This window comes from Poromitra crassiceps, assembly GCF_964638095.1.
Source record: "Poromitra crassiceps genome assembly, chromosome: 21".
Lineage (NCBI taxonomy): Eukaryota > Metazoa > Chordata > Actinopteri > Beryciformes > Melamphaidae > Poromitra > Poromitra crassiceps.
The window spans coordinates 21398926-21471014 of NC_139638.1; the positions used below are offsets into that span (position 1 = coordinate 21398926).

The window sequence follows — 72089 nt, forward strand, 5'->3', positions numbered from 1 at the left end:
ACAAAATCTCACAAGACAACCATGGATGTGAATAAACTGATATTAAACTGAGATCATTCTTCTTAGTCTTATTTAACATTATTTCTCAGTTAAAGTCAGTGTTGGGCAAGTTACTTTCAAAATGTAATATATTACACATTACTAGTCACTTTCATTTGAAAGTAATAAGTTACTTTACAATATTACTTTCTGTGTAGAGTAACTTGTTACTTATTACACTACTTTTGCCAAAACAGCAGCAGCAGAATGACATCGCCGCCCCGGAACCATCCCGAAAAATAATGTCAACTGCCTTGAAGTCAGTGTAAACAATCCAAAATTCTAAATGTTATTCCTTTCCTTTGTTGTCATATACAGTGGTTATTTGCATAAAAACACAGTTTGATCAAGAAGTGATCTTATCTTTTTTTAAATATCTGCTTTGATTTAATAAAATGTAACTCAATTTGTAACTTGAGTTACTTGACAAAGTAACTGGTATAAATCCTATAAGTAATAAGTGATATTACTGAGTTACTGCTAAAAGTAATATATTACATGTAATATGTTACTTTTGTAATGAGTTACCCCCAACACTGGTTAAAGTAGCCTACTATGTTTGTGGACTCCTAATTTACCACCTTGCCCCGGCAACCTGGAAATTCTACAACAGCACCTTGCCACTCAGTCACTTTGCATTCAAGCTCATTCCCTCTTTCACAGGTGATGTTTCTGTTCTTTCCGTTGATTTCTAGGATGAGTGTGTTATAAATTCAGATCATCATTCACCTGGAAAATCAGCCTTAATACTCTTGATTTAACCGTGAGGGAAACTCATCCTCTGCATTTGACCCACCCTCTGCAACCTTCCTAGAACTAGGAGCAGTGGGCAGCCGCAGTGCAGCGCCTGGGGGACCAACTCCAGTTCAATTGCCAGTGCCTTGCTCAGGGGCACTGACAGGAGTATTAACCCTAACATGGCCGTGCTTGCCTTAAAAGTGGCCATGAATGTGCAGCTCTGACAGAGGCAGCTGGACTTGATTCATCTAGTAGTATTAGCTAATAGCTAGCCAGCCTGTACAACACAATATTACATTTATGTATGATTACCATTCACATGTTTAAGCGGGGGCCCTGATCTGAGCAGCTGCTTATGGCCAGCCCTGCCAGCAAGTAAAAAGGCTGCAGGCATCTTAACTGCTTTCTCCCCCACACTCACACAGAAGGATCACTGACAACACACACTTTATCCTAATACTCTTTAATTACAAAACAATAAATAAAAAGTAATAGTAACAAGGTAAAACAAATCAAGAAAAATATACAAAATTAACAAGAGTAAAAAAAATATATATATATATATATCACTTGAAATCTGTGCTGTGTATCCACAGCCAAATTAGAAGTTGTGTTGAAGGCTTACAGCAGGCCATAAATGCAGCTTCAGAAGGAGCATCCAGCATTCCGCTATAAACACTTAACACTGTATCTGGTTGTTGTGCATACATGTATGTTACATCTCCAATGCTCTGTGATGTCCGTATCAAATAAATGTTATATATATATATACACACACACACACACACACACACACACACACACACACACACACACACACACACACACACACACACACACACACACACACACACACACACACATACACATATACAGAAAGAAATGTGATCTGAAACCAACTGATCTTTCTTTCTTTCTGTCAGTGTCAGACAATAACTTAATACCCCAAATAAAAGCTCCAGCCTAGTATGACATGTACCGGTATGTAAACAACAGCATTGGTTCACCCAATCAGTTTCCAAAGAGCACCGCTAGATGTCACTACAGTCATAAGTGACACCATTATGACATTTCGGTCCCCCAGCTACTGCAGTGCATGCAATGCTACATTATGAGAATCTGGTGGTGTTTGTGGAAAATAGTTTCATTTGACCTTTTTATGTATGGACATTTGAAGACCAGCCTATGTAGCCTATGCATAGACATCTAGGCTAATTATTATGTATTAATTATTTATTATGAATTATAGCCAACATAAAGAGGGCTATTATAGGGCCACCATAAGGTCAGTCGGAGTCTTCCTTTTAGGAGGAAGGGTTTCTCCACCAGCAGTCAACAGGCCGCCACCAGCGAGACCGCCAAGTGGCCGCTGAACAATCTGCAAGGCCAGATTAATGCTCCCAGGGGCCCCCCGAGACCCCCCCCCCCCCCCCCCCCCCCCGAACACTACACTTGGACACAAGAAGGGGGAGAACAAGACAAACAGCACTACATTTGGAAACAGATGATTTTTTATTTTTGACGATCCAAAAAATAACCCCACACACACACACACACACACACACACACACACACACACACACACACACACACACACACACACACACACAATTACACTTAAATTGGGGGGATGTGTCCTTTATCTCATCTTGTTAGATCTTTGCTTTCAAATGAGTCCCACAAATTGAATGGAATAACAACTGCCACAATTCGCCATCACTCCATCCGTGCCGCCCGGTACCCCATCTAGCCACATGGATTTATTACTCCAGTGCACCAACGTGAATACAGTCCATTTTTTGTTGTCCAAACACAGAAAAGACAGAGCACACGTACCAAACAAATGTCGCGCCACAGCGAAGCGGTCAAAAACCATTTGCCCTTCCGGGTCAAACACCTAGTGAGCCACAGTGAAGCCAGTACCTATATAGATCACCTGAGCCTAGGTAATATGGCACAGCGACACCCCAAGGACATATAAAACATTACACATGATAATCACAGGAAATAATAGCAGACCAAATTTGGCTCCTACAACTGTGATTTTATTTGATGGATCGTCAAAAATAAAAAATGCAAAAATGCAAAATCATCTGTTTCCAAATGTAGTGCTGTAGTATAACAAGCAGGAGGCCATTGATGTGTGAGGTGATTTTGTGTGTGTGTGTGTGTGTGTGTGTGTGTGTGTGTGTGTGTGTGTGTGTGTGTGTGTGCGTGCGCGTGCGTGCGTGCGTGCGTGCGTGTGTGTATGAGATATTAAAGTTTATTGAACCTTACTGGTCTCTCATAACTGAAATGTATGTTTAAAGTCCTTAAGTTGACTTGAAGCAATTATGTAATGTTCTTTTGAGTCACAGTCAGCTGATGTTTGACTCATTAAGGTGTTAGGTGTTCTCAGACAGTAGCTTGTCTGGAAAAGGTTGCGATATAGTTTCAAATCACTCGGACCTCATATCTCGTGGGCTGAGTTTCACCCATACAGGATGTGACAGTCAGCTGCTTCTGCTTCATGGAGCAGGCGGGGGGAGGGGGAGGGGGAGGTGGCGGGGGCGGGGGGTGCTATTGTTTCCCTTTGCTAATTCTCTTGAAAACCACAAGACTATGAGACAGCAAAAAACTCAGGCGCATAGCTACCATTGAGGACACCGAGGTCATGACCTCGGTATTTTCATTTTATTTTTATTTATTTTTAGTAGCCCCGGCCCCCAGATCTATTCATCTGTCATTGATGTTTTAAATCCCTCATAAATAACATGATATATGACAGTTGATCAGAAATGCAACAAGAGAGAGAGAGAGAGAGAGAGAGAGAGAGAGAGAGAGAGAGAGAGAGAGAGAGAGCGAGCGAGCTATTATTTTGTTTTGTTGATTTTGTAGTCAACTAACCATTCATTCTATGATTTTGCATGGACCTATGTTCGGACTCAGAGTAGCCTACAGACAGTTCAGTTCCCGACATTTTGAGTTGTGCAAGGACACTCAGGTTTAATACTGCCTTCATTTCACCACTGCTGTGAAATAAATATTTGATTTGATTTTGAAACAGTATGTCTTTAGTTTCTTGTGTTGTTATTTAGCTTTTCAGAGGCTATTGCATGGTTAAAAAGTGCAGAAATAGGCATGGCGGATATATCACCCCCCCCCACTTCTCTCCTCCCCCCCGCCACCCCCACTCCCCCCCTCCTCTCCTCCCCCCATCACCCCTCCTCCTCTCCGTCCCCCCACCACCCCTCCTCCTCTCCTCCCCCCCACCACCCCCACTGCCCTCCTCCCCCCGACGACCTCCCCGCCACAGTCCCGGTGCCCCCCGCACCGCCAGTCCCGGTGGCCCCCCTGGCTCCAGTCCCAGTGCCCCCTGCACTGCCAGTTACGGTGCCCCCCGCACCGCCAGTCCCAGTGCCCCCCGCACTGCCAGTCCCGGTGCCCCCCGCACCGCCAGTCCTGGTGCCCCCCGCACCGCCAGTCCCAGTGCCCCCCGCACCGCCAGTCCCGGTGCCCCCCGCACCACCAGTCCCGGTGCCCCCCGCGCTGCCAGTCCCGGTGCCCCCCGCACCGCCAGTCCTGTTGCCCCCCGCACTGCCAGTCCCGGTGCCCCCCGCACCGCCAGTCCTGGTGCCCCCCGCACCGCCAGTCCCGGTGCCCCCCGCACCGCCAGCCCTGGTGGCCCCCCTGGCACCAGTCCCGGTGCCCCCTGCACCGGTAGCCCCCCCGGCTCTAGCCCCAGTGCCCCCTAGACCTCCTGCTCGGGTGGCCCCCGCACCTCCATCTGCTCCCTTGGCACCCATCCCTCGGCGCCGACCTACCGTGGCACCATTCCACCAACAGCATCCAGGTCGGCCTCCGGAAGGGTGCTACCTGTGTCATCGTCATGCGGGCCATTGTCCAGGGTTGCTCCACCCTTCTGACCTGCCCCCTGGACGCCCTCCGGACCCGTGGTGCCCTTCAGCCATCCTGCCTGACCTGGAGCCTGTGACCCCAAAATTTGTGTGTTCACGGGGCGGCGGGACACCCCTCTCCCTTGGGTGGTGTATGGCGGCCCCTCCCTCCTAGCTGACCCTGGATTCTTCAGAACCCTGAGTTAAGTTTATTTATCAAATATGATACTATATTTGAGGGCTGTACAGAATCCCCCGACCAGCTCAGCCTCACCTAATCAGTCACACCTGGGGCCCTGATTGGGCCGCACCTGGGCTCAATAAAGGACGGCTGATTGGGTGAGGCTCAGTGTGCTCCAGACAGCAGTGGAGGAGGCTGTTTGTTCCTTCCCTTGGTGTTGCCATGCGCAGATGCATTATTGCCAGTAAGTTTGTTATAGTTAGTGTTATTCCTTTGTATATTGATTATTTGATTTATTATATTACTTGACAGTTGAATTGTTTGTCTTTTAGGTTAAATCATCTGTATCATCTGCATGTTACATCAATCTACACCTGTCTGATGGTTATCCACCCACCAAGGAATGTCTAAATAAAACCCTTGGCATATGTGTAACCGAGTTGAATCAGCACGGATTCCTCGTGAGTCCCGAGTGGTAGCGAGTGGATTGGTTAAACTCACTCCCCAGGTATAAAGGCATGTTAATCAGCTCCGCCAAGCGTTGCGGTTAACATGTCGGACTCCCAAGCCGAGGGTCGGCAGTTCGAATCCACCCCTGGGCAAGCCCTTAACATGGGTTGCTGCAAGTACCACCTACACAACACAACGCCGTTACATTGATGCTGTGACCCGGATGTCCAGTGGGTGTGGAGTGAGTTTAAAGGAGAATTTTTTTTTTTTTTAACCTGGACCCCTCTCCTCACATTAATTATGATCTGACGACTCACCCAGTGATCTCCGCAGCGTTTCTGGCCGTCCTAGCGTTGTTTTGAGATCAATAGCATCCAAGCCAGTCGTAAAATGGAGCTCCGAGGGGGCCAAGTGGCAGCCTGTCTTTCCTGCATCTAAATAGCCAGTTTTATTCCCGTTTTCGCCACATATCGTCATAATCTCATCCTGCAACAACCACCAGACTGATATTTCCCCCCGGGCTGTTTCCTGGAGTCTCCCAGGGATCAAATTACCTCATTCGTGATCTCGGTCACCAAGTCTCGTCAAGTCCCGCGATACTTTCCTGCCGCAGCCGGCAGTGCTCGAGTGAGACAATTGCTCAACTTCGCATCACTGATGATGACGTCAGTGAGTGATCACTCAGAGAAAAGTAGAGTCCGCCCATTGACTGATGATGTCATAGACACTGTGACATCCTCAGTGACATCATTACTGACCAAAATCATCACAAATCTCACAATGTGGGACCAAAATCGCAGACAAGGACAGACATCATTCTATTCCTTCTTGCGACGTGTGTGTGTGTGTGTGTTCCACCAGGAGGAAAGTGCAACCTCCCACTGTGTCACTCAAACCCCCCCCCCCCCCCCCACACACACACACACAGAAAGTATGTGGTAGCCTACATGTATTCCCAACACACAAGTCTCATAATGTGCTTATGAATAATAATCTGTGAGAGCTGCCACCTGAGGACGAGAGGAGCACAAGTCAAGATTGTTTATTTAACTCACAAGTAGGCCTAGGTAAACCCATCCCCCACGTGACCTGCTCTCAGAGCTGTTCCCAGTCACTAGCTAGTGACTGGGAACTGAGAGAGCAGGTCACGTGGGGGCTGGGTTTACCTAGGCTAGGCCTACAGTATGTCTCAGAGGACTTCACAATGTGTCTAGCTAGATCTAATAAAAGACACACTATATAAAAACACAAGGTAATACTGTATCATAAAAAGAATACAACGTAAAATAGATCAGATTTTATAGCAAGACAATCTAGCTCTTATATCCTAACAAAAATATAGTATCATATATGCTTATATTGCAGACGATCTAGCCATACTCTCTGTTAAAGTGACTGTCACTGGGGCCAGTAGGAAGCGAGGCATGGGGAACAACCATTTGGCACTACTGTGGTTAGCGAGTATTGAATCAACCTCAAACACTCATCTCGCTCTCCACCACCCCAGTTGTGGCACACCATGAAAGAGCTGTTCTTTCTCTCTCTGCCCACACATAGTCAACTCTTTTCTCTTGTCTTCTCTTGATGCAGCATGCTGTTGCAACATGGAAACATACGAGCTGGAAGCCCCCGGAAACTTCCTTTCCACCTGGTTACGGCACGGCCACACTTGCGGGTCGTTTGACACGTGCTGACGCTTGGCAGTATGGACGCTCGTCGCTTGGTGGGCGTGGAAACCCTGGAAGCAGCAGCTAGCTCCCAAGCGAGCTAGCTGCTAGATTTACTTTGCTCCTTTGAAAATTGGTGTTAGAGAGGAAGTGGAAGAGGACAGGAAGGGTAGGGTAGGACCTAGCACGGGGGACACCTCGGCATTCCGAAATGTCGGCACTCCGAAATACCGGCATTCCGACAAAATTGTCGGAATGGAGATCTGTCTCGCCATTGCGAAAGAACCCTAACCCTAACCCGGGGGACCGGCTGGAGCTAACCTCTCCCAGCCCCCACGTCTAAACCTAACCTCCCCCAGACCCTAACCCTAAACCTAACCTCTCCCACCCCCCACGCCTAAGCCTAACCTCCCCCCAGAACCTAACCCTAAACCTAACCTCTCCCACCCCTGTAAGCTAAATAACTCAATATACTATGTCGGAATGGCGGACCTAATATCTTTCGCAATGGCGAAACATTTTTTGGAGATAAAAGGGGCCGCCTCTCCGAAAGCATAGAAGTCAATGATCGGAATGCCGACACTTCGGAATGGCGAGATGACCCCCCTAGGACGAGCTCAATTGGCTAGCTTTGAACTTTGTCAAACTCCACCCCGCCCCCTCTGTCGCCCACTGTCGCTTCACAAGCCTGCTCCGCATCGTCTGGTATCCCAGCATGCTTTGCGAGGCGTCGAGCAGCATGTTCAATACAAAAGTTGAATGGGCAGCAGCGTCAGCACGCATCAAATGACGCGCAAGTGTGGCTGCACCGGTACGGCCACACTTGCGCCTCGCGAAGCATGCTTCACGCACTGCCGCACGCACTGCTAGACCACCATCTCCCCTCCCTCTGTGTAGGAGACAGTTTCAAACATGGACACTCTCTCTTCCAGACAAATTGTGGGACAGGGGGGACAGCCAACTCACAAATGTATAGCAGACACAGGCACAGTTTGCAGTGGCCATAAACCCATCAGCGTATAATGCCAAATGGTGTAAAATAATATTAATTAATTCATATAAAATAATATTCATGAATATGTGAATAACTCAATTTGAGCTCAAGTCCAAGTCAAGTCTCAAGTCTTTGGGCACAAGTCCAAGTCAAGTCTCAAGTCTCTTATGGATGAGCGTTCTATCATCTGCTGCATGCAAACTGGTCTGCTTAGAACACTGCATAGCTAAAACTAAGGAATTAAAAGCATGTACTAATTATCCTCACTCCTTTATCTATTATCATACAGCATCAGCATTGATTGGATGACATCAGTATAGATTTCCTTAATGTTAATTCACCCAAAAAAAAAAAAAAAAGAATAAGATTGTTCACAAGTCCCAAACTTCAAGTCCAAGTCAAGTCTCAAGTCTTTGAGGACGAGTCTCAAGTCTTTGAGGACAAGTCTCAAGTCTTTGAGGACAAGTCTCAAGTCTTGTCTCAAGTCACTGTGGGTGAGACTTAAGTGCGACTCAAGTCCAAGTCACCTCTGTGTCACCTCTGTGTCCCTATGTCACCCTCTGTGGACGTGACAGAAATGCTTCTGCTTTTATGGTGGAGGGGGGGGGGTGCTATTTTTTGCAGGCCTTGGGTAATTATCTTGAAAACCACAGGGAGACTCAGAGGGGGTGTTTGTGTGTGTGTGTGTGTGTGTGTGTGTGTGTGTGTGTGTGTGTGTGTGTGTGTGTGTGTGTGTGTGTGTGTGTGTGTGTGTAATGATCTGTCTGTCTGTCTGTCTGTCTGTTTGTCTGTCCGTCTGCGTATGCTTTTCCTCAAAAGTCACCACCGCCCACACACATAAACCACAAACGCCAAGTCAACTCGAACTAACATGGAAATTAAACCGAAACTTAATATTCAAAGAATATAAATACTAGTTACCCAACGTTCTCATGGTCATTCTGCATTGAGAGAGTGTGGAGGGCATTGTCTTTGGGCTCTTCTTTCTTCTGAACATTGCTGGTAAGCTCTTCACACATACTGTACATCGATTTCACATCTACTGATACATAATCAGATGCTATTCACATACACACACACACACACACACACACACACACACACACACACACACACACGATGTGACATGCATGGACTTCTTATGCTAAAATGTCAGAAATGATTTCCCCATTCAAACTGAATACATTTATACAAACGACAATTCTGGGCTAATAGATTGTATGTATTATAAAGTCAGAAAAGATTGTGTTTAATAGCTACACACCTTGTTTTATGGTGGTGATAGGTAAATATCACCATAGTAATGGGTGGACTCCTATGCTAAAATGTCAGAAATGATTTGCCCATTCAAACTGAATACATTTATACAAACTACAATTCTGGGCTAATAGATTATATGTATTATAAAGTCAGAAAAGATTGTGTTATAGCTACACACCTTGTTTTATGGTGGTGATAGGTAAATATCACCAGTATGGGTGGACTCTTATGCTAAAATGTCAAATGATTTCCCCATTCAACCTGAATACATTTATACAAACTACAATTCTGGGCTAATAGATTATATGTATTATAAAGTCAGAAAAGATTGTGTTTAATAGCTACACACCTTGTTTTATGGTGGTGATAGGTAAATATCACCAGTATGGGTGGACTCTTATGCTAAAATGTCAAATGATTTCCCCATTCAAACTGAATACATTTATACAAACTACAATTCTGGGCTAATAGATTATATGTATTATAAAGTCAGAAAAGATTGTGTTTAATAGCTACACACATTGTTTTATGGTGGTGATAGGTAAATATCACCAGTATGGGTGGACTCTTATGCTAAAATGTCAAATGATTTGCCCATTCAACCTGAATACATTTATACAAACTACAATTCTGGGCTAATAGATTGTATGTATTATAAAGTCAGAAATAATTTCGTTTAATGGCGACACACCTGATTTTAGAGTGGTGATGGTGAAATTCCATTATAACATGGATTGCTTTCTTGAGGGTTATGCTCACGGTTTGACTTGGTAGAATTACCGAGCAACAGCTAGAAAGGAGGTATTGTGCCTGGGCCAGAATCACTGATGCATGTGCGGAATGTTATAGGCCTACCATGTTGAGAAACCATGTATTTAAGTTAGAAACCTTGTTCAGTCCTGTCGTGGATAATTCTAATATGTCGAAATAATAGGACACCCTCTCAGTCGCTGTGAAGCTCCCACCATCAACCTTGCTTTTCCAATTCAAATTGTTATCTTATTAGAAATGCATATCCTGTTCCTCTCTTCATCTGTCCCCCCATGGCACACTTCCTCAGCTAGAGGTGAACTCAGCAAACCTCATTTCCTGTATTCACCAGCCTCTGTTATGACACTCGGCTTGTTTAACGATGTATGGTTATCAGGATGTATAATGTTTGAGTATGTATGTGTACGTACTGTATATATATTTGTGTCTAACTACATATGACGTGTGTGGATAAATGAATGATACGGTCCTCTTGTATAGGTCCTAAAACAAAACCCTCGTCAATTTTCCAACATTTCATTCAGCCTTCAGAACCCTCTGAATTCTGAAGCCATAATAATTCAAAAACATTTTGAAGTCAACTCAATTGAAGCCCAACACTCCTTCAGCATTATCAACAAGTAATGTCTTCGCTCTTTGTTGATCTCTGAAATTAATCACATAATGTACAAGATACAAGATACTTTATTAATGCCACACAACAATGTTGGTGGTAATTGTTAGGTACAGCATGGTAGCTCAGCTTCAGTGCAAGAAGTAGACAAACAGACACAACACCATGTAAACATTACAGCACGCACAGGGAAACATACAGCAGCAGAGAAAAGTAAAAGTCCAGATTGGGGGGGGGGGGGCTAGCAGGAAGATGGCTGAAATTAATCAAAATGCTCCCTCGCCCCCTTAATTGTGAATAGTGCAAAAATAGTCAATTCTACAATAGATCCATTACAAGTCAGAATCAACCCAATAATATGGTATGAAATTATGTGTTAATGTCCCTGAATGTCTCAGCCTTGCATTCATTACAACAGTGGTTCTCAACGTGGGGTCCGGGAACCACCAGTGGTCTTTGAGGGGGTTACAGGGGGTCCCCAGCAAATTCATGAATTATCAAACTTCATCATTGTTAAATGTACACCATCTAAGACAAGTATTGTGCATTAGTATAGCCAATTGTGAAACTTCAGTGATTGACACCAAGCAAAATGAAACATACAGATGGTCAATTTGGAAAAACACAGCTGTATTACACATCAAAATGTTCAGTTGACACTGTAATCAGAGGAAGGAAATAAAATGGCAAATCCATGAATTATCAAATTTCACCATCGTTTCATTTACAAGAACACTTCAGAGAATGTAAAGATTACTACAATATTTTGATCATATTTGCACTGTCATGTATCAACCTACGACACAGATAGCCATGTAATTCTGGACAAAATCATATCTAGCAATACAAATATTCACATTTGAATCAAATAAACAAAAACCATATAAACTGGGGGTCTGTGGGTTAGGGTTAGGGTTAGCCCTAACCTCAGTTGACTCTGTTGTATGAGGTAGCCTGTCTATCAACTTATCTGCGGACATTGTCTCAACAAAAACCATCTCGCACATGTTGCGATTGCGGGGGGAGTGAAACACCAGCTGGGGAAAATCATGGGCCAGCCTCCTCTTCAATGTATCCTGTCTGCAACATAAAAATATAGTGAAAGATGATCACAAGGGTATGAATCAATATATATATACTGTATATATTCACACTGAAAACCAATTTCTACATATATACAGGTTATAAAATATGATTGCTTAGAAAATCCATGACAGGTGACTTCTAAATGGGCTTGGTAGAGACCCACTTTAGGGTCTGAACTAACCCTGTGCAATTTCAAAGTAACTGGCCAAGCTGACCAATAGCAGAGTTGACGCCATATTGATACCAAAAGATTGAATTTGTAAAATCATCACCTTTGAAATATTTGGTTAACTTTATCTATTGTCTATTGTACCTATTGTATTGGGGGTTTATACTGTTCTATTCACAAAGTATAAAGTGCTCCTATATACAAAGTATAAAGTGCTCCTATATATACTTATATCTATATATAAAAGGGGCTGTCTGTTCTGTTTACATTTACTCCTTCTCCTTCCTAGCTGACCTTTTCGACCTTTTCTGACTGGACTTGTCTGCTGCTCATCCACTGGCTCACAGTCGCACTGCCCGGACATCGACACACCAGCCTCAGCTCAAAGCGAGACGTGAAAGAGATGGAGGCTCACGCCACAGTAGTCTTAGCTCTGCTTGTATACATCACTGCCTCAGCATCAGGTAAGTCTATTCATCTTCAACATTTTCAGCGTTAACTCTTGCATTGCACCGTAACACGGGCGTTACGTTTCTGATTTTTTGCTGTTCATCTGTCATTAACGTGATGAATTACGTGGTTAATTCTGAACAATGCTGTTCATGCTACATACCAAATTAATCGTCTGAATCTTGCGCATCGAACCCATGTCTTCCTTTTTCGGATCAGATCAACACAGCGGAAGTTATAGCCGTCTTTGTACAAAGACAAAGACAACATTTCAGATTATTTGGCTTTTTCAAATGGCTTTTTGGAAGTGGCACTTCATACCAAAAAGGTTGCTGACGCCTGCTGTAAATAAACGCTATTCGAAGGCCGAACACAGTTCACTGACAATGGAGGCACCAAGGCAGCGCCCATTGGTTCAACACAGGTGCATCACAAACCCACAGTGAAGTGTAGAAACTATTCCAAGCTGTCACTCCATATTTGACATAAATACCACCTGTAATGCCTACATAAAAATAAAAATAAGGAATCTGAAGGGCTGCTGTGTCATTTGAGCAGTGAGTGTGGGTGGCGCTAATGCATGTTTTAATTTGTTTACAAACCGCTGTTAAACAAAACGGTAACACTTTACAATACTGTAACACAAAAATTGGGTAGTTACTAAGGAACGAGTCAGGAACGAACCATTAGTTAATGATTAGTTCCTGAATAGTTAATAGGTAGTTCCTTAATGACCCTTAATGGTAGTTCCTTAAAGATCCTACACTAGAACTCATTAACTGAAATCAACTCTCAATAACTGTCAAACTAGATGAATGATGAATAGTTTGACAGTTATTGAGAGTTGATTTCAGTTAACGAGTTATTAATTTGAGTTAGTGTGGACCAGTGATGTCACTGGTCCACACTTTAACACTCAATAACTGTCAAATTAAATGACAGACTTCAAAACAGTTTACAGTTTTCTGATATACTACTGATGTTCTAATGATACAAAGCTGGTTGAAAATGGGCGGAGTGTTCCTTTAATGAAGAATTGCTATTAGGTTGCTTCTTGTAATGTTATGTCTCAACTTCCTGAGAAATTTGCTTGCTTGTGCTGTGGCCTCACCTCCTTCTCTGTGATTGGCTGCATTGCAGCTTCCACAGATGCACTCCATCTGCTGATGTTATTTTCAAGGTGATTTGTTTGACCACACCTCTATATATATGACCCATTGTCATCTGTTCTGATGTACACTGATGATGGCTTAAGGCTGAAACGCGTCTGTTTTGCCCTTAATAAAAAAATGTGCCCCCTCTTCACCCCCACAGGTGTGGAAACCTTCTGTGATGCCACCCAGGACGGGGCACATTGTTATGGTGCTCTTGGAGGAACTATTCATATCAAACTGCTGACGGTAGACTTCGCATTCCAGTTGGAAATCATACCACACGACGAAGTTTTCTATTTCAGAAACAAGATTAGGTCGAATCGTTTTAGAGAAAGAGCCTCCTTTACTCAGAGTAATGGAACATTCAGGCTAAGTAATCTCAGGGACACTGACAGTAATAAATATGAGCTTGTGATCTTCGACGATCCCGATGACGATGAAAACTTTGGGACAATACGAAAACTACAAATCTCCATACAAGGTGAATAATGTTAAATTAGTAATAACCAGAGCCAGAATACCACATATTCCATAGCCACTTTTCAATTTCCACAGAAAGAAAAGCATGAAGTCTCAGTTTGAGCTTATGCAAAACACTATAGGCCTGCTGTCAATATGATGTGATTAATAATTTGTAATACAGTGTCTACTGAAATGCTACTGTAACTGCCATGACAAAAACATAGTTGTACATTATATCACTGTTGTTTGAAAATCTTGTTAATCCAATGTTGGTGATAAGGATTATTATGTGAGTGGGTTGAGATTTTTTTAAATACCTTTGGTTTTATGGAAAGCCAAAGGTATTTAAAAAAATCTCAACCCACTCACATAATCCTTTTAAACCCCACTAGATACACTCAAAAATGTACGGTGGTCAAGCTCAAACAAGGCTGCTTTTCTAAGTTTCCTGAAAAGTTGACATTTTGGAGACTGGTTTTCACACAACAGTGACGACATACTGCACTTACACCATATGACTCAAATAAATTGCCTCGACAAAATATTCTGCCAATGTCCAAACTCATGTGAGTCGTTTCCTCCAGAGCCCGTCTCCACTGCCCAGCTGGAGTCTGCCTGCCAAGGAGGAGAGGGGAGTGGGTACAGGTGGGTGTCCTGCTCCTCTAAGACGGGGTCCAGTCGTCAGTACAGCTGGACTCTGGACGGACACGCACTGAACAAGCTTGCCTCTGGTGATGAGTCTGACATCGCAAACAACATCACTCTCAAAAGAGGTGTGACGGGACGGCTTGTCTGCTTGGTCAAGAACAACATCAGTAATATCACTGCAAGCATATCAATCTGTAAAGGTGAGCCAGAAACACATAGCCTATAAAGGTGTGATGTTGATGAACGTGACACTGATGAATGCGCTCTGTATTTATTTGCCCACAGCCACATCTGATGCCTGCACACTGATAGGTGCCCAGTGTGTGTCAACGACAGCCGCAACCACGCCCACGTCAACGACAGCCACACCCATGCCCACGCCCACGTCAACAAGCGACCAACATGCGACCAAAGAAATGTCAACTGACGCATTTTACATTAGTAAGTGATGATTCATTCACTGATGTCCTTTTCTTTTTCTTGAGCACATTTAGCGATCAGCAGGCTAACACCGTATGTGATGATCTCTTGTCATTTGAACAGGACACATCGTGCCCATCGCTGTTTCTCTGTCTGCGCTGATCATTCTCGTGGTGGTTGTGGTGGGAGTCTGCTGTGTTCTGATTAAAAAGAAGAACGGTGACACTAACATCCGGATGGTGCCTGTAGAGGTATACGGGCTTTTAATGAGGAAATGATGCTGGTGCTCAGAAAATGGAGGACTATTTCCATGGCTACCGCTGGTGTGCTCTCCTGCCTTGTAACCTTTACTGAACTTAATATTATTGTATTCTTTTTTTTACAGGATGTCGATTATGAAAACTATCCTCCAGCCTCCAGATCCCAGCCAGACCCCACCTACCAGGGCCTGAATCTAGCCACCATGGACCAAGACGATATATACTCTACTTTCCAGGAAGGCCGGCGTTAACGTCTTCTCAGACCAAAAGGGAATGATCAGTGCGAATAAATTGCATTTGCATGGTGATTAAAAGCAAACAAACAAACAAACAAACAAACATGGGACTATTCACACCAAATCAAAATTTGCTGTTCGGATTTTGTTTCTTTTTTTTTGCTGTGCAATTTATTCACACGTAGCATATATTCTCTTTTGTTCTAAAGAAGACCTTGAGCCTGCTATATTAGGGTGGGCTGGTACTTGGGTGGTAGGCTATAGGTAGCCCAGAGGTTTGAGAAGTGGGTGATCTTACACACACCTTTGTAGCGGGCCGTGTGATAGAACGGTCCGCCCCTAAACATTGCTCAATCAATCAATTAGCACTGGTAGAGAATCTAACAAAAACCGAAAACATTTAGAAAAACATGTAGAAAAAAATTGTACAAATATTTGCCAATATAGGCTATATTAAAAACATAAATGTGACAAATAATCTATATATAGAAACATAGCTACATCTTACTGTGTGTATGTATGTATGTATGTGTGTATGTATATATGTGTGTGTGTGTGTGTGTGTGTGTGTGTGTGTGTGTGTGTGTGTGTGTGTGTGTGTGTGTGTGTGTGTGTGTGTGTGTGTGTGTGTGTGTGTATATATATATATATATAAGTGTCACTCCGCTCTGTGTACAGTATAACTAGGAGTGTCACTCCGCTCTGTGTGTGTACAGTATGTGACTATAGGTATTGTGACTTAGCCTAGGTAAACCCAGCCCCCACGTGACCTGCTCTCAGTCACTACCTTGTGACTGTAAGCAGGGTGAGCCTGAGAGCAGGTCACTGGGGGCTGGGTTTACCCAGGCTAATTGTGACTGGGTCAGTGGATCCATGTGTAGGGGAGTGAAGGAATGACCACTTTACAACACACCTGTTCTGGGCTCTGTGATGAAAGGAGTCTACTTTTTTGCCATGAATTTTAACTTGTAATAAAGGACAAAGTAAAGAAAGAGAAAAAAAAACACCCTAAAACTGTGATCAATGGTTTTGTGTTGGAGAAGCAGAAGCACACATGTGACAGAAATGTGATTTATTTTGCGAGTGAAAGTCTGGACAGAGGAAAGTGCATGAGTGATGCATCTGCATGACTCAAAAACTGATCATTGAGGTGGTAAAGCCTTCACTCCCTCAAGCTTTGACTTTTGATGATAAAATATATGTACATATTATTCTTTGTGTAAGCTAAATGTTTTTATTTGATGTTTGATATTATTGATATTTGTCCAGAGTACCTGTTTCGAAATACCCCCTTGGTTGTTGTTTGTTTGCACCAGTTTCCAGTTTTGTGAAAAATGAAAGCTGAATCCAGTTTTCCAATAGTATCATTCTGATCACTCTATGACCAAAACTCACTGAAGAACAACACTTACTGTCGCTAGGCGGTAATAGCGTACTTTGAACATCATGTATTTTAGATTTCATACTAGCTTCTTAACTTGCAGTACTTGCCTTTTTAATTTACCCTAAGTTTATTAAAGTTTTCTTTATCTGTTTATTGATGTTATGCACTGAACACCAAAGTAAATTCCTTGTAGCCTGTGTGTAAACTTAATTAATTTGCAATAAAGACAATTCTGATTCAGATTTTACAGACTTCTATCAGAGGAGACAATGGCTGGATGGCTGTATTGTTTTCATGTGACTGGCTACACCCCCCGTCCCGTCCACCCCCATCGTTACTCCCCCCGCCCCCACTGTTTTTTTTTCTTCTGATCTGTCTCTCTGAAAAGTACCATTCTAGTGTGAGGATGTTCAGGAAAATTGGCAGAATATTTACTTGAATGAATATGGGGGCGAAAGAATCTGTCATAATCTGAGATCACGTTGACTTTTCCCATTGACTCCTATAGACTCAGTCAGATCTGCCGAAAGTGTCATAAGTGGCCTTGTCGGTAGACACCATGGGCAAAACCCAAGCAACCAAATGGCATGACGTGAGTTGAAGTTGGGCTATCTTGCTTGAAATCCACCATCTTTGCTGTAGCTATGTGTGCATTTGCTTTGATATTGCCACAAACATCTTTAGTAAAATGCAGCCGTCAACCAACATGAAAGTCTCTGAGGACATGTTATGTTGAATTTATAGTTGTCACATGCGTGACTGCTTTGAGCTCTGGATCTGTTGCTGTCCATGGTGCTGAAGATCCACAGCTGCACATCATTCCAAGTGACAGAGAACACACAAGGCAGATGCAGGACTAGTTAAAGAAGTCTTTATAAGCAAAAAGCAACAAATCAGAGTTACAGAAACAACAAAACAGGGAAGGAAAGTGTGAGAAACAGGTACAGACTCACAGATAATCACATCAAATCCATTGGGACCAACTGGCAAACACTGACTGATAACATAGAGGTACATAATAATACTATGGGAATAGATAGTTGGGGGTGAGCCTGGTGGGCAGGCAGATGATGGACTAAGGAGAGGTGCACAGAAGGTGGAGAACGGGCAGGGCATGTGGGTAGCCTGAAACCAGGTGAGTTGGGGTGCTGCAGGCAGGGTGGTTTGTACTGACACACACACACACATCCTATACATACTTCATGTCATCATTAACTACATACATATACACTGGGTTATATAGGCTACATCTTATACCATATATACACAAAGACATGTTTTAGGTCTTGGTTTAAGTTCATGTGACTCGTCATTGTTTCCATTTTGACAAACATTTATCATCATATAGCATTTTTCTTTACACATAAACGGAACACAATGTGCGCACACACACACACACACACACACACACACACACACACACACACACACACACACAGTACATGTATAAATAAACACTCGATTCCCCCTCCCCTAGATGGCAATTCAATGTTTACTCACTTTCAAGTGTGAATTATCATGTGTCTATTCAAGTCTCCTTTTCGACCAAAACCTTTACCACAGACTGAGCAATTCAATTCACCTGTGTGGACTATCATGTGTCCCTTTAAAGTTCCTTTAAGACCAAAACCTTTACCACAGACTGATCACATAAATTGTTTCTCTCCTGTGTGGAGTATCATGTGTCTCTTCAAGTTTACTTTTTGACCAAAACATTTACCACAGATCGAGCATTTAAAATGTTTCTCTCCTGTGTGGACTATCATGTGTCTCTTCAAGTAGACTTTTTGACCAAAACATTTACCACAGATCGAACAATTAACATTTTTATCACCTGTGTGGACTATCATGTGTCTCTTCAATTGTCCTTTATCACGAAAACCTTTACCACAGACTGAGCACATACATTGTTTCTCTCCTGTGTGGACTATCATGTGTCTCTTCAAGTCTCCTTTTTGACCAAACCCTTTACCACAGATCGAACAATTAACATTTTTCTCTCCTGTGTGGACTATCATGTGTCTCTTCAATTGTCCTTTATAATCAAAACCTTTACCACAGACTGAGCAATTACATTGTTTCTTCCCAATAAATTCACTGTTTTTCTGTGAGTCTAAACCTGACTGAGGTTCACTAGTTTCCATCCGTTCATCATCACTGTGTTCAGTCTCAGGTTCAGAAGAGTCTGAAGTCTTGTCATCAGTAGTTGGTTGTAAATTACTAGCAGGATAGAAGTTCCTGGCTGGTTCTGATACTCCACTGTTCTCTCCATCAGCTTCTGTTTTCATCTGTTCAGTTGAGCTGCTGGCTAGAGGCTCTGCCTCTCTGTTCTCCTCAGTTTGCCTTTGATGAAGCTGTGAGGACTGAGGTTTCTCTTCCTCAGATTCACCCTTCACAGTGACAACAGTGAATGGGAACTTGGTGATATCAGCCTCCTCCAGCCCATGAAGCTGCTCTCCCTCCTGACTGGTCCAGAGTTCCTCCTGTTCCTCTTTCATGTGTGGGGGCTCTGGGTCCTCCTGAAGCTGCTCTCCCTCCTGACTGATCCAGAGTCCTTCCTGTTCCTCTTTAATGTGTGGGGGCTCTGGGTCCTCCTGAAGCTGCTCTCTCTCCTGACTGATCCAGAGTTCCTCCTGTTCCTTTTTAATGTGTGAGGGCTCTGGGTCCTCCTGAAGCTGCTCTCTCTCCTGACTGATCCAGAGTTCCTCTTTAATGTGTGGGGGCTCTGGGTGCTCCTGAAGCTGCTCTCCCTCCTGATTGATCCAGAGGTCCTCCTGTTCCTCTTTAATGTGTGCGGGCACTGGGTCCTCCTGAAGCTGCTCTCCCTCCTGACTGATCCAGAGTTCCTCCTGTTCCTCTTTAGACATTTTCATTTCCACGCAGTGACAGGAACTTTTCCTCATTAACAATTTACTGGCAAACGTTATCCTCCTCAAATAGCTTCACAGCTAACGTAGCTTCACAGCTAAACCATAAGAAAGGAGCTTCTTCTTCCTCTCTCAGAGTTAAAGTTTGAGCCCCGGTTCCAGTTTATATTCGTGATAATATCATCCGCACACACGAGTCTACTGTTTGTACAATACACTTCTGAAAGGACTATCCTTGCACGTTTGTTGGTCACTGGCTGCTCCTTCTTTTGTTTTACGGCTTTTTCTTCTTCATCTGTTTGGTTTTACGGCGGTTGGCATCCAAAATGTTGCATTACCGCCAACTACTGGATTCAAACTAAACTGAAGTGAAATAAAATAAAATCCCACCCCATCCCATTCTACTATGACTCTCATCTCTCTCATCTACTATGACTGCACATCATCTCCAGAAACCCCAACAACACCCAAAACATCTCCAGCAGTAGCAGGCTCCAGTCAATCTTAAGCTTTTGAGTTCTCCTTCTTCTGGTGTTTTATGGCGGTTGGCAAACATCTTTTGGTGCATTACCGCCACCTACTGGATTTTAATGTCTTCATAATGCAAACTAATCTTGCGTGCTTGCGTCGGACTGGACGTCACACGTGACCCTCAGAAGCCGAGAGGGCGGGTCATGTCGTCGCCATCAGGCCAATCAGAGGCAGAGAAGGTGCCCGCTAGGCTTCGCCATCATCCAAAAAAAATAATTCGCACACAGTACATAGGCCTACCTGCATACATAAATACTCAAATGCCACCTCCACCAGATAACAATGTTTACTCTCCAGTGTGGATTATGTGTCTCCTCAAGTCTTTATTATAAGCAAAACCTTTACCACAGACTGAGCAATTAAATTGATAAATCTCCTGTGTGGATTATCATGTGTCTCTTCAAGTAAGCTGTACGAGCAAAACCTTTACCACAGACTGAGCAAATAAATTGTTTATCTCCTGTGTGGACTATCATGTGTCTCTTCAAGTTTACTTTAAGACCAAAATCTTTACCACAGACTGAGCAAATAAATTGTTTATCTCCTGTGTGGATTATCATGTGTGTCTTCAAGTAGTCTTTACGAGCAAAACCTTTACCACAGACCGAGCAATTAAATTCTTTCTCTCCTGTGTGGACTATCATGTGTCTCTTCAAGTGTACTTTAAGACCAAAACCTTTATCACAGACTGAGCAAATAAATAGTTTATCTTCTGTGTGGACTACCATGTGTGTCTTCAAGTTTACTTTCTGACCAAAACTTTTACCACAGACTGAGCAAATAAATTGTTTATCTCCTGTGTGGACAACCAGGTGTATCTTCAAGTCTTTCTTATAAGCAAAACCTTTACCACAAACTGAGCAATTCAATTGATAATCTCCTGTGTGGACTTTCATGTGTATCTTCAAGTCTCTGTTATTAACAAAACCTTTACCACAGACAGAGCAAATAAATTGTTTTTCCCCCGGGTGGACTATCATGTGTGTCTTCAAGTAGACTTTACAAGCAAAACCTTTACCACAGACTGAGCAATTAAATTGTTTATCTCCTGTGTGGACTATCATGTGTCTCTTCAAGTGTACTTCATTGCCAAATATTTTACCACAAACTGAGCAGCTGAAGTGTTTCTTCCTGGGAACTTCACTGTTTTTCTGTGAGTCTAAACCTGACTGAAGTTCACTAGTTTCCACCCATTCAACATCATTGTCTTCAGTCTCAGAAGAGTCTGAAGTCTTGTCATCACTAGTTGGTTGTGAATTACTAGCTTGATATAAGTATATCAAGTTCTTTGCTGGTTCTGATACTCCACAGCCCTCACCATCAGCTTCTGTTTCCATCCGTTCAATTGAGCAGCTGGCTAGAGGCTCTGCCTCTCTGTTCTCCTCAGTTTGGCTTTGATGAAGCTGTGAGGACTGAGGTCTCTCTTCCTCCTCTTCACTCTTCACAATGACAACAGTGAATGGGAACTGGATGTCAGTCTCTTCCGGCTGTTGAAGCTGCTCTCCCTCCTGACTGATCCAGAGTTCCTCCTGTTCCTCTTTAATGTCTGGGGGCTCTGGGTCCTCCTGAAGCTGCTCTCCATCCTGACTGATCCAGAGTTCCTCCTGTTTCTTTTGAATATGTGGGCTCTGGGTGCTCTGGTCCAGACTGGGGCTCCACTCCTGCTGCTCAGGGGGAACTTCTTCTTCAATGACCAACAGCTGCTGGAGGTCTGGAGGCAAGGCGTCTCTGTGTAACCGCACAGCGTCCAGCAGTTTACGCTGTCGATCGATCTTCTCTTTTGAACGAGTAGCTTCCTCCTCGTATTCGGCTATTGTTCTTTCAAACAGACCAAATATATCTTCAACAGCCGCAGTTAGGCGCTGCTTCACCACAGCTCTCAGCTTCTGGACTTTAGACAGTTTCATTTTCACACAGTGACAGGAACTATTCTGACAAACTTTATCATTCAAAGCTCAAATAGCTTCACAGCTAACGTTAGCTTCACAGCTAACGTAGCTTCACAGCTAACGTAGCTTCACAACTAACGTTAGCTTCACAGCTAAACCATTCATCTGAGTTCATGAAGTCTTCTTCTTCCTCTGATCAACGGAGCCTCGGTTCCACTTCTTATATCCGTGATAATATCATTCGCACATATTACGAGTCTTCTGTTTGTAAATGAAACGTATCAAAGTATAAACTGGAAATAATATGCTACTGCTAACGTTACTTTCAAGGGCGTTTGCATGGGAGCTTCAACACGTCACCACCACAATTCTTCTTCTTTGTTTGGTTTTACGGCGGTTGGCATCGATGCAAACGTCGATGCAAATGAGTCAAACGTTGAGGTTGAGCCACTCCCCGATCTGCGTACTGCAGTCAGGGCTACTTGCCTCCTTCTGGACTAATCCACGGTCCACCCAATGTTCCCCTAATCCATTACAGTCTTGTTAACAGTCCAGTTCCTCTAAAAAAACGGACAACTATTTTCTTCCCCTCCACTACCCCCACACCTCCCATTATACCCTTCACACTGGCCTCTATTTGTCCAAGTCTCTGCAGTCCAGTCTCACCACCACAATACCCAGAATTGCGTCACAATCAGAGACAACAGACAACCATGTAGCACAGTCAGTCACTCAGCACCCTCTGCTGGATGTAGTTAACACCACATCACTTTGTTAGTTGGTGATAAATATAACACACCTATACTGAAATCTACACAGATTAATTGAAATGTGTCTTTTTCAGATCATCATCTAGTCTAAGATCTCTGACTGTGTATAAATGCTATACCTGGATAAATGAGGGAACCTGGCTTGTGGGGGAACACTGGAACAGCTAAACACCCGACTCTCACCCTGAATCAGCATTTTGCTTCACTTCAGTCCTGTAACAGTTTTGTAACTGAATGCAACAGCAGCGTTTACACCTTCCATGTTTCTATCATTGTACCTCCAATGTGTCAGATGGGTTGTGCCATGACAGGCTGAGCACTGGCTTTAGCCTGGGTAAACCCATCCCCCACGTGACCTGCTCTCAGAGTTCTCAGTCACTATCTGAGAGCAGGTCTGAGAGCAGGTCACGTGGGGGATGGGTTTACCGAGGCTATTATTATCTTCCCTCCCCTGAATACATTAAAGAGACATGACAGGCTGAGCACTGGCTTTATAACCGTCCCTCCCCTGAATACATTCAAGAGACATGACAGGCTGAGCACTGGCTTTAATACCTTCCCTCCCCTGAATACATTCAAGAGACAGCAGCTCATTTGCTCTACATTTTAACAACAGTAAAACATGAATAGAACTAATTGGAAAATTCAGAACTGTCCTCCTCCATAATGTTCCAGTATACAAACAACTACATGATCAAGTTTTCTGATGATACAGCCATAATCACTTTATTGACCAAAAATCAGATATTGGCATGTAGCCTACAAACAAGAGCTGGAAGAGGCTGTGAAGTGGTGTGAGGAGCACAACCTGATTTTAATTGTTTGATTTTCAGTTAAATTGGGCTCACCAAGTTGAGATTGTATCTTCTCGTATTAAGCAGCGTTTGCATGTTTTGAGAAGGCTTAGGGTCCATGGAGTAGATCAAAACATGATGTTGTTGTGCTACAGGGCAGCCATTGAATTCATTATTCTCTACGGCATCACTACATGGTTTGGGAACCTGTCCGTTCAACTCAAATCACAACTCCAAAACCTCATCAGGAGGGCTGGTCAAATTATTGCCATGCAGCCCCCATCTTCTCTCCAGAGACAGTGAGGAAGCAGAGCCTCAAAATCACCTGTGACCCAAACCACATCCTTCATACAGAGTATGATGAGGTGTTGCCATCAGGCAGAAGGTACAGGTCACCAAACTGTCAGCTGAACAGGTATACATCTTCTTTTGTTTCACTGTCAATCAAACTACTTCACAGTAAGAGATGATGTAGAGCAGGCACATCCAAAGTCCGGCCCGGGGGCCTTTTGCCGCCCGCGGACTAAATTTAAACGGCCCGAGGCTTGTCGCTCAAAATACTACTGTATACTATGTGGCCCTCCACACAGTATTGGTCATTAATTGAGTAACTGTTAATCAAGCAAGTTCACTTTGCATTTTTTCCATTCACCTAACCATGACAGCACTCCAGTTTGTAGACAAGCACCAAGTAGGAACACCGCAGGCAGAACTAATGTTTTCATTTCAACTTAGTTTTCATTTGAGCATCAAACTTGTGGGGAGGGGCAATACATCTTTGTAAAGGCCATTTAGCAATATTAGGTAATATTCTTGGTGTGTGTGTTTTTGGTGGATAGGGATGTATCGGTATTGAATGTATTGTAGTTTGATTGTACATGCACTGTATGTATGTGTGCTATGACACATATGTGCTCTGAAATGCCCAAGACACATTTCTCCTTAGGGAGACAATAAAGGCTAATCTAATCTCATTCATCAATCACACTTGTCCATTACAATGTGACGAGGGTGACATCACAGGGGAAAGAGACGAGCCAATAAGAGAAGGCCAGTTCAGTACCCTTATCTTTCACCATTAGGTGTCAGGCTTCACCAAACATTTGGGTTTGGGTGTAGTTACACTGGTGCTTTTCTTTTGCTGTTGTTTTGTTCTGCTATTTTACATTCAAGTCTATGACGAGTGTCTTTTGCTTTTCCACAGAAAAGGGGGCGGGGACATGTAGCCGGTCTGATGTTAAAACAAAATGAAAGACAGTAACTAATATGTTTAGCTCAGTTTCTTTCCCTTGGTTCCTTGGAACTCATGGAAGATCTGCTCTGGGAGAGCAAGACACTTTTTTGCATTTTGCTTCCAATACTTGGATCCTAGCAAGAGAGGAAGACAAATCATGTAACAGATATAATGTAAACACTTTAACAGCTAAACAGAATACTTTGTGGGTCAAAAAATCAAGAGACAAAGAGAGCACAGTATTGAAGTAGATGGGGCATGTAGTTTATCAAACAAAGCATTTTTATTTATTATTATGTAAATATATTTTTTTTCAATTAGTACCTCTTGTCCCTTCGGAATCCACAATCGCATTTCCCTGGGCATCAGTCAGGATGAGAGGGTCATCACTCTGCAGGGCATCATGTATTTTTGCCAGGATACCTGTGCTTGTGGCTTCAAACTCAAAACAGTCTGAGTACAACCATACGGGCAGGCTTCAGTTTCCCCTGGCTGAGCTCAGCCATGAAAACAGACCTAGAAAGATGGTTGTGGGAGTGATCAAATCAATTAATTCCATCTCAAACACACTGCCTACATTACAATTGATCCAATTACAATTGATTCAAGTTTTTAAATTATCTTGGTTACAACGGGTCTTAACACTCCAATATCGCAATCGTGCAAAAAAAAGTAGGACTTCACCTTTGGAATGCACCATCAATATAATGTATGTGCGGTCTCATTCTATTCGACAGATATGACACAGAAATATTTTGCAAAGAAGATCCCGACTACATTTGAAAAACTGCATAAAGGTCATTGCTATAATCATGACTCTGCATTAGATCATGAAGCGCACACACACACACACACACACACACACACACACACAACAAAGCGAAAAACAAGTACTCAGAAAGAACTAGGAACTGTGTCACAGACGGTGTGGGGAACCGCACCAAACTGCAGATATATAGGTGAGATAGTTGACAGGCGAATTCTTAGAAACAAAACACTGTGGTCAGTCCTCTGGCAGAAGGGGAAGGAAGGAAGGGCCACATGACATGACAATAAAGTTTATTGATAAGCTGTAAAATATCACACCTACATTACAGATCTCAAGTCATGTCAAGTCATATCTTTGTCAAGTGTTTGATATTTGAGGGATCATTGCAAAAAGTGTGTAATAGGCTACAATGTCTACATATCAAATAATATAAGAATTTTTTTTACTCCCTGATATCGGTATCGGCCGCAAACAATCCAGTATCGGTCAGGCTCTAATCATCTTTATCCACTGGTTTATAGTGGTGAATAGGTCATATCAGGCTGGGCCAGTTCTGGACCTTCTGTTGATCTGGTATGTTGTTTGTGGCCTGCAACAAAGTTCAAGAAGCCCTATGCAAAACAACAGCATTTGATGTCAAAACCAATGGTTACTTGACTGTAGACAAGCTACTTGATCCTGTGTGTACTGTACACACATGGGATGTTTTGTTGAGGCAATGGATTTATGAACCATTAACAACTCCTAAATAACTGGTTTGTAATTGATATAATACTTAATTTAGAAATGGTGAATCCATAATTTATAAAGTTTAAGAATGCAATCATTAAACACAGATTATTTTATTAATCCAGAATAAAACATTTATAGCTAGTGTTTATGGATTGCTTACTAATGTGTATTAATGTAGGAACAATGCTTTATAAATCATGAATTAAGTATTTACTAATACTTAAACAATGCTTCATAGCGTGCAGTTATGAAGCATTACCAGCACTTTAGGCGACAGTAGGAGTGTGAGACCTGACTTGTGATGAGGGGTGACAGTAAGTGACAGTAGGTGACAGCGAGTGACAGTGGCTGCTGTGTCTCTCTCTGTCAAGCTGTCACTCAGGGCTTCACCTCCCTCTGTGTCTGTCAACAGCACTGACACTCTGCCCCTGGCAGGGAGACCTGACTCATCTCTATGGTTCTTCAAACAGGAGGGAAGCCTCCATTGTGTGTGTGTGTGTGTGTGTGTGTGTGTGTGCATGTGGGTGTGCGTTTGTGTGTGTGCATGGACGTGGGGCAATATCCCTTCCCCTTTGTATGAAGATTAAAATAGGGAAATGCTGCTTATAAAATAAGATACAATGTACAAATAAATACAAATAAAAATTGTATTCAATTAAAATAAGATACAATGTATTCTGTATGTATGTATGTATGTATGTATGTATGTATCATGGTTGGCACCAGTGTGTGATGCTATGATGCTCCTGGTCACCAGAGGCCGCCAGAGTTTGTTTTTGTTCAGAGTTTTCCTACAGTCTGCCTGTTTCTTCACACCTGTTGTCAATGTGTCCTCGTTAGGCCGGCCCTGCTCCTTGTGTTCCTCAGCTGTCCCTCATGCGTCTCCCCAGTCAGTCTTGTTAAAAGCCATTCCCTATTACAGAAATATATAGTGGACTATGTAGTGTGTTCGTCTTGTCTTTTCTTAGCGATCAGTGGCCTAGCCCTCAGCGACCTAGCTCTCAGAAGTCTAGCTCTCAGTGGCCTAGCCATCAGCAGCTGATTCCGGTCCTGCATTCCAGCTTGGTCTCCGGGGTCTGCAGCCAGCCCCGCCCCACAGCTGAACCTTGCTTGCTGCAGCCTCCCTTCAGCTGTCCCTCATGTGTTTAATGAGTTATGTGTATTTTAGGGGGGGGGGGGGGGGGTTCGATAGAGCATAGTATCGCGATATTTTGTCTGGCAATACATCATATCACACGACTGGCAAGTATCACAATCTTTTATTATACAAATTGTCAGGTGCATGTAACATTATGACAGGTTTTTATGACCGTGTTGGTCAGTCTGTCTGCTTGACAATCCCATTTTGCTCCAATAAAAATTATTGAAGTGAGATGAACAGACTGGAATCTTTATTTCATTAGATCAAACAGATGTTGACAGTTTTTTTCCTTTTGGGACAATTTGCAGTTGAAAAAAGTTAATAAATCACAATATATCACAATACTCATATCGCAGAGATGCTCACAAGTAATTTTTTGCAAGTCCAAGTCAAGTCTCAAGTCTTTGAGCTCAAGTCCAAGTCAAGTCTCAAGTCTCTGGTCACAAGTCCAAGTCAAGTCTCAAGTCTCTTATGGATGAGCATTCTATCATCTGCTAGATGCCATCCGGTCTGCTTTGAACACTGCATAGCTAAAACTAAGGAATTAAAAGCATGTACTGTATTATCCTCACTCCTTATCTATTAGCATATAGTATCAGCATTGATTGGATGACATCAGTATAGATTTGTCAGTATAGAATTAGATTTATAGTTGTTAATGCACCAAAAAAATTAAATAAACTAGAACGACTGCAACGCGGACTTATGCCTCCGCCATTAGTTCATTCTTGAGTCCAAATCGCCATTTGAGGCAAATTGGAAGAAATTCCATCAAGGCGCTCCTGTGATGTTACGTTACAGAGCTTGGAAATTTGGTGTGTGTGTTCACAGTGACCTTGAACTTTGACCACCAAAATGTAATCAGTTCATCCTTGAGTCCAAGTGGACGCTTGAGGCAAATTCGAAGAAATTCCATCAATACATTCCTGAGATATCACGTTAACAAGCTTGAAAATGGCATTCGAGTGGTCACAGTGACCTTGACCTTTGATAACCAAAATGGAATCAGTTCATCCTTGCGTCCAAGTGGATGTTTGAGCCAAATCAGAAGAAATTCTATCAAGCCGTTCTTGAGATATTGCGTTAACCAACTTGGGAATGGCGTTCGTGAGGTCACAGTGACCTTGACCTTTGATCACCAAAATGTAATCCATTCATCTTTGCGCCCAAGTCGACATTTGAGCCAAATTGTCAGAAATTCCATCAAGCCGTTCTTGAGATATCGCTTTAACGAACTTGGGAATGGCATTCGTGAGGTCACAGTGACCTTGACCTTTGACCACGAAAATCTAATCAGTTCATCCTTGAGTCCAAGTCGATGTTTGAGGCAAATTTGATGAAACTCCGTCAAGGCATTTCTGAGATGTTGCGCTAACAAGCTTGAAAATGGCGTTCGAGAGGCCACAGTGACCTTGGCATTTGACCACCAAAATCGAATCAGTTCATCCTTGAGTACAAGTCGATGTTTGAGGCAAATTTGATGAAATTCCGTCAAGGCATTGGTGAGATATCGCGTTAACAAGCTGGAAAATGGCATTTGAGAGGTCACAGTGAACTTGACCTTTGACCACCAAAATCGAATCAGTTCATCCTTGAGTCCAAGTCGATGTTTGAGACAAGTTTGATTAAATTCCGTCAAGGCATTCCTGAGATATCGCGTTAACAAGCTTGAAAATGGTGTTTGAGAGGTCACAGTGACCTTGACCTTTAACCTTTGACCACCAAAATCTAATCAGATCATCCTTGAGTCTAAGTCGGTGTTTGAGGCAAATGTGATGAAATTCCGTCAAGGCATTCGTGAGATATCGCGTTAACAAGCTGGAAACTGGCGTTTGAGAGGTCACAGTGACCTTGACCTTTGACCACCAAAATCTAATCAGTTCATCCTTGAGTCCAAGTCGATGTTTGAGACAAGTTTGATTAAATTCCGTCAAGGCATTCGTGAGATATCGCGTTAACAAGCTTGAAAATGGCGTTCGAGAGGTCACAGTGACCTTGACCTTTGACCACCAAAATCTAATCAGATCATCCTTGAGTGTAAGTCGATGTTTGATGCAAATTTGATGAAATTTCGTCAAGGCGTTGCTCAGATATCGCGTTAACAAACATCGTACGGCCTGGCTATCGCCGGCGAAGGCATAACTAGAACGACCGCACCGCGGATATATGCCTCCGCCAATAAGTGAGCGGTCGACATCCATGTCTGTCCAGACTTTGACGTTTGAGCCAAACGTGAAGAAATTTCCGTCAAGGTGTTACTGAGATATGGAGTTAAAAATGGCATTCATCGTGAGGTCACAGTGACCTTGACCTTTGACCACCGAAATGTAATCAGTTCATCCTTGAGTCCAAGTGCTTGAAGGAAATTAGATGAAATTCTGTCAAGGCGTTCCTGAGATATCACGTTAACGAGCATGAAATGAGCGGTGGTGATGTCACAGTAACCTTGTAAGAGAAACTAAGAGAGAAATTGTAAAAAAAAAAAAAAGCGTGCAGAAAATGGGAGTCCAGGCACTTAAGGGACAGCTCACCCTAAAATCCAAAATACATATTTTTCCTCTCACCAGGCTGTAGTGCTATTTATTAAACCCATCTCTATCTGGCTGGGGTTTTTGCCCAAGATTTCTAGGCCTGGCGCCAAGGTCATCATAGCTCAGCTGGCTGTCGTCTGCGCCACTCGAGCCTATGGTCTCCCCCAGGGGTGAAAGTGGTTTGAATTTCTTGCAGGAACTATAGGCTACTACCCCAACCTTCATCGTTTCATATTGTTCTCCTCCCACCCCCATCGCCTGTTCTTTCTTCTGAGGAGGGACCTGCTGCTTCTTGTTGAGTCTCCTCTTCCTCCCTCTGGCCCTCAACTGTTTTAATTAAATTAGAATAACATTTACAACTAAATTCATCAACAGTCAAACAGTCTCTGTCTTTGAATTGTCAGAACAGTGGGCAGATAAATTAATGACCAGATTATTAGTAAAATAAAATATCTCAAAATGTATCCTACAATGTGTAGGATACATACAAAATGTTGTACTGTATGCACACAGACTGTGTTCTGAGTAAGCCACTGTCTAGTTTGCTAGTATTAAGCTAACTTCATGTCCATTCTCTGGTCTAAATTAGCATCATCACCTGTATTTGCATCTGAGGGTGGGTTTTCATTTTGCAGAGGCTCTGCCTCTTCCCTCTGGCCCTCAATTTGCTCTCTTCTTCTAACTTTAGCCCATTATCTGCTTCTTTATCTCTCTCCTTCCTCTTAAACATTTGAGTTATTGTTCGTTGCATGTATCTGCTCCTTTTGTTCTGAAAACAATGGCAAACATGTTGGGCTCGTTTATTATCCATCCTTGCCCGCTGCCCGGTGCAAATTGCATTAATAAAGTAGGTGCATTTGGTCGCAAAATGTCCGGGAACAATAAATCAAACGCACCTTTATACCACAGTTAGTTCCGGCCGAGTAATTTGATTGGACAAGAGTTGCCTACTGCCATCCATTTCACGTTAACAGCGCTGGCACTTCACTGTGTGTGTAGGCTATCACTCCATTTCACAGCGCTTCGTGTGTATCACTCCATTTCACTGCGCCTCCTCCAGCCTGTTAGCTTAGGCTACTCGCCCCACAATTGCCACAAAGTAAACCCATGCCTTGCGGCACATCGCTGCCTGCCTGCCTCTCAGTGGTTGGAAATATTACCGTTTCTGCTTGCTTGCTTGCTTGGGAACTACACTCGTGCAATCCTGGTGGAACTGTTTTTGTTGGCGGAGCGGAGGCAAGCCGCAAGCGAGACTAGACTTGACACAGCCCAGTGCAGGCAGCAGCAGCGCAGGCAGCAGCAGCGCATTCAGGAGCTGCGTGCTGGAAGCGCAAATCAGCATACACAGCACGGATTAAAAACCACTGACAGCCAGGTCTAATACACGGCACAATTTAGAAGCAATTTATGAGAGAGACTGTTGTTTATTAGTAATGTCATAACGTCAGCCATGCATTTCCTTGTTGGAAATTATGGATCGACTGCACTCTGCAACAATCGGATTTTGATTGACAGGCAGCTGCATGTCTTCCCCCAACGGCGTTCAGGCACCGAAAGTCTTACCGGAACTGCGCACCGGACGGTTCCGGCCCACTTTCACCAGTGGTCTCCCCACCGGTGGCGCCTTCCACCGCCTCGGCCTCCTCTGCTACTGTCACTTTTGATTGTTGGGATCGTAAACCACCCCTGTGTGGGTTTCTCTTTTTGACCCTCTGCGGCCTGCCATCCCACCACTGCCACCAAATGTCACACCTATGAATAGGTGAGGGTAATGTGCCACCTCAGCACTGGACCAAAAAGCCGGTAATGATGGCAGGCAGACACAGCTGGACAAGGTGCAGGGTGATTTTTATTATCCCAACATCAAAAGTGAAAGTTCACAGACAACATTTTGCCTGCGAACAAGAAGTCAAAACATAATTAATCACCAAAACAGACAACAACTAATTCAAATGACAAAAAGTGACTGTAAACCTAACAATATAACAAATCAATTTTAACCATGGTTAGAAAAAAAACAGTGTACATCACCTTTAAAGGTCAGGATGGTAAGTATGCCTCAGCACCTCAACAGCAGGTCAGCATGGACTGGGGGATTTTTAGGAAATGGTGAAGCCCTTTTATATCCCACATGGCTCCACCCATCACCCCACCCACATGGCACAATCCAAAATTCTTATAAATATATTTATCCATATTTACCTGCATTTTCTCGCTTCTAGTTTTTACTTAATTCAACCATTATGTCCCAACAAGTGTATACAACATCATTACAATATGAAAAATGTCCTTCATGAGGACAGTTGACCAACTTCCCAGTTGGTATAGTCCTCTCACCTTCAGGTGGAGTCACTTGACTAATCAAGTCAATTAGGCCATTGAGCCTGATGAGAAGTGGAGGGAATTTCACTGGCTGGATCTGGTGGTCAGATTCTTCACATACTCCATTCTAGTTATAAATCATTAAATTATGTCTAAATGCAACTATAGATTTGTCAGTTCTGCTTCTCTTGTATTTTCTTTCCTTAATTAAACTCCCTCTTCTTCCTATAATCACATTCATGAATTGAAAGGACAGGCAGGTGATCGCTAATGTCGTTCATTATTAAATCCACTCAATGTTGTTTTCCATAATGGTTTGTGAATATATTGTCAGTCAGGGTGGCACAGTGGGATGTTATTTGAATCAGCTGCACCACCGTTTCTGAAGGCCAGACATCACCCACGTAAAACAAAAAACATACAACAAAACGTTTTTGATGTACCTCAGCACTCAAGACCTCAACAGACAGTCATACACGGATTCAAGAAAAATGTCTAACCAAACATGAAAAGACAAATTGGACGCTGGTATTCTTGATACAGTATTGACATACTGTAGTAGTTTGAAATGTGATGCTTTTATAATACAGTAGGTGGTGGTAATGGATGCCAACCGCCATAAAACCTAAAAGAAGAAGAATAAGCAAAAGGGGAAGAAGGAGTGGTGCGCTTGTTGACCCATTCTGCTTAGTCACTTCTATCTGTGCGGGCGGCTAAATGTAAGTCATATCCATTTCAATCATACATGTAATAAGAGTTAATTTACATTGTTATGCTGAGTCATTTGCATCTGTATATGACACCAATGTAAATCTAGTATTTGATGTATCCTTTTCTTTCTGTAGAAGCACACATAGCAATAGGCCTACTTGTAACGGAAAGAGAAGAGGACAGTAAATAATGTGTCACCAACATAGTGTACGTTGTCAGTTGTACGTTGTAGTGTAGTGGATGCCATGTCAGCATGTGAGATAATTTATCATCTAGAGAAGTCACACTTCAAAACACAGTCCGTGTTTCACAGGCTGTAGGCCTAGTCTACTTCAACACACAGGCTGTAGGCCTAGTCTACTTCAACACACACAGGCTGTAGGCCTAGTCTACTTCAACACACAGGCTGTAGGCCTAGTCTACTTCAACACACAGGCTGTAGGACTAGTCTACTTCAACACACAGGCTGTAGGCCTAGTCTACTTCAACACAGGAAATAAGTCAGGTACGTAGTGCTGGCTTCCTCTTCCTGACTGGTTCCTCTGCGGCTGCTCTGGGCCGAACACGAACATTAACCTGGGCATGAATGTGGACACAAATCAATTTATACTTCCTACTTATAATTTCAGAGGGAAATATTTATACTTTCTACTCCACTACACTGATTTCACAGCGTTGTTATGATCATCATTGTGTTTCCTGTCTTACCAACAGTCTCTGTTTGATTATGTCACAGCTGATTGGCAGGAAGAGATCTGGTGGAGGAAGAGATCAAGAGACAAAGATGACTTCTTCACAAGAGGTGAGAACATTAGAATCTGTTGCTCAATTTAATCTGTTAGCTCGCCTATTTATAGGATGTTGTGCTGTATGTCAGAATGATTCCCAGCAAACATCGTCTTGACCGCGACGTCACCAGACGATATAATTGTGGTTTGGCATCTACCCAGAAAGTCTGACTTAGACTGTCCCTTCAAAACAATAAATATTGATCTCATATTGCTATGAAAACACCACATGTAGGTGTCTTTTGTGTTTTTGTTGAATAAAATGACATTTGATTGACAATTGACCTGTTGTGTGATCAGATAGTCACAGTGTGACGTGCCCTCCACGTGCAATGATGACTATTATTGAACGCCCTTTTCTTTTTTTAAATATGAAAACACATTTATGTCATATAAGTACCCATAGCAAGTGTCTGTTATTGTATTTATCACAAGCTTCCTGAATCCTGTGGTGTATTGTCCCATTAGACTTGCCGTAACTGAACGCAGTGTTCCGGGTCTTGGAAGTTGTGCTGTATGGTGCTGTCTGCTAAATAAATGGTCAAGCCACGTTGGTTACATTATCGTAAATGATATAAAATATATAGCTGTCTCATCGCTGGTTGGAATCATGAAACAGAATTAGCGAGGCAGCCTAACCTAGCCAAGTTCCAGTAGCGACCGTCACGTCAAAAGCCAAGTTTCCAATGTTAAGGAATCTATATATGACACAATTCACATAGTATTTCTAACAGATTCTGTAGCATAATGGTTAAGATACGGGACTCCGAAGCGCCGCAGGATCGAATCCCCAACGATGTCATATTTTTTTTCTTTCAGTGTAGCAAAAATCGTTGAATCTGGACACACAGTAGGCTATATGCAACGCTGCTGCATGCACAATGTGCAGATTTGTATCTGAATATAGCCGTTGTGGGAGCGGCATATTTCAACGTTGTGGGGAAGTAGACGAATTACGTCGATACGATTTCTATTCCGGATCTATTTTTAGACCCTGACTAGATGTAGTGGTTTGACGTACAGCACACGGTTGTTATACGTGAAAATGTTTGCTGGGTTGCTAAGTATTCTCTCTCCCTCGCTAACTTTGCTAACATGTAGGCGTGGTTCTTCCTACATTTATGATGAGATATTTCACAATTAGGGCTGGGTATTGGTTCAAATTTCAAGAATCGATTCGATTCCGATTCACAAGATTCTGAATCGATTAATCCCGATTCGATTCCGATTCACAAGATTCTGAATCGATTAATCCCGATTCGATTCCGATTCGATTAATTTCAATATCGATTTGGTTAGTTATACCATAGACATGTTTTTTTTTGCTGTAACCTGAATTACATGACTGTCCAGTTATGTAACACAGGGGTTCCCAACCTTTTTTGCGCCAAGGACCGGTAGTCAGATACATGGGAAAAAAAGTTGCGGACTGGTTGTCAATTTTAATGATTTTAGTTACACATATATTTACCCACCAGGTGGGGAAAAAGGGTAAATAACAGCCTTTTCATCTGTCAATAAAGACACTTTCACAATTATGCACAGTGATTTGATTTCACTCTATATAATTTCTAAAAGTAATAATGATCAAACATTTCCATTTATGTAGCCTACAGTATTTATGTTTTTGTTTCAACTACAAACATAAATAAACGTCAACTTGAAACTATGTTTCAACTACCACACACAGCCTATAATAGCTATGTTTATAAAAAATAAAAATAAAATCTCTTTGGACATATGAATCGATATCAAATGATTAAAGGAGAACTTACCCCCAAAACACTTTTTTTCAGCTTTTAACCAATATATATGACTTTGGGGGTGATGTGTGAAGAATGCTGGTCAAAATTTCCACATTTGTGACCAAACTGTTGCCATTCTGCCATTTGTATCATTTTTCAGCAGCATAACTGGCATAAGCGCCCTCTATGGGTGGAACACTGCTTTTTTTTTGCCCTCAAATGAATGGGAGATTTGGTACAACCTGACTTCACGTTGTCCCCAAAGACTATGGGATTTCAAGATAGTTACTCCCCTACTCCCTCTGTACCCTTTCGGCTCCTCACAACTCCAAGCCTATTCCCATGATGTCACTTGACCTGTTAATCACCTGTTAATTGATTACAATCGCCTGTTATTTTCCTACCAACTCCTATGTAACACAATACTATCAATAAAGGCCACTATAATCATAAAAGGAAGGACATGGCATTGTGTTGCTGTAAATCATTCCCAACCTTTTTCATACATAGCCCTATGATGAGATTTGGTCTCTCAGATGCAAATCTTATTTTTTATTTTTTATTTTTTATAGCCTAGATATGATTTTGGTGACCTGGTGGTCTTCTGTGCCCCTTTTCGCTGGGGACATGGAGCTGCTGCACTGACGCTCTGCCCGCCTGTCTGTGACCAGCGGCTTGTCCAGTCGTATGCAGCGGTTCATGCAAACAGATGCGGGATTCCCACAATAGTTACTCCCCTACTCCCCCTGTACCCTTTCCCGGCTCCTCACAACTCCAAGCCTATTGGAGGGAGGGAGGGGTTATTGTGTGTTTGCAGCAACATCATCAGCTCCGGAGCCCCAGCACCAAAGTGAGCCTCACTTTCATCCCCGCCGTCATTTCCGCAAACAAATCTCATCGCAGTTTAGCGCACATGTAAAATATAACGCTATACTATGACGTGACAACGTGACAAAGCTGCTCTAAACACATCGGCTACTATAATATATTTCCCTGCATCTCATACTGAGATTAGATCGGTATTGAGTTTGGACAGACTGAATGGGCCGAGGAGGAGGAGGAGAGCTCTGCTGTTTCGCCAGCCGGGGTCTGGGAGGAGGGAGGGGGAGAACGCAGCCTGCAGCTCTGCGCTGAGAGGAAAACTTTTGCACAACTTTTAACAAGAATCACGAAAAGCCCCCAAACGAAAATTTTAAACGGATTTCATGACGCGGTATATCGCAAGTTTGACGAGGGAATGACGTGGAGAAATCTCGCATTGTGTTACCCCAGAGCGGGGGGTTTGTCCTATTGTGCGGTGTGGTGCGGTAACGAGCCTTGCGTCACTATGCTCTTTTAGCGATAGATACACGCCACATACACATACATGCAGAAAAATAATTAAATTTCTAGTTCGCCACTGAATTACCAAATTGATATAACTTTCAACCATTTTGAGCAACGCTGTTTCCATACAGGCCACCAGCGTTGGCTAGTTGTTGATATTTATAAAGATATTGCAGCTCTCATATAAATTATTTTCGAGGCGGTGGGCAAACTGTCATGGCGTCGATTTCCGGAGAAAATTCCTGAGCTGAGCACAGCCAAAGAGTATAGTATAGACAAGAGTACGGTATATGTCATTTCTTGTTTTTTTCCATAGGTTTTTTCAAATCCCTGTTCTGATACATAACTGGGGGTAAGTCCCCCTTTAAAATAAAAATTTATTAAAAATCGGTGAATCTACTTTTTTTTAACCCAGCCCTATTCACAATGCAAAGCTGCTGCTGTTGTCCAGGTCTGGATGAAATAAAATAACGTGTCATTTATTTTATGATGTGACATTTTATGATGACACCACCGTCCCGAAAAAGAATGTCAACCGCCCTAAAGTCAATGTAAACTGTCCACAGTTCTAAATGTTATCCTTTTACTTTGTTATTGTCATCTATAGTGGTTATTTGCATCAAAAACACAATTTGATTAGGAAATGATTATATCTTTATTTAAATATGTGCTTTGATTAAAAATAAAAAATAAAGTCTTGGCATTAGTAGTTTTAATTATTATAAGCTGCTTAGAACTATAGTGTAGGAAGTTACAGTAAACAGGGCATAATTCCCTCTAATATTTTTGTGTGAAGTCATAACGTTATAATTTACCTTCACCCAATACTTGACTTTACTGAGTAGATGAATGCATCATAATGTAACTCAATGCACCCTAACGAGGAGCTGACAGCAGCTCAGTTTCAAGTTGTAACTCACATTACTTGACATAGTACAGTAACTGGTATAATATTACCAAACTCCTATTGGCGTTATATTACTGTGTTACTGCTAAAAGTAATATATTACCTGTAATATGTTACATTTGTAATGTGTCACCCCCAACACTGGTTACACAGTAAATACAACAAGATATGTTTGTCTGTTAGCATATGCTTTCATATGATAAAATACTTTGTCAGAGATAGTAATGACTTATATCCTTTATATCTTCCTCCATGAAACAGAGAGACACCAACAGACCAAAACGCCACCGCTCTCTGCAGTGTGGGGCATCTTTCAGTCAGTCAGGTGACCTAAAAACACATCAACGCATTCACACTGGAGAGAAGCTATTCTCCTGTGACCAATGTGGGAGGAGCTTCAGTCAGTCAAGTGACCTAAAAATACATCAACGCATTCACACTGGAGAGAAGCCATTCTTCTGTGACCAATGTGGGAGGAGCTTCAGTGGCTCAAGTGCTCTAAAAACACATCAACGCATTCACACTGGAGAGAAGCCATTCTCCTGTGACCAATGTGGGAGGAGCTTCAGTCAGTCAGGTCACCTAAAAATACATCAACGCATTCACACTGGAGAGAAGCCATTCTCCTGTGACCAATGTGGGAGGAGATTCAGTCAGTCAAGTGACCTAAAAATACATCAACGCATTCACACTGGAGAGAAGCCATTCTCCTGTGACCAATGTGGGAGGAGCTTCAGTGGCTCAAGTGCTCTAATAACACATCAACACATTCACACTGGAGAGAAGCCATTCTCCTGTGACAAATGTGGGAGGAGCTTCAGTCAGTTAAATAACCTAACAACACATCAACGCATTCACACTGGAGAGAAGCCGTACTCCTGTGACCAATGTGGGAGGAGCTTCAATCGCTCAAGTCACCTAAAAACACATCAATGCATTCACACTGGAGAGAAGCCATTCTCCTGTGACCAATGTGGGAGGAGCTTCAGTCAGTCAAGTGACCTAAAAACACATCAACACATTCACACTGGAGAGAAGCCATTCTCCTGTGACCAATGTGGGAGCAGCTTCAGTCAGTCAAGTGACCTAAAAACACATCAACACATTCACACTGGAGAGAAGCCATTCTCCTGTGACCAATGTGGGAGGAGCTTCAGTGGCTCATGGCACCTAAAAACACATCAACGCATTCACACTGGAGAGAAGCCATTCTCCTGTGACCAATGTGGGAGGAGCTTCAGTCTGTTAACTAACCTAACAACACATCAACGCATTCACACTGGAGAGAAGCCATTCTCCTGTGACCAATGTGGAAGCAGCTTCAGTCAGTTAACTCACCTAACAACACATCAACGCATTCACACTGGAGAGAAGCCATACTCCTGTGACCAATGTGGGAGGAGCTTCAGTCGCTCAAGTCACCTAAAAACACATCAACACATTCACACTGGAGAGAAGCCGTACTCCTGTGACCAATGTGAGACATCTTTCAGTCGCTCAGGTGACCTAAAAACACATCAACGCATTCACACTGGAGAGAAGACATTCTCCTGTGACCAATGTGGAAGCAGCTTCAGTCGCTCAAGTCACCTAAAAAGACATCAACACATTCACACTGGAGAGAAGCCGTACTCCTGTGACCAATGTGAGACATCTTTCAGTCGCTCAGGTGACCTAAAAAGACATCAACGCATTCACACTGGAGAGAAGCTATTCTCCTGTGACCAATGTGGGAGGAGCTTCAGTCGCTCAAGTCACCTAAAAACACATCAACACATTCACACTGGAGAGAAGCCGTACTCCTGTGACCAATGTGAGACATCTTTCAGTCGCTCAGGTGACCTAAAAACACATCAACGCATTCACACTGGAGAGAAGACATTCTCCTGTGACCAATGTGGAAGCAGCTTCAGTCGCTCAAGTCACCTAAAAAGACATCAACACATTCACACTGGAGAGAAGCCGTACTCCTGTGACCAATGTGAGACATCTTTCAGTCGCTCAGGTGACCTAAAAAGACATCAACGCATTCACACTGGAGAGAAGCCATTCTCCTGTGACCAATGTGGAAGCAGCTTCAGTCAGTCAGGTGACCTAAAAACACATCAACGCATTCACACTGGAGAGAAGCCATTCTCCTGTGACCAATGTGGAAGCAGCTTCAGTCACTCATTCACTCACTCACTGCATCGACTCAGGCCAGGATGGCCGCCGTCGGGCACGATGTCGGATCTTCCACACGTCTCGTGCTTCCATCAGGGTCCGCAGCTCCCCAGTTGTTACAGCTCCGCAGTCCTCTTTTAGGGTGTTGACTCAGTCACTCAAGTCACCTAAAAACACATCAACGCATTCACACTGGAGAGAAGCCGTACTCCTGTGACCAATGTGGGAGGAGCTTCAGTCACTCAAATACCCTAAAAACACATCAACGCATTCACACTGGAGAGAAGCCATACTGGTGTGAACTATGTCCGAGAAGGTTCAGTCAGTCAAATCAACTAAAAATACATCACCACTATTCACACTGGAGAGAAGCCGTACTCCTGTGACCAATGTGAGGGCAGCTTCAGTCTCTCAAGTGACCTAGCAGTACATCAACAGCACATTCACAGAAAGTGTTCGGGCTAGCCTCATGCATTCACACTGGAGAGAAGCCATAATGCTGTGACAGGGTGTAAGACAAACTTCACTTAAAGGGACAGCTCAAACTAAAATCCAAAATACATATTTTTCCTCTCACCTGTGGTGCTATTTATCCACCTAGATCGTTTGTGTTAGTTGCCCGAGTTTTGGAGATATCAGCCCTAAAGATTTCTGCCTTCTCTCAAATATAATGGAACTGGATGGCACTCGGCTTGTGGTGGTCGAAGTGACAAAAACATATATTTGAAAAACTCAACAGCAATCTCTCTTTCCAGAAATCATGACCCGGTTATTCAAGATAATCCACAAACCTTGTTCTATGCAGTTTCATGTAGGAACTATTTTCTTTAGACCGAACTACACCCACTAGCTACTAGTTAGTTCCTACATGAAACTGCTCACAACTAGGTCTGTGTTATCTTGGGTAACCGGGTCATTATTTCTGGAAACAGATATTGCTGTTGAGTTTTTCAAATGTATGTTTTTGCCGTTTTGAGCAGCACAAGCCGAGTGCCATCCAGTTCCATTGTATTGTAGAAAAGGCAGAAATCTCCAAGCCTGATATCTCCAAAACTCAGCAACTCACACCAAAACGATGTCGATGGATAAATAGCACTACAGGTGAGAGGACAAACATGTCATTTTGGATTTTAGGGTGAGCTGTCCCTTTAAGCACTATCACACGAGAGGGAGGGCTGTTGTACTGTGATATCGTCACGGCTACGATTTGTTCGTAGGCACGAGGACGCAGCCTGAGTGCCAAAGATAATCACAGCTGTGACGGCAACTTTGATGATAGAGAGGGCCACAAAAAAATTTCCTCGCTACCAGATTTTGCTGAGGGCTGAACGGCGCCAGTGTGAAAAATTTGGGGCATTTGAAGCCAGGTTTAGAGGAATAACTCATTTTAAATTAACAATTGTGATGCAATGTTAGAGTACAAACAGCACGACCTCGAGTGTGATATCGCTTTTATACAACAGTTGTACAGAGCCTGAAAAGGTGTGTTTTAAGTTTAAGTGAAGTGGCCGTCCTGACCATAGGAGGGAGCTCGTTCCACCATTGAGGTGCCAGGGACGCGATATTCCGCGATATTCACTGGCGTCTTTCATACAGGCTGGCAAGCGTAACTGCTGTCTGTCTGACCCACTGAGTCTGACAGTCTGACCACAGACTGTAGTAGAAAGAGATGTAATGCAGGATAGCCAAGCCAATGTGTTTGGATGGAAGTTTGACGCTAGGCCAATCAGAGGCAGAGAGGGGCGGGTTATGCCTTCGCATAGCCTTCGCCATCATCCGAAAATAAATATCGCGCCAGGGACGAGAAGAGTCGCGATTGGGATGAGCGACTTTTGAGCCCCCGTAGCGAAGGAGGGGCGAAGGGAGCGGTGAGAGGTTTGGAACCTGACCATAGATTGCAGGTACAGAGGAGCTGTCTGGTGTAGACTGCCCTGCAGGCCAGCACCAGTCTCTTGAATTTAATAATAAATAAAGTTGGTTACCTCGAATCGACCAATTCATAAGGTCCTGCACCTTAAAATCTGTAGATATTGTGTATATAAAAACTTTAGAAATTGTTTTCCGTGTTAGGAGCAAAAGCCTTCCAGTTTGTATTCAACATTTTTTTTTTAATTAAGAGAAGGAAATTATAATTTAAGAGGGTTACCGGTATGCATTTTTAAAACATGCAAAGCGAGAATTAATGTAAAATCTCGATGTGTTTCAGTTTTGGGAGTTAAACTATGGAATAGCCTTTGTGATGATTTGAAATTGTGTACATCATTGTTAAGGTTTAAAAAAGCCTTAAAAAGTAAAATAATTCAGGATTATAATTTACAGTAAATTCTGTCTTTCTTTCTATTCTTTATTTTGCTGCAGATATTCTGGGCTTTTCTAATGGATTATACAGGAACAGGATAGGCAAAAAATAAGCCTTGGCTTCAGCCTATTCCTTTTTTCGGTCATTGATTGTATAAATTGTATTTGTGTGAAATGGTTTGATATGTACATGTATGCTGATGTTCTCTTGCTGTATATTCACACAAATTGTTACATTTTGTTTGTGGTTCATATGACCCAAAATAAACCATTCATTCAATTTGATGCGTGCCGAGATGGGAAGCCAGTGAGAGAATTTGGGTTGGTTGAAAACCAGACGGGCTGCAGCGTTCTGAATGAGCTGAAGCGGTCGGATGTCGGTGGCAGGTAGGCCGGCCAGGGGCAGCTGTGGCCAGGGCCGATTTTACCAACGGGCTAGCCCCGGGGCCCGGGACATCAAGGGGCCCAAAAAAAAAAAAAACGTTTTTTTTTTTTGTCAAACGCTTTGCCACGGCAAAAGTCAGGAAGAAGACATTTCAGGTACGAACAGACTTGAATACTGCTTGATTGATTTGTGCAATAATTGAATAACCATGTGTGTGTGCACTGTAATAATAACAGCAATAATAAATACTAAATAATAATAATAAAAGTGCTTGTTGTGACATCTCAGTGGCAATGTTTTCTTTCCAATCAGGCTGTTTATGAAAGAACATGATGGCTAAACCTACAGTTTGTGTTTGTAAGTTAGAATGCTGACAGGAGAGCAGGTGGTGACATGAAAGTTAGTGAGAAAAGGAGAAGATACTGAATAATGACATCACAACAGTATAATCCTAATGTTGATTTAAAATTAGATATTCCTTTAAATACGGCTAAAAAAGGTTAAAAAAACACTCAAACATTTTCTGGCGGCGCCGCTGACACTCCCTTCCGCTTGAGGGGGGGGGGCCTGCAGAGATGAATAGCCCCAGGGCCCATGAAGTGTAAAATCGGCCCTGGCTGTGGCGGTACCTGAGGTCCGCATTGAGGCCTAAAACTCCAATCTCATCATCCAATCACCGTATTCACAGTCCGATATGAAGTCCAATGTGAGAAAGGACGTAAGGCAATCACCTATTCACAGTCCATCTCCCTCCAAATGTGAGATGGACACATTTCCAATCACCTGCTGCTGCTGCTGCTGCTAGTCTGGGCTAGTCTGGGCACCTTTCATCCCGCTTTTTGTCATGGGGCGTAAACCACGGAACCAGAATGAACACCGGAAGGCAGTGCGCCAAAATACGTCTTTGTTGCCGTTAGCTTGACGTCTCTTGCCTTGATTAATTGTCTGATGCAAAGCTTCTGTATTGGCTTAAAAGATGTGAGATTGTGAATCCGCAATGTTTCTAAAATAACTTCTTCAAAAACTTCGTTCGGTACGTCCATCTTTTGTTTTGTTGTTTGCTAGAAACGCTGCCCATCCGCCATCCGGTCTAGGGCGGGCTCTAGGCCGGAACCAGGTAGGGTGACAAAATCAATATATATATATATATATATATATATATATTTTTTTTTTTATTTATTTTTTATTGATTCATTCCAAAGCATACAGTCAACAAGCATACATTAAACATCAATACAGAGTATGCTACTTTGATAGAAACAAAATAAAAACAAACAAACAAACAAACAAACAAACAGGGGTATCATGTTAGAATAAACTCAGGCATTAACAAAAATATTTAAATCTTTACAAATATTCACAGTTTTTAAGGCTTTACTGTTCTTGAGATCACATAAAGTTTTAATGTAATGTCCAAATTCAACTTTGAACTGTTGGATGTGCGGTTTCTTGGTAGCCCACTTGCACTTATGTAAATAGTATTTCCCATATAAAATAAAAAGGTTCAAAATAAATAATCTTTTACAATCAATATCACTCTTTTCATAAAAAAATATAATGTCTCTTTTTTCTAAGTGAACAGTTGGACCAGTCAGCTCCTTGAAGAAAAACTCTATCTCTATCCAAAATAATTTTGCACATAAACAATCAAAAAATAAATGACATATGGTCTCAATTTCAAGATTACAAAACACACATATTCCAGCAATATCAATCCTGAACCTTGAAAGTACCTGGCTAACAGGATAAATCAAATGTAAAATTTTAAAAGAAACTTCTCTAATCTTGTTGGTAACACAATACTTCTTATTGATATTCCAAACTGCCTTCCAATCAATATTCTCAAATCTAGAATTCCAGAAAAACTTGGCAGTAGGTGTTGTGGACTCCTGACATAATTTCCTAATGAAATTATTAGTACATTTTTTGTCTGTGAAACATATACCATCTACCATAAGGTTACCATTAACTTGTGGATTCAAATCAAGCATCATACTTCCTTGTAGTAACCTCAAAAGACCGGCAGGTATTGCGTCAAAGACAACAGCAAACTCTTTGGGCGTAACTGGAACTCCGTATTTTCTGAGGAATTCTGCAAAATCAATATTGTGAGCGGAAGCCAGGCTCTTGGTGACGCGAGGTTAGCTGCTGCTGCTTCTCCCCTCCTATGATCACGCCCCCTCTCCCCTCTACCATGGAAACAAACAAAGCTGCATCTGCCAGTCTGACGACGATCAAAGTAAGTTTTTATTTCTTATAGACTACACATTATCATTCCATCCGCCGCACAGTTGTTTTATGATTTTGTTGTCGAGTGTGTTGCTTTGTCCCCATATTTTACACTCTATGGTTGGCTAGCAACTTCAGTTAGCATCACTAGTTAGCATCGCTAGCGGCTAGCTACGAGTGACATGTTATGCTAATGTTTGGGTCCAGCTAGCTCAGTTTGTAAAATAACTGTCTGAAGGCAGTGTGCTGCGATCGCTGGACTCGATGGAATATCCACTGTTTACAACGCCACTGAAACGCCTTCAACCCAGCACAGATACCCGGACTGCTAAAGGCTAGTTACAGTAGCTAAACAAGCTAACCTTGGTTATTTCAGATAACCACATGTCTCTGGCATGGGTCCTCCTCACAAGGTTGCCAGTTGGGAGATGGGCAGTGGCACTGAGGACTGATTGCTATCTAGGAGGCTTTTTAAATGACTTTAACTCAAAGATAATATAGGCTGCACTGCACCTCTGCAAATTATTTCACTAAAGCTAATATTTACAGTGACATATTAAAGCTACATGATATTAAAACTACATGTCACTCTGTCTCCTGACCTGTCTCTCTCACCTTACCAGTCTGTGTGTGTGTGTGTGTGTGTGTGTGTGTGTGTGTGTGTGTGTGTGTGTGTGTGTGTGTGTGTGCGCTTCTACATGCTTCTATACATCCCACCTTCTTCTGTTGAAGTTTATACTCACACAAGGGTTTCATCTGACATGTTCATACTATGCAATAACGAAACTGAGATATTTTCAAATGTGACAGCCAATACACCAGATGTTGTTGTTGTTGACGAAGAAAGCAGAGAAGTCACCATCTTTGAAGTAGGCTGTACGTTTGACTATAGTCTGGAGGAGACATTCCTTGCTAACGGCCGGTTCACACACACGCCTACGCCTATGCCTACGCCTATGCCTACACCTATGCCTACGCATATAGGCATTGCTTCATGCACGCCTGGCGCCTATTTTCGTTCACACAGGATGCCACGCTCTGCGCTACGCTGAACACATGAGCAGCGGTTTTTTTACACTTTTCAGATCTGATTTATAGCATGGGTGAGTCCTCTTTTTTATTGTAATGTGCAAGTGAGGATGTCTGTCTATTTCTTGGCCCGCTGTAATTGTTATTTTCCCTCGGGTAATCATGTGACTATGAGTCATCAACACCATGAGTGATATATGCATTGAGACAGGGGGGGTATATATACATCTGACAGAAAAGACGTTAATAGAGGAACACATGAAGGACAGCTCTCGCGCTCCACCCTCCCTTTTGGGCAAACTCGGTAGAAAATATGGCCCAAGTCCACCAGAAACAACAGCCAGCTTGACAGTTCAGCGCGCCTAGAGCTGAAAAATAGAACAGACGCCTAAACGATAAATGCAGCGCAGCGTAGGCACAGCGCGAGCGTGGCTTCAGCACAGCGTGGCAGCGGTATGTGTGAACGCTCTCGTCTGTTAACAAGGACGCCTAAATTTTAGGCGTTGCTTAGGCGTTGCTTTAAGCGTCGCTCTAGGCGTGTGTGTGAACCCGCCGTAAGGTTTTAAAATACCAACCTCTCAAAAATGAGATTGAACAACTCGGGTACAAGTGCAAACTACTTGTGTTTATATTTGGAAGCCTTGGCAACGTCCACAGACTAGTTGTAAGGGGTTTGCAGATGGCAGGAATTCCAAAGCCAAAAGCTAAAGCATTAGCAAAATTCTGTTCGATATCTGTGATAGTAGGCAGCCGCCACATATGGAGGAGACGCTGCTTCCTGTATCCATAGACAGATCAGACATGTCAATGAGATTCTGAGCTTGTATGTGCATCTACCACTATTTGTGTTCAAGAATTTCTCTTGTAAAATGTGAACATAAATAAATATATTAAATGTGTCTGTCTGTCTGTCTGTCTGTCTGTCTGTCTGTCTCTCTCCATTCTGTGTCCAGGATCAGTCAGGCAGAGTCAGTCCTGAGCCTTCAACCAGTCAGAGGATCAGGGACCCCGCTGTGACCAGCAAGCCATCATCCCTCACCTACTAACACCAACAGCCTGAAGGTGTTTTTGCCAGGAATTTGGGCCAACCTTCTAGCCACCTGCCAAATATACTGGTATGTCTAATTGATATTGGCAGCATAGACTTTTAGTTTGTGTGTTTTCAGTGTTCTAACTTAAGTTCAACAGGGCTTCATTTGTATCATTCCCATGGCCAAAGCAAAACATACACTCATAACATGATACACAACTCTCATATTTAAAATTAAACAATCGAGAACAGAGGTGCCCAAATTCTTTCCTATTAAGCGACAAAAGTAATTGAATGGATGGGCCGTGGGCTAAAAATAAATTTTTACATTATCTGAAATTACATTACATTTTTATTTTATAGACAATCTACATTCTAAATCTAAAATATGCTTCTAGTTTCATATGGTGAAAGTATCACCATGTTTTTCCCCCTTTCAAAACCATGGAGGGCCAAAACAAACTGAGCGTCGTCCAAGTTTGGCCCCTGGGCCCCAAATTGGTCAGCCATGATCTAGAATGCTTTAAATAGAACTAATAACACCTCTGTCTGTCTGTCTGTCTGTCTGTCTGTCTGTCTGTGTTCCTTTTTCATAGGAGAGCTGCTGAGTCAGCCTGGAGCCCCTGAATGTGAACCCTGACCCTGAGGGATGTGGATGACAGCGAGGAAGAAGACGCCGAGGGCTTGGCAGAAGATACTGTGTCCAGCCGAGCTTCTCTGTCTCCTCCCAGGAGGTTCAGGTAAAGAGGAAGGAGTTCACTCCAGGGGTGGAGAGTGTGAAGAGGCACTCACAACTACTGCCCCGCTTCCCCAGTGGCCAGATTGCTGCTGTGTGATTGAGACCATCTTCATCCGGCTCTGTGACCTCCACCACGATCCCAAGACGAGAGGGACAGGCAACTTGGAAGTTGTGTGTATGCTGCTTCCTCTCTCTCCTCTTCTGACTCCAGTGCAGCATTATATCAGTACCCATTTTAAATAGCGAAAGATTGACTTCATATAGCACAAATTAAAGTAATTTGAAGTAATGGTGTTCTCTCTTCTCTGACTCCAGTGCCGTGTTCTACCTGGCAGTGATGGGTGAAGCCCCTGCTTCTTGGTCATCAGTGCTGGCCTCGCTCTTCCCTGCAGCAGTTTCCACCTGGACGGTATGAAATGCTGCCACTCATGTTAACTCATTGAGTGCCAATGACGACTATAGTCGTCAATTCGAATACTAACGTAGAGTGCCAATGACGACTAGAGCTGCAACTATCGATTCTTTTAGTAATCGAGTATTCTACCGAATAATCCATCGATTAATCGAGTAATCGGATAAGAACCCTTTTTTGTGTTTTCAAAGGCTTATCGTAACTATACACCAAAAAATAAGATAAATCTCTTCAAATAAACAACTACATTAGTTTCTTTCTTAGAAAAAACAACATTTTTATTTTTAAATTGCATAGAACTGGCAGTGTCATCTTTTCAACCTGACGTTTGAGTTCTTCCAGTGTACAGCAACCGTTAAATATTATGAATGAATGGCTTACTAGCTAGTTTACATCGTTCATTTACCTTACAGCTGCATGAGGCAACTTCACACATTGCTGCTTCCAAATGGCAGCGGGAGATAACTGAAACATTTGAACTTTAAGACCCACAAATCCTGTAATGTGATGTCAGTAAACTGTGCACAAGCACGCTGGTCGCTGTATGATAGCTTCACAACAAAGGAAAATGGAAGAGTACACACATTAGTGGTTTATATTGGAACACTTTCAAACTTGCATGCAAAAAGGGGGAAACCACAACCAAGTTAAATTGTAGAAAACTGTATTTATTAACTCAAGGTAATTGCACATATTTACTGCTTTAGTTTTAACATGAACCCAACCAGTGCTTTTTTTTCTTTTTTCTGTCATTATTGAGCGAGGTGACGTAATCTGGGCCTTGCCTTGCTAAGCAGTGCCTAAAAAATAAAATAAATAAAAATAAATGTCTCTACACATACTGGTGTGTATTAAACTAGTGTCTTCTTCAGCTCAAGTCCAAGTCAAGTCCCAAGACTTTGAGGGCTGATTTTTTTATATATAAAATATTGAAAAAAAAAATCCAAGTCCCTCACAACACTCTCTCTCCTTCACTGCCTACTTCCTTTAGCCCTTCACCACTTCACTTCCTCTCTCCTTCACTGCCTACTTCCTTTAACCCTTCACCACTTCACTTCCTCTCTCCTTCACTGCCTACTTCCTTTAGCCCTTCACCACTTCACTTCCTCTCTCCTTCACTGCCTACTTCCTTTAACCCTTCACCACTTCACTTCCTCTCTCCTTCACTGCCTACTTCCTTTAACCCTTCACCACTTCACTTCCTCTCTCCTTCACTGCCTACATAACCTCTTCAGTCCACTCTGCAATATGTGCACCCGTGTGTCTCTCTTCAAGGGGCATGGTTGTAAGGCAGTGGGACTCCATTTCCCAATCCTCTCTCAGAAAGTGACACCTCACCCCCATATAGGCCTCTGTCGCTACACTTGTCCAAATGTCAGTAGTGAGTGCCATCATGTTTGGCGTCTTAAGCCTCTCGATCAACTTGCCTTTGACCTCCTCATACTTTTTCTCCATCTTATTCGTGAAGAAGGTCCTTGAGGGAAGTGTGTAGTTCGGGTTGAAACTCGAAATCATCTTTCTGAATCCTTTATCTTCCACCATGGACAGAGGGCGCATGTCTGTCACAATCATATTCAAAATGCTATTGCTGAACTCAGCTGCTTGTTCACTTGAACATGATGGACCCGTCCTTATAAAGCTGTCCATTGTACGCTGTGATCCGCTGAAAAAGAGGTGAAATAATAATTAATATTGATATTTATTAGGTAAGTTCATAACAAAACTGGAGAATGCGCATTTACACACCCTAGACCTGTTGCCTATTATTGACACAAATATCAGAATAGCAAGAGAACAGGTCAGGTGGTGTAATAATTGGAGCCTAAAATGCACCAATTAAATAGTTGTTTGCAATCATCATGAGAAGAGTCGACCGGTCTAGGGTGTGTAAATGTACATTCTCCACATACACACTCTTTCTCTCTCTCTCACACACACACACTCACTCTCTCTCACACACCAACAGGCTAGTGTGATCACCACACACACACACACACAACGCTGTTAAATTAGCCGCTAACGTTAGGTTAACGTTAGGTTGAGCTTTGTATTTCTCACAGAAAACGGCAAGCCACATCAAAGAAATGCAGCGTGAATGCAGTTACTAATAGTCATATTGGCAACGTGGCAAGCCAGCAGCACAACTACTACTAGTCTTAATATCAAGTAGCAATCATTAGCATACATTTACATTAGCGTTGTGTATACCGTAAATTCCGGACTATAAGCCGCGGCTTTTTTCCCGTTTTTTGGCCCCTGCGGCTTATATAACGGTGCGTCTTATCTATGGATTTTTTCAGAAAAAAAAAAAAAAAAAAAAAAAAAATCTCTCTTTTTTAGCACTCTTTCTAACTATAAATCCACTTCTGTTTTAATTTCCTCTCTTGCCCTCTTTTCACCACACCGCGGACACTGTGTGCACTGTAAAAATAAACAACGGTGGTGTTGTGTTATGTTGTTTTGTTGAAATGTTACGGTAATACGGTAAATGGGAGCTTCCTCAAACAGCCATCTCTTTCCCGACAATCCCCTCTGTGCGTGACCACTTACATATGGTAATTACGGTAAGCAAACGGCCACAAGCCCATCAACTCCCTCCCCCGACTACCAGGAGAAAATCACAAACTTCGGCGAATTCACACAAAGGAAGATCAAGGAATATTCCATCGAACCGGAGCAGATCATAAATATGGATGAAGTGCCTTTGACGTTCGACCTGCCACTCACTCGGACTGTTAACAAGAAGCGCCCTGGAGGATTCTTTCACCAAAAAAAGCTTTGCTCGTTCTCGACAGCATGAGAACGAGCAGTAGATGATCATGAGGTGGTTTTTCAGACGTGTCGATATAGCAGTTTATCGCAAAAGTGTAATGGAAACACATTTTTCGCATTTGCACGTCATGTGACCCATATTATCCCTTGGAAAAGGAGCGGAAAATAAGTTTGGTAAGTAAGGTTCGATAGCCGTGTCAAAACCTCCGCAGCAAGTGGAAAACTTTGAAGCAACGCTACCTAGCAGAAAGACGAGTGTTGTGCAAAAGCGTAGCCGGGCAAATTAGATAATGTTTAATGGCAGAAATCGGTCCATGGTGACAGCAGGCTGCCTGTGTGCGCGCATTTGGCACAGCGGCGAGATGAGAGGATGAAAAGCACACACTGGTGCGGTGGTGCTGTCTGAAGTGAATACAGTGACTGTGAGTAGGCTAATACATTGCACACGTTTCAGGTGCAATTATAGAACCAAATCAGCCTTTTCCCCCCTCCATCTCTAAATCGGACCAGTTGTAGGCTATTAGGCTACCTTTTTTCCTCTGCCTGTCGCGCTGACTGCATTCACGCAGCCAGCAACATTTTGCGACTCATTTTCTTTTGAATTGATAATCAGGCTCGTTTATATGCATTGTAACTTCATGTTGGGATTTCCATTGACCATTGGTTGGATTTGAGCATGCAGGGGACGGGATATGGGGCAGATCCCCGTGCGTAATCACTGTGGCAGCTGCTGCAACGGGGAATCACTCAAACGCAACTTCAATGGAAACGCCTACAAGTCGCAATTGTACATTGTCGAAGTTGTAGAAATATCGCAATTCTTTTGCGAAAAACTGTAATGGAAACACAGCTATAGATGAAGAGGAGTTCGTTGGTTTTGAGTGACAATGAAGGAGAGAGGAGAGTGGTTGACGAAGCCACCCTGAACCTGTTCGTTTCCGACACTGAAGATGAGGACTTTGGTGGTTTCAGTACGCAGGAAGAAGAGGAAGACGAGCGTGACTTGACTTCTCTGGTTACAGGTTTGCTGCACATATAGCCTATTGTTGTGTGATTTTGTCTGGGGATTAGTGACCTGACTTTTGTTTTGTTTTGTTGAAATGTTAATAAATGGGAGCTTCCCCAAACAGCCATCGCTTTCCCGACATTCCTCTCTGTGCACGAACCCTTTCATATGGTAATTAAACATCAAAACACCCGCGGCTTATAGACCGGTGCGGCTTATAGAAGAAAAAAATAGTCAATTTTGGTCCCGCGGCTTATACACCGGTGCGTCTTATAGTCCGGAATTTACGGTAGTTAACGTTACGTTACCTTGCTCCGCTCGACGTAGATGCGCTGGTGGATGCGTAGACTGGATGTTTACGGTTCAGGTGCTGAAGCATTGACGAGGTACTGTTGTGATATGCAAGGATCGTCTTACAGTACTTGCACACCACTGAGTTCGTGTCCTTTTTCAGCGTGAAATGATCCCACACTTTAGACAGTTTCGGTCGCTTTTTCGGCCCTGGTTCTTCCCTTCCCGGCTCCTCCTGTCTGCTTTCTCCGTCGCCTCGTTCCATTTTGCGGGGTCCGCTCGCTAGTCGCTATAGCTGCTCTCTGGTCTGTCTGTGTCCTCACGTGTTTACACAGGAAGAGCGCTGTGCCACACCAGTAAGCGTCCGTGAGAAACAGTCTCTCTAAATGCCGTGTCGAGGCGAATCATTTTGGCCTCGATCAATTTAATTATTCGAGTTATTCGAGGTACTCGAGGAATCGCGACAGCTCTAATGACGACTAAAGTCGTCAATTGCGTTTTTTTACGGTGGGACGTGGATCAAAGCCAGATCCATCTCCTGTGAAAGTATGGTGGATGTTGAATGTGTAAAAGCTATTTTACGGACCCATTAGGTGGCGACAGTGCTCTCCAGATTAGAGAAAGTCGAGGAAAAACAGCAGAAAAAGCCCTGTGATGAAAGAGAAACCGATGCATGAGCCAGAGCAGCACAGATTGCTCTGGCTGGAGTTAACGTTAGCTGCGAACAGCAGCCAATCCGCTCCCACAAATGAGCCCCTCTGTCTCTGCTGCATAGTTTCTCCACACGATTAGCCGCCAGAAAATATAACCAAAGCCAAACCATTCTCATGAGAATGGTTTGGCTTTTCAGTGTCGCGCTGGGAGCCGGCGCACAAGGCTGAGCGCTCCGAAAATAGACTGGGTGCAGCGCACTTTGAAACGCGCAGCAGAAAGCCTATAATCGGACGCAGCTTCATCCCAGCTCACAACCGAAACCCCAGAAACGCAGACGAACTCAGCGAGCCCGATCCAGACTCCCCCGACGAGCGGCCGCCATCGGAACGTGGATCCGCAGGCAGCAGAGCCTGCCATAGCAGGCAGCAGAGCCTGCCATAGCAGGCAGCAGAGACTCGCCTGACACACGCAGCAGCCAGCAGAGCGAGCAGAGCCACCAGAGACACTCCCACGGAGGAGGAGTTTGGAGTTGAGGGGGGTGGGGGTGCTGTTTATTGAAGGAAATTACTGTTCAGATGTTTCAGGTCAGAAAATATTAGCTTCAGAGTCAGTGATTTGCTTGAAATGCTTCATTTCACAAAAGGCTCAATATCTCAGCTTCTAATTTGAAACGCCTGTTTTTGCTGAAAACAACCTATCTTCTCCGGCTGATAACTAAAGAACGGAAAATGGTAAAAATAAACTTTTTTTTGCTGATTATACAATAGAGTCTCCTCGTTCTTTGTGCGTGTTCAGTGTTTACATAGTAATATCACACAATATTCTGTGGGCCTCGAGAAATCACTGAAAACGCTCTGAAACTCTGGCACTGGGAGCGTCCGTTCTCCAAAAGTGGCTGGCACTCAATGAGTTAATATGCAGGTTTTGCTTTACCGTCCATATATCCTCAAAAAGCCCAGCTTAGCACAAAGACACTGGTGGTTGGCATGCCTGGTTTACCAGGAATGGGGTTCAAATCCCTACAGTGTCCTGCTTATTGTTGTGGCAATTTGAGGAAATCAAATATTGTTTTCTCTTAATTAACTGTATATAAAAAATCAACAATATTGTCTCAATTCATGTTCATTTCTATGGTTAGTTTTAAATTCATTAGTTTTAAATTAATTACACACTATGTATATATGTATATGTGTATATGTATATCATATATGTATATGTGTATATATATATCTCCTCTTCCCATCCCCCTCCCCTCCTCCCACCCATCACCCCCTCACTCTACCACCACCCGACGCAACCTAAAAACTCTCTCACCTGACTCCCTCTCTTCTACCATCCTCTCCTTGCTTCCCTCAGCCGAGCAGTTTGCTCTCCCTGTCCACTGACGAGGCTTCCACCGCTCTTCTCTCCTCTCTCTCCTCCGCTCTTGATTCTCTCTGCCGACTCACCACTAAGCCTGCCCGATCTTCTCCCCCTGCTCCTTGGCTGACTGAATCTCTGCGAAAATGGAGAAAATCACATCACCCTGAAGACCTCTCTTCCTACCACCTTATCCACTCCAACTTCACCTCTGCTGTCTCCAAGCAAAAACCTCCTTCATCTCTGAAATCCAGTCCTCTGCATCCAACCCCAGCAAACTGTTTTCCGCCTTCTCCACGCTCCTCAACCCTCCCTCCCCTCCCCCTCCCTCCTCCCTCTCTGCTGATGATTTTGTAACCTTCTTTACTAAATAGGTGGATGACATCAGCTCCTCCTTCCATCCTCCAGGCACCCTCACTAACACTCCCGACTCCAATCCTGCTTCTCGGCCCCGTCCCTGGATTTACTTCCTTCTCTCCTGATGAAGTGCTTAAACTCATCAGCTCGAACCGAGCCACTTACTGCCCCCTCGATCCTATCCCTTCCTCTCTCCTCCAAACCATCTCACCTGACATATCTCCCTTCCTCACTACCTTCATAAACTGCAACGTGCTCCTGGCCGGCCTACCTGCCACCGGCATCCAACCGCTTCAGGTCATTCAGAACGCTGCAACCCGTCTGGTATTCAACCAACCCAAATTCTCTCATGTCACTCCCCTCTTCCAGGACCTCCACTGGCTTCCCATCTCGGCTCGCATCAAATTCAAGACACTGGTACTGGCCTACAGGGCAGTACACCAGTCAGCTCCCCTGTACCTGCAATCTATGGTCAGGTTCCAAACCTCTCACCGCTCCCTTCGCTCCTCCACCAGTGCAGGGCGCCTCGCTCCTCCTTCGCTACGGGGGCTCAAAAGTCGCTCATCCCGATCTAGACTCTTCTCGTCCCTGGCACCTCAATGGTGGAACGAGCTTCCACCTTCGGTCAGGACAGCTGAATCACTGCCGATCTTTCGGAAAAGACTAAAGACACACCTTTTCAGGCTCCATCTGGGCCCTTCTTGATCTAACTTATTTCTTTCTCTTTCTAAAAAAACAAACAAAAAAAAAACTACTAACCTAAACTAAACTTGTACCACTGTTCCTTCAGAAGTTGTAGTTGTCATAGACTGTGCTCCATAGTTGATTACTCTATTGCTGACAAAAATGTGTTATTGTAAGTCGCTTTGGATAAAAGCATCTGCCAAATGATGTAATGTAATGTATATATATGTATATATATATATATGTATATGTAATGGTGTCCAAAAAACACCTTTTTTGCATGGCGATTTTTGTGTTAATATGCATCATTTTCATCCAGTATAGCATATTGTTTCCACTATACTATGCAAAATTAATATTTGATTGCAAATAAAAAAATAAATAGATATGAGATCATGTTTTTGGTTTTATTCTAGGGATTCTTTGAATCATAAATAACTCTAAAATTGAGAAGATTTTATTGCGTATATACGAGTTAAGGTTCATTGCGTGTACTTTGTAATGTAGCACTACACTTCACAACACAGCAGGGTTGTAAGAACAACCATCATTTCACAAACCAACAATTTTGTTAGAAGCAGTTACATACTGATCAATTCATATTTTCATAAATCACTATGAATTTAAAGGTAATTACTGTCAATATTACAATTGAAATGTAATCTAAATGGCTTTACTTTTATATAATAGTGTGACATATAAAATCAGATTTTTAGTGTGCACTGCACGCTTTACTTCACATACATCACTTCACAAGACAAGAGCCTTCAGTTTCCCAATATTATGAAGAGTGTACAATTAGCTGGACAGTTGACTAGTCAACCTATATTATGTTTCATGTTAAATTGGTGAAAATTAGCATATTGTTAATTATTTCATGTTAAATCAGTGACACTTAGCCTTCATTTTATTTTAACATCTTTATTTGGATATGGCAACATACTCCTATTTTTTCTGTTGAATTCACCAAAATGGAACCCAAAACAGCTCAAGACCCAAGACAGCCAATCACAGCTTCCTGAAACCTGACATCATCCATAGCAAGGGGGTCAACCCCGCCCTTTCTCTTAGCTTAAGAGTTCTCCCAATTCCTTAGTAAATGATGGTCTCAGCAGCTTTGTGAGTAGGTTTTAAAAGGAAACTCCTAGCTAGGAACTTTTAATGCAATTTAGGAGTTGTCCTAGTGGTAAGATCAAATGTTTTGTGAATACGGGCCCAGATATTAAAAGATGTTTGGTTGACTCCCCCCTCCACTACAGATAGCAATTAACAGAGTTCTCACACATGTTGTTCATGGATACAATTTCAAAACCTTTCCATGACTTTTCAAGGATTTATAATAGAATTTCCATGTAATGTGAGGCGGTGAATCAATACCAGAAATTATTACCTAGGACAAATAGGACACAGCTGCTCTTTATATGGGTTTTTAGTGCTTTAGTGTCACTGCATCATGGTGGAAGCTATTGAACTAAAACAGGAATTTTCCATAAAAATATTACGGTAATATAAAATACAAGCAGCACTAAAATCAACACATATTAGAGCTACTATGTTATGTCAACAGCTACAGAGAATACATTTGCCATTATGTTACATTACGTGGAAGGTTATCCACAGAACGTTTACTGTATCAATTTCAAACTTTCAAGGATTTTACCCACCTGTATGGACTAACATGTGTGTCTTCAAGTTTGCTTTATTACCAAAACCTTTCCCACCGAGCATTTAGGGCACTTTCACAACTAAAAGTCCGGACCAAACAAGGTAGGTGTGAAGGCGGGCGCCCTAATTGTTTATCTCCTGTGTGGATCTTTTTTTTTTTTCTGTGTGGATCATCATGTGTTGCTTCAAGTTTCCTTTACGACCAACACCTTTACCACAGACTGAGCAATTAAATTGTTTATCTCCTATGTGGACTATCATGTGTGTCTTTAAGTGTGCTTTTTGAACAAAACCTTTACCACAGACTGAGCAATTAAATTGTTTATCTCCTGTGTGGATTATCATGTGTTGCTTCAAGTTTCCTTTTTCACCAAAACTTTTACCACAGACTGAGCAATTAAGTTGTTTATCTCCTGTGTGGATTATCATGTGTTGCTTCACGTCTGCTTTACGACCAAAACCTTTACCACAGACAAGGGCAATTCAATTGTTAAAGACCTGCGTGGATTATCATGTGTTGTTTCAAGTTTCCTTTTTGACCAAAACCTTTACCACAGACTGATCAATTAAATTGTTTATCTCCTGTGTGGATTATCATGTGTCCCTTCAAGACCGATTTATGGCCAAAATCTTTACCACAGACTGAGCAATTAAATTGTTTATCTCCTGTGTGGACTATCATGTGTGTCTTCAAGTTTCCTTTACAACCAAAACCTTTACCACAGACTGAGCAATTAAATTGTTTATCTCCTGTGTGGACTATCATGTGTTGTTTTAAGTTTCCTTCTTGACCAAAACCTTTACCACAGACTGAGCAATTAAATTGTTTCTCACCTGTGTGGACTATCATGTGTTGCTGTAAGTTTCCTTTTTCACCAAAACCTTTACCACAGACTGAGCAATTAAATTGTTTATCTCCTGTGTGGATTATCATGTGTCTCTTCAAGCTTCCTTTACGACCAAAACCTTTACCACAGAGTGAGCAATTAAATGGTTTATCTCCTGTGTGAACTATCATGTGTGTCTTCAAGTGTCCTTTTTCACCAAAACCTTTACCACAGACTGAGCAATTAAATTGTTTATCTCCTGTGTGGACTATCATGTGTGCCTTCAAGACCCATGTATGGCCAAAACCTTTACCACAGACTGAGCAATTAAATTGTTTATCTCCTGTGTGGACTACCATGTGTCTCTTCAAGTCCGATTTACGACCAAAACCTTTACCACAGACTGAGCAATTAAATTGTTTCTCTCCTTTGTGGACTATCATGTGTCTCTTCAAGCTTACTTTATGACCAAAACCTTTACCACAGACTGAGCAATTTAATTGTTTATCTCCTGTGTGGACTATCATGTGTGTCTTCAAGTGTGCTTCATTACCTAATCTTTTACCACAAACTGAGCAGCTGAAGTCTTTCTTCCCAAGAACTTCACTGTTTTTCTGTGAGTATAAAGTTGACTGAGGTTCACTAGTTTGCATCCTTTCATCATCACTGTCTTCAGTCTCAGAAGAGTCTGAAGTCTTGTCACCACTAGTTGGTTGTGAATTACTAGCTGGATATAAGTGTATACGATATAAGTTCCTGGCTGGTTCTGATACTCCACAGTCCTCTCCATCAGCTTCTGTTTTCATCTGTTCAGTTGAGATGCTGGCTAGAGGCTCTGCCTCTCTGTCCTCCTCAGTTTGGCTTTGATGAAGCTGTGAGGACTGAGGTTTCTCTTCCTCATATTCACTCTTCAAAGTGACAACAATGAATGGGAACTTGATATCAGCCTCCTCCAGCCCTTGAAGCTGCTCTCCCTCCTGACTGCAGAGTTCCTCCTGTTCCTCTTTAATGTGTGTGGGCTCTGGGTCCTCCTGAAGCTGCTCTCCCTCCTGACTGACCCAGAGTTCCTCCTGTTCCTCTTTAATGTCTGTGGGCTCTGGTCCCTCCTGAAGCTGCTCTCCCTCCTGACTGACCCAGAGTTCCTCCTGTTCCTCTTTAATGTGTGGGGGCTCTGGGTCCTCCTGAAGCTGCTCTCCCTCCTGACTGACCCAGAGTTCCTCCTGTTCCTCTTTAATGTCTGGGGGCTCTGGGTCCTCCTGGTGCAGACTGGGGCTCCACTCCTGCAGCTCAGGGGGAACTTCTTCTTTAATTACTAACAGCTGCTGGAAGTCTGGAGGTACTGTTACTCTGCGTAACCACACTACAGGATTTAAACCCGTGTCCAACAGCTTTCGTTGTTGCTCGATCGTTTTTGAACATGAAGATTCTAACCTGATATCAGACTGCATTGTTAAGTCGTTACACTCCATTTCCTTCTTCAGAAGCAGTCAACTCAGTGGATTGGGGAGATCTGAAGGTCTGGACTCAGGCAAAGAAGCTTCCTCCTCGTATGCTGCTATCTTCTTTCAAACAGCCCAAATATCTCAACAGCCGCAGTCGGTAGCGTATTAGTTCACCAACACTGTCAGGTTTTGGACATCAGACATTGCCACACAGTGACACGGGAACTGTATCATGGAACGGTTTATTGACAAAAGCCTTAGCTCCATTAGCTTCACAGCTAACGAAACCGTTCATCTGACTCCATAAGATGGGCTTCTTCCTCTCTCAGTGCTAAACGGAGCCTCGGCTCCACTTTATATATCCGTGATAATATCATCAATACATACCGAGTCTTATGTTGATCAAGTACAGTTGCAAACTATACCAATGAAAGGGGAAAACATCGGTAAGGTAGACGGTAGCTCGCTCCAGAATATTTACACACACTGGCCGCCGCCATCTTCTTCTCAAACGTTTCTTCTTCTTCATAATCTTCCTCCTCTTCTTCTCCTTCTTGTTGTTTAGTTTTACGGCGGTTGGCATCCAGCTTATTGGTGCATTACCGCCATCTTCTGGTCCGAGTGTGGAACAATCGATGTACAATCTAAATCCTAAATCCTGACTCTCTCTCTCTCTCTCTCTCTCTCTCTCTCTCTCTCTCTCTCTCTCTCTCTCTCTCTCTCTCTCTCTCTCTCTCCTCTCTCTCTGCTCACTCACACACACACACACACACACACACACACACACACACACACACACACACACACACACACACACACACACGTTATGTGGTAACAATAAGAGGATCAAACAAATTAAAGTTGTTTTTTATTTAGGCTATTAAAAAAAGTGTACAAGGGAGGACAAATGTAATATACTACATATTACTAGTTACGTCCATTTGATAGTAATAAGTTACTTTACAATACTGTCTGTGTAGAGTGACCTGTTACTTATTACACTACTTTTGAATTACTTTCACCAAAATAACAGCAGCAGCAGAATGACATCGCCGCCCAAAATCGGACCAATGACCAATACTTCATTGGGAATTTCCACGGACAACTCAATAAGTGTTCCGGACTGAGTCTGAGTCTGAGTGAGTGAATTGACTGACTGACTCACCCAAATATGTGGTGTTATAACCACGGATTTCTCAGGCCAGGGAAAAAGTATGAAGGCTTATTCAAAAACGAAAGTATGACTCACACCTGAACGTGATGATGTCAAAGTTGCCAGTGTGAAGTCTAGGCCATCAGCATAGCCAGGTCATTGGCCTCAGAGCCGCTGTTGGTCATATTATTTTTATTCTCAAATACACTACTGCCGCATGTGCTGGGACGCGTCATCAGTGATGTTATCTGGGGTCGTAAGGTGTTTCGGGTCTGTCAACATCATACACCCTCGCCCAGTAGACCCAGCCGAGGCCAATTAAGACCCCGACTCGCGTCCCAGAAGCCGCTCATGGATCAGCCTTACTACTCTGTCTGCAACGTTGCCCGCGGGAGGGGTAAGCGAGAACGCCCAATCCGCTGCAATAGAGCTAGTGCTATGCCGCAGTATTGGCCCTTCGGTGCATGGAGGATCTAGGCTCTGTGGGTTACTCCCGGCCGTGCTCCTCCTTCGTCTCACCAGACCCTCCCGTGGCAAAGGCAATCCAGAGGCTGAGAGGATGCCTCAAGGACGCCTCAAGAGGGCCTGTGCGCTGCACGTCATTTACCTGCGTCGAGCACCTCGCTCTAGCCTGAAGGACCCCAGGCCGCGCCGATCTTTGCGCAGATTTTCAGGAGGCTAATCCATAGCGTTTGTGGATTTCTCCCTCACGAGAGAGCCAAGATGGGGTGCTAATCCCATCCCGTACCGGTTGCCGTCTCTCCGGCCGTCAACTGTCTCTCCAGCTCGTCACCAAACTATACTTGGTTGTCACCTAGTCTTTCCTAAGTGTCACTGGCCAGAGGCAAGCCAGGATTCTATATTCTCAAATACACTACTGCCGCATGCGCTGGGACGCGTCATCAGTGATGTTATCTGGGGTCGTAAGGTGTTTCGGGTCTGTCAACATCATACACCCTCGCCCAGTAGACCCAGCCGAGGCCAATTAAGACCCCGACTCGCGTCCCAGAAGCCGCTCACGGATCAGCCTTACTACTCTGTCTGCAACGTTGCCCGCGGGAGGGGTAAGCGAGAACGCCCAATACGCTGCAATAGAGCTAGTGCTATGCCGCAGTATTGGCCCTTCGGTGCATGGAGGATCTAGGCTCTGTGGGTTACTCCCGGCCGTGCTCCTCCTTCGTCTCACCAGACCCTCCCGTGGCAAAGGCAATCCAGAGGCTGAGAGGATGCCTCAAGGACGCCTCAAGAGGGCCTGTGCGCTGCACGTCATTTACCTGCGTCGAGCACCTCGCTCTAGCCTGAAGGACCCCAGGCCGCGCCGATCTTTGCGCAGATTTTCAGGAGGCTAATCCATAGCGTTTGTGGATTTCTCCCTCACGAGAGAGCCAAGATGGGGTCAGATTATATACAGTCCATGGGTCAGATAGACATTAGAAAATAACATTTGAATCTATAGGCCGAGGTATTTCATTGGAATATTAACACACAAATCTATTATTGACTTAATATTAATTTGGATAGCAATTATAATTATTATTATTATACCATTATTATAATTAATATTATAACCTATTCAGCATGCATTTTCAGTTAACTTATGAGCTGGTCTTGTTCAAGTGGGGGTTTTCTAGGTGTGAAAGGCAGAGGTGTTTGCCCTTTTGGAAGCAAACAGCAGTTGTTGTTTGTGGTGTGACTGTGACAATTAAGCTTAGCCCAAAATCACCACACACACACACACACACACACACACACACACACACACACAGACGCACACACGCTTTCTGTCTAGTCGGAGGCTTGTTTCTGAGAAGCAAGAGCGGAGGGCTTCTTCTGAGAAAACTAAGTAGGGCCTACATGTCGATTTCTGTGACACCACACACACAAACACACACACATATACACACACTCACACACAAACAGGCCTAAACAGACTCGTCCGTCAGAGCCTCAGCGCGAATTCGCCGTCGCCGTAAAAGGGAGGCACTATCCTGACTCCAGGACACGGTCTATAGGGGCACTCAAATACAAATCTTAAAGGTCCACAATGTCAATTTTCAAAGGTCCAAAGGTTCATTTATTAAGGTCATTCAAGCATACAACTGGAAAAGCTGAAATCCTATTGTGAAAATGTCAACATGAACATCATCAATTATTCTTTATCTTCTTTTCAAACAATTCACTGATGATAATAACTTAAATAATAATAACTTGAAATAACTTAAAAACATTAACTTAAAAACAAAGATTTCTGGTCTGACCTTGTTCCTATTGTGAAAATGTCAACATGAACTCCATCAATTGTTTGTTATCTTCTGTTCAAACAGTTGACTATCTGAATAACAATAACTCAAAATAGCTTAATAAAAACAAAACATTTTCTGTTCTGACCTACAAATCACCATTTTCCCACCCCACCAACTGGTTCAGACACCAACCCACTAAAGCTGAATCAAACAACAATAATAAAAGTCAAAAATAAGTCCAGAACTATATTGCACATTGTGTCAAACACTGTTGCTCAATGAGAGAAGTGGCCAGACGGAGACAGAGACACTGATCCAAGTATTCATTGGTGAGTCGATTGCGGTATTTGTTCTTCACCATGTTCATTGTTGAGAATGCAGACTCGCAGCTGTATGTTGAGCCAAACATTGTGAGGATGTGAAGTGCCATCTTATGCAGGAGAGGGAAATTAGCTGCAGTAACCATCTTCGTCCAGAAGGTGGGCATGTCACAGTCAGCCTCTTTCAGTGCAAGGTTTTCCTGGAGGTCAACCAACTCACTTTGCAGAGAAGCAGCACTGACCCATGGGAAGATTTGTTGTGCTTCTGTAGAGAACTCTGTGACATTTCTGACCAGAAATGGGTTTTCAATGCACAGTAGGACTTGTTTTCCTAATTTGAAGTCATCAAAGCGGGTCAGTTCGGGGAAGTGGAGCAGTCCCTCCTAGGTAAAAAAAAAAAAAGGAACACTGCTTAAAAGGGTGAAATATCAAAAAGCTGTTTATTTGAATGTCACTTTTTATTTACTGTTTGTATGTGCATGTGTATTTGCTCATGTATGTATGTATGTATGTATGTATGTATGTATGTATGTATGTATGCCTTTTTTTCTTTCTTTCTTTTCTTGTGTCTGAGCTTGTTGTTTGTATTATTCTAAGAAAAACGGAGAAATAAAATATTGGGAAAAAAATTGTTCATTGGAATCCAGCGGATGTGTGTGGTAGACAAGATTAAAAAGGCTTACCTGTAGGTCACTTTTGTAGAGCTCCAGTTTCCTCTGGAAAGCACGCACTGCTGACATCAGCTCACACACTGTGTTGTTCTTGCCCTGTAGCTTGAGATTTAGGGTGTTGAGATGAGATGTTATATCAGCCAAAAACGCAACAGCTTCCATCTTTTCTTCATTTTGCATGAATTCCATGAACTGCTTTGCTTTTGCACTCTTTTGGTCTGACAGAAAGACTTGCAGCTCTTTCCTTACTGCAGGCCGGTTGCACCAACTGGTCTTAAAGGATGGCTTTACCGATTATCAACCCACTTTGTATCATTATAATCTCTGTAATATAAGCACATGGGGCAGTGTTTACCTTCTCTCTCTGTTTTCCTCATGGAGAAAAACACTCCTCTGCCTGCAGAAACTCCGCCCCTGCCAGCTACAAGTCATTAAGGCATGTTAAGGCTCTTGCTGATGTGCACATACTTAAAAAATCAACAATAACAGCTGACCTTGGAGCAGATTCTGCCTCTCCAGCAGAACTTGCGCAGCTCTGTTATGACGCGTTGTGACGTAAAACGCGTCACAACGGAGCGTTTTGCCGGAGGAGGAAATGGGAGCTCTCCGTGAGCAAAAGGGAATTCAAGAGAAGATAAACACTGCCCATGTGCTTATATTACAGAGATTATAATGACACAAAGTGGGTTAATAATCGGTAAATGAAAAAACAGGAGAGCATGCACATCTACGAAAAGTCAGGTGCTGGACAAATGAATAATAATTAGAAAAACAAATAGAGTCCGCACACTGGATTTTGAAGGCTCCGTCAATTTATTTACGTTTCGTTTAATAATCGGTAAAGCCATCCTTTAACTATGCCTGGTCGTAACTCCTACGTCGGTCTTAGTTAAGACCAGTCTTTAGAGTGGATTTATGCCTGTTGCACCAACACGGCTTACGTCTGGTCTTAACTATGCTGGTCGTAGCAATGCGCGTCCATGTGAATTGCCATGGAATGCACCCTGATTGGATGATGTTGCAAAAAATGTGCCTCGCGACCTGCTTGGAGCACTGTGCCACTACGCTCTCTCAGCCACTACTGTAAAACACCCTCGTCATTCCACAGATGCCAGTCGGCTTTGTAAACACACGTGTAGCGCGGCTCTATGACGTTGCCTCTGCGAGTCGCTGCGTTGTCATGGAGATGACGGGACGCTGAATGTGACTGAATGGACGAACCCAAAGCAGGGCCGACTAGGGGAGGGGCAGACATCCTCGCACAGACAAGAGCTCTCAGAGCGCTGCTTGCATTGAGAAAGTGGAGACTTTTTGCGGCCCATTGCGATGTCTAGCAGTCAGATAATACAAAAAATACATGTGAAAACTAGAATTTGCTCAGAGTCAAAACTAGAATTTGCTCAGAGTCCGGAGACCGGTGTGGTTCGGTCCGGATGCGGACCGGAGTCCGGACTTTGAGGATCGCCGAGGCAGATTGAACTAAACTTCTCACACAAATCTGGCCAGTGTGAACTTGATACATAACTTTATTATAGCAGTTTATGTAAACAAATAGCATAACAAGGAAGCAGTCAGATGAAGCGACGAGCACAACACAAAGCAAGAGCAATGTCACAAATACCTCGTATGCTGTTTTTCCCCTTGCTGTGAGGAGACTAGGCCTAAGTTTCTTCTGAGATATCCATGCTTGAACATGTTGTAGATTATTTTAGAATTAAATATCCCATTTAGAGTCAATTCCCACAGTGGGGGAGGAAATTATATACATGTTTCCTTTCTCTCATAATTTTATGTCAAAAGAATATCCTGAATCACACCATGCAAAAAGTGACCTCCATTCCAGGCCTGGACAACGTGCGCTTCAACAAATAATTTTTTTATGATTAAATCACACAGAGTCATTTCGTTCAGCTCCTCCTCTGTTTTACACTCTATAGATGACACTGTGGCAGGCAACATTTAAGTCACTGATCAAAACCAAACCAAAAAGGTGCTACTGTAAATTAAGTTTATTATACAATATATTATTATGTCAAATTTCCCTCTCAGGGCTCAATAGAGTATCACAAACATTGTAATAAATAAATAAATACATAAATAAATAAGCCAGACCACAAGCAAGAAGAGTGCAGAGGGTGAGAAGTTGCAGAAGCATTGCTTGTCCTCTCTGTCCATCAGGTAACGTCTGTGTTCAGCTCTCAAGGTTCAGTATATCACTCTGCATCCTAATAGATGGAGGTCTTTTCTCCACTGTCCGCTGGGCCTGTGTGATCTGTAGTTACTCCCAGCGGACACAGGTATGAGCATCTTCTCCTATAGACTATCTATACCTATAGCTTTTTTTCACCATCAGCACAGAGTCCAAAGACTGGCAGCAGTAAAAACATACATTACAAACACTTGACCGATTTACTAAATTATTTACAACTGACTCTTTTAAGAAACAAAACTTCACTGATGACAAACAGTGGCATAAAAAGAACACAGCGTAAAATAGATCTGATTTTATAGCAAGACAAACCATCTAGCTACATCCTAACAAAAATATAGTATCATATATGGTTACAGACTATCTAGCCTACTCTCAGTGACCTATGCGTCACTGGGGCCAGTAGGAAGCGAGGCGTGGGGAACAACCATTTGGCACTACTGTGGTTAGCGAGTATTGAATCAACCTCAAACACTCATCTCGCTCTCCACCACCCCAGTTGTGGTGGCACACCGTGAAAGATCTGTTCTTTCTCTCTCTGCCCACACATAAGCCACTTTCACACATGCCTGGAATTCAGCAGTTAACTAGAGGGCATCCGGATGGCAGTCAGGCCCGTAGCTACCATTGAGGACACAGAGGTCATGACCTCGGTATTTTCCACACCAATTTTTTTTTTTTTTTTTTTAAATAGCCCCGGTCCCCAGATCTATTAATCTGTCATTGATGTTTTAATGCGACAGTTGATCGGAAATGCAACACTTTGCTTCCTCTCTGTGTGCTATAGAAGGAAGAGAGATAACTCACAACATTCAGATTCTGCATTGAGGCTAGATTGGGGCTAGACTTTGGGGACAGTTCTATTGAAGTGAATGGGTAAGTAACTCCCCTGTAAGTGATGTTTGTGTAGATGGGCCATTGTATTTAATTGAGCAGTATTCTGCCATGTGACCTGTATGCAGAATATAAATTATATTATATGGGGAGACATTTATTTTTTGTATCATTTTAAAGCAACAGCACAGTAAAGAGGATATTAATCTAACATGATGTATGTAGTTCTTTATAGATCTAGCCTCTTCATTTTGCTCTCAAAGTACACCAGATTGAAGCATTTTACTTTAAAATGGACAAAATTTTCTATCCGGGGGGGCTGGGCCCCCCACGCCGCGCTAAAGTGACCTCGGTATTTCTCAAACCCTGGCTATGGGCCTGATGGCAGTATAGTCCCCTGTGTGTGTGTGTGTGTGTGTGTGTGTGTGTGTGTGTGTGTGTGTGTGTGTGTGTGTGTGTGTGTGTGTGTGTGTGTGCGCGCGCGTGTGTTTGTGTGCGTGTGTGTGTGTGTGTGTGTGTGTGTGTGTGTGTGCTTGCGTACGTGCTTGTGTGTGTGTGTTTGTGTGTGTGTGTGTGGTGTGAGTCTCTGAGTGTGTCTGTGTCTGTAGTGTGAGTCTCTGAGTGTGTCTACAAACTGACAAAATGTAGCCTACATGTGTACCCCGTGGCTTGCGCACACACACACACACACACACACACACACACACACACACACACACACACACACACACACACACACACACACACACACGATTGTCTTCTGCTTCCGCTGCACAGAGGTGTGAGTTTCATGTCCTCTGCAAATGTGTCAGTGCAATGGTGCAGGGCAGGCTGTAATCTAATGTTAAGTAGTTTCTGTCTGTCTTTTTGGCTTTTGATTGATGTTTGCAACTGTATGCTTTGACATAATGTGCTTTTAATATTTGATTGTGTGTCTGGTTGAAACTGTATTGCTGCTATCTTGGCCAGGGCTCCCTCGAAAAAGAGATCTTGTCATCTCAATGGGACTCACCTGGTTAAATAAAGGTTTAATAATAATAATAAAAGAACTCCCACGATGTTGTTTGATTATGTTGAAGACGTTTGAAAAAGTATTTTTTCCTCCATCTGAGACAATAATATACAGACAATAATTGTGAAGATCTATAGCCTATCAATGTTGTTCAGGACTTTTAGTTTCTAACCTCTTAAGCATCCTGCCAAATTTGCAAAAAACGCCTATGCAATGCATACCCAAAGTAAATTGAAAGCTATTCTTGAACCATTTGTAGCTGATGCATAGTTTTGGCCTCTTTTGAAAGGAAACACCTCAGAATTTCTTCCACAACAGTCAGAATTACTCTACGTGCTACTGTCATAGAGTTACAGAGGTTTGACCACACTGAAATAAACGTTTTTTTTAGTTTTCGTCTGAATTATTTTGCAAACAGATGCCTGCAGATGACTGTAGCTGGCAGTTGCTGGAAAACACAATGGGGCCATAGCCTGAAGTCTTTCCTAGTTCAGGTCCAAATTTGATAACAATAACACAGAAAATGAGTGTTTTACACATGTTTTTCTAATGATATTTTTAGGCGAATTTCAAAAAAGGACATTTGGAGACTCCAAAAGGACACTTGGTATCCACAGTCACATTCCTATGATAAAAACACTATAACTCTTGAACGCTTCAACGTACAGTCATAATCTTGGGCTCTAATGAAAGGTTACACATAGAGTAACTGAATCATAAACATATTATGCTGCATTTCCCCCTTTGTGAAACTAAAGTTTGTGCATACAACGGAGTCAGTACAAGTGCTATGGTAGAAAAGCCGTTTTTATTCAGACTAGGGTTGTCAAAAGTATCAACACTGAAGATTTGAAACAGATACTAAGATGTCATAAGAGACATTGTGAAATCATCAATATTGTCAGGCATGGTGACATCATCAGTGATGTCATAATAGGGATTGTGACATCAGTGATGTCATAAATCATGTTATGACATCATATGTTTTGAACTATTGTCTGTAAAATAAGAGTTTGTGAAAAAAAGCTGTAAGAGCTGGAGGGGCTGTGCGTACGTAGCTGTATTTATGAGCCGGGGTCCTGCAGTGGATTGGCCGGTCTGAAAGTTGGCTGTGGCGGTGTTATGTCTGGATCATTGACATCATTCCACCTCTCTTCAGGCATGCTGGTTGATGTGCCTGCTTGACTGCTGCCTCTTTATACTTTTATACCCAGGTAGTGGCTTTTGATGGAAATTTGTATGATTCGGGATAGCATACACTTTTGATCAAGCTCTGGGCTGGTTGTTTTGGATCAGTGCAGCATGCAGTTTTCATTTTAGACGCTGTAATTAGACCAGCACGAAATTGAAACCAGAGTTTAGAAGCAGCTTGATCCCTTAGCTTCCTCAACTGCGTGTGCGTGTGCGTGTGCGTGTGTGTGTGTGTGTGTGTGTGTGTGTCTGTGGACGTGACAGGCATTCTTCTGCTTTCAAGTTTCAAGTTTATTAAAGAAAAAAACATTGTTGCATCACAAGATGAAATGAGATGTTTTTTTACAAGTTAGAAAACAGACAAGAATAGATACAGTATAACAATACAATGTCTACAGTATACCCTAAACTGACACAAATTAGACCACGGACCCCCATCTGATACGATTTTGTCCCAGGGTGCCCCATCTGATAAGATTGTTGCTTTTAGATTTGATTACAGAAAGTGTATAGCCATGATCAAAATAGTCATACATTCTGTCATTGTGTTACTTTGTATGTTAGGTAGCTACTTTCTATTTGTGTGTTATTGTGTGGACGATTCCCCTTTTTGCGGCATGGGGACCCCATGGAACCCCCCCAAGGAGTCCTTGAGGGGGTCCCCAGACCCCACTTTGAGGACGACTTTACTAAAGAGGGAATGGGGGGGGGGGATTTCACCCCTGTTTTTATAGTGCAAAAATGAAATTATTGTTTTCTGACTAATTTCAATGATGTAAAATATTATTTATTTATTATATTTATTATAAATACATTTTTATTGATTATATTTATTTATAAACACATCCTGACACAAAATGGAGGAGGCTCTCTGTTTACCACAACAAAACAACTTAAATAATGAAAGTAAAAAGTGATGAAGTGATAACGGAAAGGAGAAAGTTTCGTACTGTAGCACCTACAGACCATGATGGTCGTGCTGTTAGCCTATACGTGCTGATGAGGATGCTCTCTCATTGGACTCTCATACTGGCCCACTCCTCGGTAAGCCTTGACTTAAGAGCGCAAACTTTCCTTGTAGCCTACATTCGGTGGAATCACTGTTTCATAACTTTTTTTCACCCTCAAATCATGGCTACTATGTTTACAAGGCCTACAACAGCATGGTACAAAAAACATGTCGAAATTCTGTTGAATGAGGGGAACTGTGAGGCTAGCTTATAAGTGGGTAACCCACATCCACACAAAAAGTGTAGGTGCACCAATGCAAAGAGCAGAGGAAAGAGTGTGTGCATGAGTGCAGAATCTCTCCCCCCCCCCCCCCCCCTCTCTCTCTCTCTCTCTCTCACACACACACACACACACACACACACACACACACACACACACACACACACACACACACACACGCACGCACGCACGCACGCACGCACGCACGCACACACACACACACACACACACACACACACACACACACACACACACACACACACACACACACACACCCGGTCATAGCTGCGATCTGCACAGAGGAACTAACAGAGCATAACTTCAATAGGTGTCAGTGCCCCCCCCCCCCCCCCCCGCCCTCTTCTCCCACTGCTGTAACTAACGTGTTGCAGAGGTTATCAGTGATTAAGCAAGTCTTATCAATAAGAACACTCGTGTCTGAGGCGAAAAGAAAGCAACACCTGAGCATTTTAATTGTTTTTTTTTAGAACTGGCTATAATATGAGGAGAGGAAGCTATGTGAGCCTCATAGCCGACTCTGCAAAATGTGTGAAATTGCAGGGAAAATGATCGCTTCCCTTCACCACTGCTGACTAATGACTCATTCACAACTTAATGTTCCTAGCGCAGTTTCATACCGTCATTTACGCCTCCAAAACCAAATTGATGCTGTTTTCTAATGCTATAGGAAGACTCTAGATTATCGTCCAAAAATCCTAACTTTGCAGGGCAGTCTGATCGAACTAGTGTCTCAGTACAAATATAGGCTATAGGTATTTTAATTGATGAACGTCTAACTTTTAAAATTCACATCGAAAACCTAGTTAAGAAACTGAAGCTTATAAGCTGGCGCTATAATTAAAGGTTTTATTTGATCATGTTAAAGAAATGACTTGAATATGTCAAAATGAAAACAAAACTAAATTTATGGTGTTTGGTGGTGTTATGGTTGATTGTGAAATTAAGTTGAATCTAAATGGAGCTGAAATTGAAAGAGTAAAGAAACTAAATTCTTGGGTGTAATTATAGATCATGAACTCTGTCGGAAGCCACATAGCCTATAGAATATATTAAAAGTAAACTAGCTAAATCTGTTGGTATTCTGTACAAAACAAGGGATCTGCTGAATAAGAAATGTTTGCATTATTGTATTTTTCACTTAGTGCCATACATGTCATACTGTGTTGAGGTCTGGGGTAATGTATATAAAACAAATATAGATTATATTATTAAACTACAAAAAAGAGCTATTAGAATAATAAATAAAGTTGGTTACCTCGAATCGGCCAATCCACTATTCATAAGGTCCTGCACCTTAAAATTTGTATAGTGTATATAAAAACTTTAGAAATTGTTTTCCGTGTTAGGAGCAAAAGCCTTCCAGTTTGTATAAAAAAAAATTAAGAGAAGGAAATTATAATTTAAGAGGGTTATGCATTTTTAAAACATGCAAAGTGAGAATTAATGTCAAATCTCGATGTGTTTCAGTTTTGGGAGTTAAACTATGGAATAGCCTTTGTGATGATTTGAAACTGTGTAGGCTACATCATTGTTGAGGTTTAAAAAAGCCTTAAAAAGTAAAATCATTCAGGATTATATAATTTACAGTAAATTCTCTTTCTTTCTATTCTTTATTTTGCTGCAGATATTCTGGGTTTTTCTAATGGATTATACAGGATAGGCAAAAAAAAAGCCTCTCATCTCATCTCATCTTATGCACACAGGTAATGTAGTAGGCTACATCCTATAGGCTGTATATGACTCTGTGTGTGTGTGTGTGTGTGTGTGTGTGTGTGTGTGTGTGTGTGTGTGTGTGTGTGTGTGTGTGTGTGTGTGTGTGTGTGTGTGTGTGTGTGTGTGTGTGTGTGTGTGTGTGTGTGTGTGTGTGTGTGTGTGTGGGTGGGTGGGTGCGTGCGCGCGCGTGTGCGTGTGTGCGTGTGTGTGCGTCCATCAATTGCTTGCTGGTAGTC

The 72089-nt window shown here is 42.8% G+C and overlaps 2 long non-coding RNA genes across 2 annotated transcripts; both read left to right on the forward strand.

Moving 5' to 3' along the window:
- The first annotated feature begins 33080 nt into the window (after positions 1-33080).
- LOC310795592 lies at positions 33081-38333 on the forward strand. Its single transcript, XR_014553631.1, has 3 exons — positions 33081-33156; positions 33885-33950; positions 38176-38333. It is a non-coding gene; the product is annotated as an uncharacterized lncRNA (long non-coding RNA).
- Positions 38334-44949: 6616 nt separating this feature from the next.
- Positions 44950-55159, forward strand: LOC310795208. The gene is made up of 5 exons (XR_014553615.1): positions 44950-44999; positions 46972-47133; positions 47645-47788; positions 48103-48196; positions 55008-55159. It is a non-coding gene; the product is annotated as an uncharacterized lncRNA (long non-coding RNA).
- Positions 55160-72089: the final 16930 nt, after the last annotated feature.